The following is a 72,089-nucleotide window of genomic DNA, read 5'->3' as shown; positions in this document are numbered from 1 at the left end:
TGTTTAAAAATGGTATTATTGTTGTTAAAATTTTCATTTTGGTGTCAGTTGTTTCCTAACAGACATTATGTAATACATTAATGTATCAGCTGGGTATTTATCTTGACATATTGAGTTTAAAAACCGCCGGTCGTTCTAGTGTTAATACTTGGCCCTGCTCAAATGCGGATTAAATTATTTCGCACCAAACATCAGTCCACAACTGGGGCAAAGAATAAGCATTCTTCCTTTGTTCTGTGACCTTAGAGATTGTTCTGCTTTTGGTTTTATGACTGTTTTCTGTTAAGATATATTTGCGGACTGATACAGACCACTATACCTGAGGAACAACAAAATACTAAAACTAAAAAGCTGTTTCAGACCAACAACCACTGTCTTTTTCTTCTTTCTCTTGCTTCCTCCTCCTCTGCTCAGTTGGAGTCTTCTACCGAGCAGAACAAGAAGAGGAGCAAAGAAGAGATTGTGGACATAGATGACCCAGAGACAAGGCGGTTCCCATACCCCTTCAACGAGCTGCTGGTATGGGCCGTGCTGATGAAGAGGCAGAAAATGTCTCTGTTCTTTTGGCAGCATGGCGAGGAGAACATGGCTAAGGCCCTGGTGGCCTGTAAGCTCTGTCGCTCCATGGGTTACGAGGCCAAGAAGAGTGATGTTGTGGACGACACATCGGAGGAGCTCAAGGAGTATTCCAAGTAAGCCTTTCTCTGACTTTTAGAATGTCAAATTAATGTTTGATAAGGGTGGTAGAAGCGCTCCAAGTAGATAACGTGTAACACTGTCAATACAGAGCATAATGAAACTTCTGCAAAATCTCAGCATTAAATGTACATCAGTAGAAAATGGTTAAGGTTAATGGGGACCTTGAGTTGGAGAAGTCGGAGTGAAGAAGTTAATCCTGTATCCTTATTATACTCAAATCTATCCATCTCTGTTGAAGTGTTTTTGAGCAACTAGAACTACTGTCTACCCCAGGGGTGCACTTACTGGCTAAAATTCTTTAGAGTGCAAATAAATGAAATGTAATAAATCTCGTGGATGTTTTTTGCAAGTGAGTTTGGCACGTTGGCAGTGGATTTGCTAGAGCAGTCGTTCAGACAGGATGAGACGATGGCCATGAAACTGCTGACCTATGAACTGAAGAACTGGAGCAACTCCACTTGTCTGAAGCTGGCCGTCTCCTCCCACCTGAGGCCCTTTGTGGCCCACACCTGCACCCAGTTGCTGCTGTCAGACATGTGGATGGGACGGCTGAACATGCGCAAGAACTCCTGGTACAAGGTATGTACAGTTTTTTTCTCTATTATTTGTAGTAGAAATATGTACAGGGACCAGGAATTGTTCCCCAGCCTAAAATACCTGCTGTGGTTCTGAAATACCTCTTTTTGGATATTTACATCTTGAAAATAAGCAAGATTTTGGTAGCTCATTTGATTTATGTTAGGCAAACTCCTGCACAAGGTGGGGGTATTGCTTCATGAGCTCTGGTTTGAAAAATTTGTACTTTGTATGGACTTTATTCCTGAAAGGAGGAAGACAAAACATGGCATGTGACCTTTAAAACCTGTTTTCCTGGCTCTCCTTCAACTATATTTATTCCATGGTTAATTTTCGTCACAGGTGTGTTATGTGCCGTTGTGCTCTTGTGAGAGACAAAGGAAGACACTTGTAATCTGATCTTTCGGCTGCTCCAGTTGGGGGTCGGCACAACGTATCATCCGTGTCCATTTCTTCCTGTCCTCTGTATCTTCCTCTGTTACACTGACCACCTGCATGTCCTTCCTCACCACATCCATAAACCTCTTTGGCCTTCCTCTTTTCCTCTTGCCCAGCAGCTCCATCTTCAGCATCCTTTTCCCAATATAATCAGCATCTCTCCTCTGCACATGTCCAAACCATCTCAATCTCGCCTCTTTCTTTGTCTCCAAACTATCCAACCTGAGCTGTCCCTCTTAATATGCTCATTCCTAATCCTGCGTCCATCTTCGCCACTCCCAATGAAAATCTTAGCATCTTCAACTCTGCTACCTCCAGCTTCCTCCTGTCTTTTTGTCAGTGCCACCATCTCCAAATCATACAACAGCTCGGTCACGCATTTGTACTCCGTCTTCCTCCTACTGACTTTAATTCCTCTTCTCTCCGGTGCATACCTCCACCCCTCCAGGCTCTCTTCTACCTGCTCCCTACTCTCACTACAGATGACAGTGTCATCCGCGAACATCATAGTCCATGGATGCTCCTGTCTGATCTCTTCCGTCAACCTGTCCATCACCATTGCAAACAAGAAAGGGCTCAGAGCCAATCCTTGATGTAATCCCACCTCCACTTTGAACCCACCCGTTACTCCTTACAGCACACCTCAGTCACACTGCCCTCATACATATCCTGCACAACTCTTACATACTTCTCTGCCACTCCCGACTCCCTCATACAATACCACACCTCCTCTCTCGGTACCCTGTCAATATGCTTTCTCTAAATCCACGAAGACACAATGTAACTCCCTCTGACCTTCTCTATACTTTTCCGTCATCACTCTCAAAGCAAACATCACATCTGTAGTGCTCTTCACTAGCATAAAACCATACTGCTGCTTGCTAATCATCCCCTCTCCTCTTAACCTAGCTTCCACTACTCTTTCCCATAACTTCATGCTTGGAGTCTCCTATCTCTTTCAGATTACACGTCCTGTATAAGATACAGTCCACCTGTGTGCACCTTCCTCCACTCTTATGCCACCCTGTGTTCCTCCCTCTTCTTGAAATATGTATTCATCACAGCCATTTCCATCCTTTTTGCAAAATCCACCATCATCTGTCCTTCCACATTCCTCTCCTTGACACCATACCTACCGATCACCTCTGTTCCCTTCACCAAGATGCTGCTTGAAGTCTGCTCCAATCACCACTTTCCTCCTTGGGTACACGCTCCACTAAGTCATCCAACTCACTCCAGAATTCTTCTTTCTCTTCCATCTCACACCCAACTTGCAGGGCACATGCACTGACACTTGTAATTAGATTTTAGTAGTAATTCAGAGACTCACCTACAGTAGTGCATTTTTCAGCAGTGGCAAACTACGTGCAAATGTGGTTTTATTCTGATTTTTTTTTAAAATTAAATTGTTCACATTACAGAAAAATTAATGGATTCAAATTACGCAAACAAAAAAGGATTTGAGCTGCAAGCCTGAATAAAGCCTTGGTGTCTAGTAGAGATGCATAGGTATTACTTTTTTTTACCTCAAAGTATTGGCCGAGACAGAGTACTTATCCAATCCATTACTTTTGCTGAACAGTGAAGACGTAGACCATTAGTCTCAGTCAATAGGCAAAATGATTGAGATTGTATTTTTTTTCTACTATTAATGAAATACAGGCTTCCATGTGCCAAAAACACAGTATATTAAGCCATTTTTCTTATATTTACAACGTTACTTGTGGCTTTGATATCAGACGGTAGTTTTGAGTAATCTCTCCGATATCAATTCTTTGCTTTAGCCTGGTGTCGACCTGATGTCCGATACCAATATCATTATTGATACGTCCTTAGTGATTAGGGGTGCACATAGCTAGACATATTTGTGATTTCTATAATTCCCCACAGTTATGACAGTGGTTACAAATGAAATGAAACTTGAATGTTTATTTATGAGGACATTAAAAATACCTGTATTATCATTATTCCTTTGATTTGTACATTGAATTAAAGTAATATGGAAATGGAATGTCCTCTCAAGTGAAGCTATCCCAACAGACATGCATGCACACATTTGTCTTAAGGTGATCCTGAGTATCCTGGTTCCCCCTGCCATCCTACTGTTGGAATACAAGTCAAAGGCTGAGATGGCCCATATCCCTCAAAGCCAAGACGACCACCAGATAACCATGGAGGACAGTGAGCACAACTTCCAGAATATGGCCGATGACATTCAAATGGTAAGACTCACTTCTCCATTCTTTTGTTCTTGTGTTCTTGTATTCATGCTGTCTTTCACACCTTTTTTGTGCTGTGGCAGGTGGCTACTCTAACTCATCCTGTTTGACAAAGTGTTACTGATGTATTTTCAGTGCTCTCCTTCATGTCAAGTTTATTTATATAGCCTTTATCATAGTTGCAATCTCAAAGAGCTTTGCGTACCTGCAGTAAAACTGGTAGATAGAGTAAACGAAACCCCCTATCCATACACCCTCAAACTGAATAAGGATCTAAGGATAGGGGGTGTTGCTCTCTCGCAAACGCTTTGTTTTTGTCACACTCCCTCTCTGCATTGTTGCCTGGTGTTACTCAATAGTCCTCTTTTTGTTAAATCTCTCTGTAGGATGTGTTCAAAGAGACCAGAGGCCATGATCATGTGGAGGTGAAGAATGACACAGAGACACACATTCGTTCCAGGAAGCTGCCCCTAACCAGGAAGTTTTATGCCTTTTACCATGCCCCCATCGTCAAGTTCTGGTCAAACACGGTATGCATCTCAGAGCACAGAAGAGAGTACTCTCTCATGCAAATAAATACAGACACGGTCACTCAACAACTCTTTCACATGCACATTGCATACACAAAATCTGTTTCAAGGACCATCAGTCAACATTAACATTTTAATAGATCTAGATCAAAGTACGATGAAAGCATGAATGCAGCAAGCTTAAACATACACTGATGAGACAAAACATTATGACCACTCACAGGTGAACCAAATAACATTGATCATCTCCAAACAAGGTCACATGTCAAGGTCTGGGCAGATAGTAAGCAAACAATCAGTTCTCGTAGTCACTGTGTTGGATGTGTGAGAAATGGGCAGGAGTAAAGACCTGAGCAACTTTGAAAAAGGGCCAAATTGTTACGCCAGACGACTGGATCAGAGCATCTCTGAAATGGCAAAGCTTGTGGGGTGCTCCAGTCAGCAGTGGGGAGTACCTACCAACAGTGGTCCAAGGAGGGACAAAAGACTAACCGGCGACAGTGTTGGGCACCCAAGGCTCATCGATGCATGAGGGCAACAAAGGCTATCCTGTCTGAACCGACAGAAGGTTTACTGTGGTACAAGTCACAGAAAATTTTAATCACGGTTATGGGAAGAATGTGTCAACACGCAGTGCATTGCACCCTGCTGCTTATGGAGCTGCATAGCTGCAGATTGATCAGAGTGCTCATGATGACCCCTGTCCATCTTCAAAAGCACCCACAATGGGCATGCGAGCGTCAGAACTGGACCATGGAGCAGTGGAAGAAGGTCGTCTGGTCTGATGAGTCATGTTTTCTTTTAGATCATGTGGATGGCCGTGTATGTGTGCATCATTTACCTGGGGAAGTGATGGCAACAGGATGCACTGTGGGAAAACGATAAGCCGGTAGAGGGAGTGTGATGCTCTGGGTAATATTCTGCTGGGAATCCCTGGATCTGGCCATTCATTTGGTTGTCAGTTTGACACATGCCACCTACCTAAACATTGTGGTATACCAGGTACACCCCTTCATGGTAATGGTATTCCCTGATGGCAGTGGCGTCTTTCAGCAGGATAATGCACCCTGTCACGCTGCACACATTGTTCGGGAATGGTTTGAGGAACATGATGAAGTGTTAAAGGTGTTGCCCTAGCCTCCAAATTCTCCAGATCTCAATCCAATTGAGCGTCTTTGGGATGTTCTGCATCAACAAGTCCGATCCACAGCAGCTCCACCTCGCAACTTACAGGACTTGAAGGATTTGCTGCTAATGTTTTTGTGCCAGATACCACAGGACATCTTGAGAGGTCTTGTAGAGTCCATGCCTTGGCGGGTCAGTGCTGTTTTGGTGGCACACAGAGGACAAACAGCTTATTAGGCAGGTGGTCTTACGGTTTTGGCTCATCAGTGTACACATTTTTACAATCTCTCCTTGAAAAACACTAATTCACAAACACACACTGTAATTCATACTCACACTGTACGTGTGCCCTGGGCTGGTTCCCAGGACCCCAGAGGTTGTTGAGTGTTGTTATTCAGGCCTGTTTAATGCTGTGATGCTTTGATACCATCACTAAAAGTGCTAGTCTACATAAAGTAGCCTACTACAGAGCTTATCTAAATCTGTGTTCCCTGCCTTAGTCGTGATCTCAACACTGATGACTTCCTGCCCCAGGCATCTCTTAACAATGGCTTACTCTGAGATTAGAGAGTTAGTGCCTTATTTTCCGTGACTCGGTTCTTTGCATGTCAAGGTTTAGCATATTTAACCTCTAAGGGGTTCAACAAAGAGGTCATATTTGTGTGACCCTTCTTCTCCTTGTGTGTGGTGTTTGCCTCTCTCACCTGCCTATATGGACAGAGATTGACTACTTTTAGAAAATGCCCAAACTTTCCCACAGTACACAGTATAGCCTCTCCTGCGCTGTGAACTAAGTCTGTGGTTATGTTTTGAATAAAGATGTTGTTAAAGGCAGCATGGATCACAGAGACTCCCTGAAGAGTGGAGGCTCAGTTTGACAGTTAAATTAGGCCTCGGAGAGAAGCGAGTCTCTCTTAGGCCTGGGGGCCTCTGTATTTGTTTAAAGGCACATTGACGTACACACTCATACACAACACTATTTGTTATCATACAGAGATTAGTAAAAAATAATGCAAATTACCATAACCCATCTTTTCAGATGGGTTTTGTTAAAAGAATTTAGCTTAAAAAAATTTGGCACCTAGATTTGCCATTTGCATTAGGAAATGTGTAAATACAATTTGGATTTTTTTTCTTTACAAAAAACAAATGCATGGCTTACTGGGTTAATAGCACTTAGGCAATTTACCCCTACCACTCACATCTATTCAAGTCTACCACTTAAGCAATCATGGAGGAAAGGTTCACGCTATTTCAGATCAATGCTAATTTCACAATTTCACAAAGAAAAAAAAAAAAAAACTCATGAACAACTGAGCTGAACCACTTTACAAGAAATACTGCAAAATCTTGATTGAGGTTGCAGCTGAGATGTATCTCTCAAAGTCAGGCCTCAGCTGAGAACCAAGGCCTCAGAGGTCCAATGGAAATGGTAGTCTTGCTCCCAAATCAAAGTGCCATGATGTGACCGTGTCCCCTCTGCAGGGGCTGGGTTGACCGCTTCTAAAAATATGTCAGAAGAGGCCCTTCTTTGTACATTTATATGTCATTTATTTGCAACAGGCAAAGATTCCTGGCCTCCTGCTGCACATCTGCATCAATATGTAGACTAAAAAGGGATAGAGCAGGGGTGCACAACTTATTTTCAACAAGGGCCAATTTCATGAACACACTTCAAAACAAAAGGCCACAAAAGTTCAGCATCCATCTTTATATCTTTTAAGATGACATTCTTTTATAGACTTACTCAGATCAAGGTTTTTTTATATAGAATTATTTTACTTGCATTGTCAGTCACATACAAAAAAAATCCCAATCAGTGGGAGTTATTGCAGCCCTTCTCTGATACCAACTGGTTAATGTCAATCTTGTGAGGTGGTCGCAACGCCGAGCACTGCCTGCTGTTGGTTGGTCCTGTTCGCATGGGAGGCTTGTTCTGCTTCATTAAGGAAAACATTTGTTCACACATGTAAGAGCTTTCAAACATGGAGAGCCACTCCTGTGCATTTGGGGAACATTTCTGGTTTCTCTAATAAAAATTCTAGGAGTGTCATCTCCCTATGTTTATTCCTCGTCACTGTGAAGCACTGGCGTCCAATAAAGCCATCTACGCGATCATGGCGAGAGCGCCATTGGTTGTCTTGAATACTAACTTACTCCATGTTAAACTTAGAGTTTTCAACGGTATTTTTGAAAGCATTCAAAATGTCAGATCTGTTTTTTATGCCAAGCAAAGGCACTAGTGTTGTAAGTTCTGGATACACTAGTCATGTTTTGGTGACACCAGTGATAAAACATGAGCACTGTACTGGATCGGTCATGTTTATGCTCTCATCCAAATCTATTCCTGAAATATACGACGTTATCTATTTCGCTTTCTAATTGATTGTATCAGCCATGCCAGAAATGTGTCACTGAATGCTTAATATTGAAAGACCGATATTTTTGACGACATCTTTGGGCTCTGGGCAAAGCATGTCTCATAACTCCATCATACAGTCTTTTACAAACCCGATAAACGGTGAAGGGATGGTTAGAATTCCCGTTTAGCAATCCTGTAGCTGGCAATGTCTTTGACTCCTTTCATCTTTTTTCAAACACACTTTGTTGACTCATCAGTAGTTTTTTCAAGATTTCAGTCTTTTGTGTTCTGTTCGCACCTTGTAGATTGCTAAATTTTGGGTGTTTCATAACATCTTCATAAATTATTCCAAACGCAGTAGGCATGAAAAAGTGCCAGTATTGGAGTTTTTGGTGATAGATAGATAGATACTTTGTTGTCCTCACATGGATGTTTGTTTTCACTTTTTGTACAGAGCCTCATGCACACTAAATACATGTACACATAGAGGTCAGGGAGACAACAGTACATTAACGCCAGAGTTTAGAGGTTCAGCGAGTTTATAACTTCAATGGCAGAAGGAAAAAAGCTCCTTTTAAAGCCGACCGTCTCCAGGTGAAGGACCTGTATCTGCCCACAGATGGAGGCAATGTGAAGAACGGGTTCGGGGGGTGAGTGGGATCCCTGAGTTATGGTTAGAGCTTTGCATGTCATGTCATGGCTTTGCTATTGAGGTCTGATAGGTTGTGTGTGGGAAGACAGGTGATTTTGGATGTGCTGTATGAGATGCGGATGAGACGGTTCCTATTGGTGACTGGGCTGAATAATGTACAGTAGCAAGAGAAGGTGAGGTTCGACAGAAAATGCCTTGAGTTTACGAATGACAGTCTTTGCTGGCAGCATTTATGGATATCAGTGGTGTGTTAGTTGAAACAGAGTCTATTGTCAAGAGTGAGTCCAAGGTACCTGAAGTAGTCCACAAGTTCAACAGTCTCAGTATAGATGAGTGTTGGGTTGTGAACTGAAATGGGAGAATTAGGGTTGGTAGTAAGCAGCTCTTTTGTCTTGGTGACATCTGTGCACTACTGTATGACGTGGAAAATGGAGTGTTGTTAGGCTGCCAAGGAGTTATCATTGAGGAGTATGGCAGTGTCATCTGACACTATATGTGGTGATGGGTAAGGGGCTAATGTAGTCATGTGTAGTGTACACCAGTACATGATGAAAAAAATGAAATCACACACTAATTACAAGCTTCAGAAAATGTAATGACGACTAAAATATTGGAAAACAACTACTAAGTTGCAGTGTGTCACATTTAACAAATATGTCTTATTAAATTAGAAGTGGCTGCTATAATTATTTTGGCACATTGATTGGCTAGCTGGATAGAGTGTTGCTTGGCCTTGTCTGGTGTATGTTGTGCTCGCCAAGTGTAGAGAGTTATACATGGCTGCAGATGCTATATGGCAAATGGGCTTAGGTACCCATGATGATGGCACTTCATGGATACAGTGAATTACATTCTATGGTGTACCGTAAAATCCCATGCCCCCCCCCCATAGGGAGGGAGCGTGGGCCCTTTGACAATGGAGGTGCGGTTATTGTGACGCCAACATAATTATCTAAAAAATAAATATTACAAGCACGCTCACGCATGCACGAGACAATTACGTGACTTACTATAAAAGGATCAATATGCAGTGTAGATTGCAAGCTCGGTAAGATAGCTAAGTTAGTAGTTGATGTCATCTTCTGTTACTCAGCTTGGAATAAAACCCATCACACAAACCATGTAACACTAACCAACATACAGCTCTATAATAGCAAGCCAAAAACAATCAATACCATGGCAATGGTATCTGTAGCCGCGCAACCTAGGCCGAGACAGATATTTTGATAGCCAGCACAAAACGAACACACAATGCTAATGAACCGTCCATTCATTAATGAGCACAGAAAACAGACACAAATAGGTCTAAGGCTCGGCCAACAGCTTACCCTGTGTTAATTTGATTCCATTATTAATGAATATCCCTGATAGAATCAAATGTACTCTTTGTCACCTTTAACAATGACCAAGACATCCTTTCCTCCTTGCATTCCTCTGTGCGAATTACTTGACAATGTTTGTTAAATCCATCTGGCAAGCACGCTGGGCTTCAATGCTGAGAATTGCTAGTCCAAAGTCTGTGCTGGGACATATCGTATAGATAGTTTTTGATCATTTTCAGTTTTGAAAAAGATCTCCCAGCACTTGCCACAGTGACAGGAATGGTTAAAAAAAAAAGCTTGAAAAAAAAAAGTCACGTCTGTGACACTAGGCAGAATAGATGCATGTCTCAGGAACAGGAGCTCGGTCAGATCTTTAATTCAGGGGTCCCCAACCTTTTTTGCACAGCGGACCGGTTTAATATACAATATTCTGGCGGACCGGGGGAGGGGTGGGGGTGGGTTAATAATGACCAGAATATAGTTTAGGCTTACAAGTCAATAGTATCATAACATTTAAAGTAACGTTTGGATATTAAACACACAACGCATATTTTCCTCACATTAACATAACATACATATAACAACATTGCGACTCACCAATTTCATCAATTCTCCTTGAAACTGTGGTAGCTGTAAGAGGAACCTTTGCCACCTTGTTAGCTGCAGCTTCCCCCAACAGTTCACAGCACACGTCCTTGGCAGCAGGCAGAATCAATTCTTCACCGATAGCAAGGCTTCTTAGCCTTAGCAATACGACTAGCCACCAAGTACGATGCTCAGAGCAGCAGCACGTGTAGAGGTTGTGGCTCTCAGCATGTGTAGAGGTTGTGGCTCTCAGCACATGCTTCTGTCCCACTTGCTCGCGTTGTTTTCGCTAAAGAACTCCAAGGGTTTGTTGTTAGGTAAAGAGTACTTGGACTCAAGGTGCCGAAGCAGTTTTGAGGGCTTCATTGCCTCATTAGACAGCTTGTCTCCACATATCACACACAGGGGGCTCGCAGCATGCGAGTCACTGGTTGCAATAAAGCTGTATTTTAGGTACGACTCATCGTACTTCCTATTGAAGAAAGCTTTTTTTCCGTCTCGGCCTCTGCTGTCTCTGCGTTATCATCGTCATTAGACCTTTTATCTCCCCTACCTCTCAAGTGACGTTTGTCTTGTACCGATACTCAGGGTAGCTAGCTAGCTGCTAGTAGCGAGCTGACTGAATGCATCTCTGAGTTATGAAGTTAGTTACCATTGGTCTGCCAAATGCCACGTGACTGAGTGATAAAATTACATCATTGTACATGCTTCAAGTATCCGTTTCAAATTAAAAGCCATCCAACATTACACGGTCCCGGGCTTTTATTTGAATATTGTATATTATATTGTTTACTTGTGGCCCAGTAGCAAATGCTTTGCGGCCCATCGCCGGTCCGTGGCCCGATGGTTGGGGACCCCTGCTTTAATTGAACCGATTTCAATGGTTTTTATTTCTGAACTCAGAGCATATCGAAATGAAAGTAGCGTTATCGCTGTCGTCTGCGAATTGTCACGTAGCTGAAAACTTGACCGAATTGATCGATTTTACTTAAATCCTGAGTAGTGTCAATTATGATTGAATAAAACCCAGCTTCCTTTATATCAGAAACAACCTGGTCACGTACTTTCTGCGATTATGCAATTAATTCATTTTGAATTGAAGGGCTTAAATAATTCACATCGCGTCTTTTATCTAGTAACTCCCGCAAAATGGGATCATATCAAGCCAGTAATTCTATTACTAACAAAGAAGCTCCCATTTTGAGCTCACCCACTTTCTCACAATGCCCCCTAAAAGCTATGTTACATGAAGCTAATGCCAGAGGGACATCTGTGATTCTTTTTAACACTTTGGTCCAAAAACCAACTTGACATTGGACTACTACCTCTACAAATGTAGAGTAGCTCATAATGAGCACCTAACACATGCGCACACACACTCACACGCACACACACACACTCATCATTTATCTCACAAGTACACATTTCATCAAGAACACTTAATCTATTCTATTTTTTGCATTTCAAGCAAATGTAATTTTAATTTCCATTTGCAGGGACAGATTTCAGACAGTCATGATGTGCCCATCGGAGACAAATAATAATAGTGGCCAGGCATTTCTCAATACAAGATAGAAGACTGAATACTAGTTCAAAATATTTTATATGATCAATCATTTACAGGGACAGAAATTACCATCATACTGTCAATGCCATGTGAGACATGTTACACATGTTACACATAACAGTGGACTTAAATGTGTTTATAATGAATTACTGGAAGTCTATCTTATCCTCTATTACTGGAAGCACCAATAAATCTTATTTATACCATGCTGACATTGTCACTTTCTGTTTCAGGGTCGATCGTGTTGCAGGCTACGCAGTAGTCTTCAACATTTCCTGTTTGAAAAATAAATGACTAAGTCCATTAAACCTTATCTACAGTATGAGAAAATATAAAAAAACAAACAATTTAGAAATATCCTGTAAGGTTGAGGACCTACCACTATTTTCAATGAGCTTGGAGGCAATGTGTAGTCTGACAGCCTGCACAGATGCAGGATCAGAATTTGTGATATTGGGCTATACAAATAAAATTGACTTGACTTGATTTGACTTTACATCAAGGATTGATCCGGACTGAAGGTATTCATCCACAAACTGAAAAAAAGGCACCACTCCAGACTTCGTAAACACTGTACATAGTATAATCATAAACCTAACATATTATTTCTAAATTGGCAGTCTTAAGGATTCCTATGCTAAGATTTTCATTGGGAGTGACAAAGAAGGACAGGATTAGGAAAGAGTATATGAGAGAGACCGCTAAGGTTGGATGGTTTGGAGACAAAGCAAGAGAAGCAAGATTGAGATGGCTTGGACATGTGTGGAGGAGAGATGCTGGGTATATTGGGAGAAGGATGCTAAAGATGGAGCTGCCAGGGAAGAGGAAAAGAGGAAGGCCAAAAAAGATTTTTGTGGATGTGGTGAGAGAGGACATGCAGGTGGCTGGTGTGACCGAGGAAGATGCAGAGGACAGGAAGAAACGGAACTGGATGATCCGCTGTGGCGACCCCTAATGGGAACAGACAGAAGTAGTAGTAGAAGTAGTCTTAAGGACTCTGCAGTTACTGTTTCTACACTCTATGCTGTGCTGCTTACTAGGTGCTGTCTCAACCTTAAGGAATTCCTAAAAACATTTAACATTACAATTAGTAGAAAAAATTGAGCAAAACAAAATGATTAGATGACATAATAAAAACAACCATTTAGTAATATAATGTAGAACATTACAGTGTTCTTAGTTTTTTGTTTAACTATACGTTTACGGGGTTTAGCATTAGTTCAGTCTGGACAAGGCAAGGAAAACCATTTATATTTTGCATTTCATAACTCAGTGCTTCAAATAAAATAGAGAGTCGCTGGGACTTTCCTGACAGAACTTGTGTGTACTCGGCCAAAACACTGCTGTATCTCTTGCTCGTTCTTTAACAGGTCAGTAACAAGTAGGGCCTTTCCTGACGTTTTCACAATCTGTAATACATTGCAGATTACCTGTTTTAGTCACATTTATGTGGAATATTGTTAAATATATGAATATTGTTAATATTTACATACCACATGTATCCAATGCCCTTCTATGTTGTACGGCCACAGCCACAAATCCCTGTTTGGGATGATCATCTGTAAAGGAAAAGGGTTTATACCACAATTTGTAGCAGACTCGAAGATACATCCTAGGATGTGCTGGGTGATGTTTCCTGAGGTCCTCTGGTGTTTCGGGTCTTTCAACATCATACACCCTTGCTCAGGCGATCCAGGCTGGGTTGATCAAGCCCTGGCTTGTGTCCAGCAGCATTGGCCCACAGATCACTCCTTCTGATCCAAAGCCATCTGGAGGCCCTCTCTGCAGCCTCCATGGAAGACTTGATGGCTTTCCTTTTAGCAGCCCCAGTGATGCCAAGTAAGGTATAGAGCTTGCACAGTGAGCAGCCAACAAAGCCTCTACACCCCACTTCAGTGGGCTCACAACGCGCCTTCCAGCCTCTGCTCCAGCACTGATCCACCGGCTCCTGGTACTTGGACCGCTTCCGCTCATTTGCCCTCTCCATGCGGTCCTCCCAGGGAACCATCAGCTCTATAAGGAGCACCTATTTTGAGGAGGCTGACAATGGCACCATGCCTGGCCCCAACGAAGTTGTCATAACATAGTCCAGGAACCTGAGCCCCCCCAAGTCAACTCATAGCTCCCAGTCTGACGCAGAGGTGAGCTCCTTCTCTGGGCTGTGACTGAGGCTGCTCACCAGTCCTGACAAAGGCAATATTCCTCTGTCCGCGGGCTTGTTTGTTGTTGGCCACAGCTTTCATTTATCTGGCTGTAAACCTTGTTATCACGGGTCGGATCCTCCCCTCTTCCTTACGGCCAATTTGGTGACATACATCAATGTTGAAGAGAAACTTGTCCGGCGTCTGGGACTATGGCACAGCAGATTTCCACCACACTTTGCCTTACAGTTTCTCGTTCTTGTTCTGGCAGGCCGTAAAGTCGTAGGTTCCACCTTCTATGGTACCGATCCATCTCATTGCCCTTATCTTCTAAATCTATCATTTTTTTCTGGTGGTTAGTACTAACTGATTTAGCCTCCTATTACTTGTTTTAACTTCCTGTATCTTTCCAGAGAAATTCTAAGTTTTCCTTCAAGACTTCAGTGCTGTCAGCATTCTTTTTTATCCAAGCTGCCAGAGCATCCAAGTTTTCCGTCATCCTGTCAGAGAGTAAGCTTTCAGAGAGTAAGCCTCACAATGTTGTCTTGTTACTCGGAGAGTGTGGGCTCTGTCTTGCCTTTTTTTGCAACTGAAGTGGTTGGCTCGGATTCTGGAAGAGAGCATTCACCGAAGTAATATACGAATGCATCTCTCTGGATTTGATTATATTCACATTGGCAGAATTGGAGAAAAGTTGTTTACTCGCTTTCTTTTCTGTAGGTGTTTTCTCAGTCTCTTATCAGCCATTCTGCAATCTTACTTTCATTTAGCAGCTAGGTTAGTTGCTAACAATAGCCAGTTGCTACCAGTATCCACTTTATTCTTTTTGGAAACAATATAAAGTTGTCTGGAAGTTGGAAAAACAAAGCCTAACATGCTTCTAATTCAATAAAGCAATTGTCTGTTGTTATATTGATCTAATAATTACTTTCTAGGTGTGAAAATCATCTACTCCGTTTTAGCAGTCAAAAGTGCCGATTGTCTCAGCCACCATCTTTCAGTTTTGCCCTGCTGCAGAATTACCTTTGTGCGGCCAATGGGTGACTGTGATTGGATAACACAGGCTACGTCTTTTTAAAATGTATTCATTTTAAAACAATTTTAAGGTTGATAGCATAATAAAGGTTTGCTTCCTGACTTTATTTAAAAAAATATAAAAAATATTGTGGCAAGCTGGCGTGGAAGAAAGAGTTAGAGATCTCTTATTTGTAACTCTCGTTTCCCACACACCGCACGACCCTGAGATTTCTAATTAATTTTAACACCCAGTCAGAACTGAACAGAACTGATGGGTAAGGAGAGGCAAGAGACAAGGATGCATATTAGAAAGGCAGCTTTTGTGTCCCATACACCGCACAACCCCAAGAGTGCACCTTTATTCTGCCCCTCCCCAATAGTTGCCAAATAATGGCTCCCTCCAACGAGGTCATCATTGAACACACGAGTCTCAGTCACGGTCCTACTGTCAGTCAGTAACATAGTCGTTTACCCAGTCCGAGTCAACCCCCAAACAAACAATAGACCACAACAGGAACACATCATCCAAACATAAATTACAACAATTCAACCCGAACATTAACAGTCCCATGATCCCCCGCACTCCCTCAGTGCAGAGCCATCGACAGTCAGAGCAACCGCCTCCTTCAGTCGCTGCAACATACTTTTTTCTTTTTTTTTTTTTTTGTCTAACGTTAGGGGGGGCCCTCAGTCATGCCCCCACAGTGCATGCTTTGCGAGCCCCTCCCCAACGCCAATGATAACATTTAAGCACAGCTTGCAAGGTCCTGATACGCATCTTTGGCGAGGTGGTCTGATGCAAAACTGGCCAGGAATTCTCTGATTATTTCTGTTTCCAGTGTGCCAGTTTAGAGAGGAGTCTCTAATCCTGAATGAAAATGGCCACAAGGTTGTGTGTCCACAAGGCCAAAGTTACGAAGCAGGTGCATATCACAAGCTGCTCCAGGGAGATGGACGGTTCTGATTTTGAAGCAGCTGCAGATTTCTTTTGAACTGACCAAGGTCTGATGCAAAACAAGGAAGACTAAATTAGAGAGGCCTAGATAATATGTTCACTCATTAACGGGTTTTTTCATTAATTGGTTATGTGATCAAATCTGTCGTTTGTGAAAATTGTGATTTGAGAAATATCAGGCACTTGTGACTAAGATATTTTTTGTTCTTTGTCTTTTTTAAATGGCATTTATTCATGATTTATGCCTAGGCAACAATTCAGGCTGCAATATTTTGTTATTGTGACTTGATTTATTACAGCTTCACAGATAAATTTGTATTCTGTTTGGATGAACTACCATAATTTAAATGTAACTTTTACTCTGAGCACTGGACGGATGCTCTAATGGGTTATACATCAAATGTATATGGATGTCCATTAAATTTCTCAAATGTCCAGCAAATTAAAATGTTACCAGTCATGTTGGTTGACTGCAAAAATTCTCAATGGGATCCCTGCCTGATGATTTGAGTAAACGAATTGACAATGCAAAAAGGCTTCCTTTCATGGGGTGTTAAATGTTCCTCTGGCAAACAAGGACTGTGCACATGCGTGTGTGTTTGAATATTTTGGATGTGTGTCTCTTGGTCAGCTCTTCTACCTGGGCTTCTTGATGACCTACTCCTATGTGGTCCTGGTGAAAATGCCTGAGCAGCCCTCTCCTCAGGAATGGGTGGTCATCCTCTACATCTTCAGTTCTGCCATTGAGAAAATCCGTGAGGTTTGTGTAGTAGTGGCATTAAGTTTTTCTTTCCAGGACTTGCTTATTCTACAAGATTTCTTCACAGGACACAAAATAATACTTATAGATTTTAATGTTATAAATTCTACTGTTACTGGTGATAATGATGTTACCAGTGATGATAAACAAACCCTATTTTCTGGCTCACCAGCTTATTCCCATTTTAAGTCTCAATCATACAAGCCTACAGTATTTCGTGCAGACCATGTAAAAGTACATTGAAGGGAGTTTGTATGGGTATTACAGTTTAACTCGGCAGCAGTTTGCTTCAACCCAACTTTGGTTCTGTAAAGATATAAACTGCTGATGTAGTGTGTCATAATACACCAGGGCTCTTATCTATTACCATGACTTCATTTTCTGCTGTAGTGAGTTTAATTTTTTGTTCCTTTTTTTTTTTGCGGTGATGTTTTACATTTTTTTAAGCATTTCTATTGCTTGATTACCTCTTTATCCATTCTTCCTCTCCTCTCTTCTTTTCCTTCCAGATGTTTATGTCAGAAGCAGGAAAGATAAGTCAAAAGGTCAAAGTGTGGTTCAGTGACTACTTCAATGTGTCTGACTTTCTGGCCATTGTAACCTTCTTTGTGGGCTTCGGACTGAGGCTGGGTGGAGGGGTCGCCTTCGTCCCTGGGAGAACTGTCTATTGTCTCAATATCATTTTCTGGTACGTGCGACTCCTAGATATCCTGGCTGTCAACCAGCAAGCAGGACCATACGTCATGATGATTGCTAAAATGGTGAGTTGCATTCTTTTCAGTCAGGCATACTTTTACGTTGCATTCATTAGACATTTGGTTTCACATTAGCAATTATTGAGTGCTAGCTTTCAGATTGCATGATTCACGCACATGATGTGACCAGGTACTGTAATCCTAAGTAGCAGCATAAGTTTTATTTCAGACCTGCCACCAGTCTTGCCATTAGCAACATAATCATTTGATTTCAGGTTTCTAGTCTGCATCATATTGTGGTTTAAAAAAACAAAAACAAAACAGAATTCATATAATTTGGGGGCGTCCGGGTAGCGTAGTGGTCTATTCCGTTGCCTACCAACATGGGGATCCCGGTTCGAATCCCCGTGTTACCTCCGGCTTGGTCGGGCGTCCCTACAGGCACAATTGGCCGTGTCTGCGGGTGGGAAGCCAGATGTGGGTATGTGTCCTGGTCACTGCACTAGCGCCTCCTCTGGTTGGCCGGAGCACCTGTTCAGGGGGGAGGGGGAACAGTGTGATCCTCCCACGCGCTATGTCCCCCTGGCGAAACGCCTCACTGTCAGGTGACAAGAAGCGGCAGCCGAGGCATGTGGTAGTCTGCAGCCCTCCCTGGCTCAGCAGAGTGGGTGGAGCAGCATTCAGGACGGCTCAGAAGAGTGGGGTGATTGGCCAAATACAATTGAGGAGAAAAGCCCCTCCTCCCCCCCCAAAAAAAAGAATTCATATAATTTACAAGGATCTTAAGGTTTTGGCTATCATGTTGGAATTGTGCCATCGCTCTTAGCATAAACAGACAAAACTATTTCCTAAAAGCTGGGATGAATTGCATAACACCATAAGTACCAAGCGTGAATTTTCCTTTTTGGTAAGTATGTAAAATACAACAATCAAAGCTTTTGTAAAAGGTTTTCAAGACAAAAAGAGTTAAGCGGCTCTGACTGCAGGTGCCTGGAGCAGCCAGTTTGGACGGATGACCATCCAGGAAGTCTCGTATGCAGCAAAACAAACAGAATGAAAGTGGTCCATGGAAGTTTCATGTCCATGCAGGCAGTGATGCCATCTGTCATATTCTTAATCCAGTTTGTGCGACATCTCTTCCAGGTTGCCAACATGTTTTATATTGTGGTAATAATGGCCATTGTCCTGTTGAGCTATGGCGTGCCCAGGAAAGCCATCCTTTACCCACACGAAGAGCCCAGCTGGACGCTGGCCAAAGATGTGGTCTTCCAACCGTACTGGATGATGTACGGGGAAGTGTATGCCTATGAAATCGATGGTAAGGACGATGAGGATGGTAAGGGAGATTATGAGGGTAAGGATTTTTTTATAAAAAGCTTCTCACTATGGCATGGTAGCTGATTTTCACTTAGAGCACACAAAATCAAACCCGCAACAGCCTAATCATGGTTCCCCTCACCCCTCTTCTCTCACGGAAAACAGTTCTGCCAGTGCTAGTCTCTGTGGGCAGAGCGGAGCTTTTTGTTTCATCATAGCATCGAGTGCTCCAGCTCAACAGCAAGTGGTCTGGATAAAAAGCCGCGAATAAATGGTCGTCAGTTGAGTCTGGGGCATTTGAGGCTGAGGTGTAGCAAAACGCCTGGCTGTGCTCGACGACCTGTGTCGGCATCCCAAGGTTTCACGCACTGTTGTAATTCATCACAGTTTATTCCTGTCATTATGAGTGTATTCGAGGAAGGGAGGAAGAGTTGACTTGTCAGATGTTTACCAGACAGTAGTTCTGTTACAGCCAGTACTTAAAAAAAGGGCTACAGCTAAGGAAATACCAACAACACAAAGTTTAGCCAAATCAGACAAGATAGGCTGCAACACAGGAACCAGCTGCTGTTCTATTATGGTAGGATATGAATGCACTTTTTTTGTATTGATACCATGATATCCATCTTCAAAGCTAAAATGCTTCCATTTTCCTGTTGGGTAACATGATTGTAGAAGTGCTACATTCCTCTGTGAATGTCACGTTGAAGCCATGGTAAAACGGCAAAATTCAAAGGCGACCTTTGTCGATAATTCTACCAGAATGTTTGGAAAGCTGTACTTTTCACGTTTTCAGTCGTATTTTACGCTCTTATGTTATCCACAATAAACTTAGCCTGTGCCCATCTCTGCTAAAAATGGCGCTGCCCATCCCAACTTGAAAATTTGGCTCTTCATGTTTACCTTTTAAAATTCAACCTGAGGGTCCACATCAGTTTGGGATACGTATAGGATGAGCGGCAATTGGGAACTGGTCTGGATGATTATACTTACCTTGTGTGGTACGCCATTAGATATTTGTCGAGTGTCGTGGAGGTTGCATCTGTGTGTCATTAGATACCTTCTTTCCACAGTGTGTGCCAACAACAGCGAGATGGCAGTTAAGTCCCTGTGTGCAGCAGGAGTGTGGCTAACTCCTCTCCTACAAGCAGTCTACCTCTTTGTACAGTATATACTAATGGTCAACCTCCTCATCGCCTTCTTCAAGTAAGACCACAGTTTATACTGCTAGCATGCTAGTAAACTATACTATGATCCTGTTGTTTTATGGAGTTTGTTTGGTTGATTGATGTTCATTTGAGACCCTGGGATTGTGCTCTAAAAGGATGAATTAGATGTGGTAGCTTATGTTAAATCAAGAAGTACAGAACTGCACTCAAGGGAAGGCCATGTTAAACTAAATACATTTGACACCAATAAAGATTTCCCTTGGGGGGGGGCATCCAGGTAGCATAGCAGTCTATTCCGTTGCCTACCAACACGGGGGCTCACCTGTTCGAACCCCCGTGTTACCTCCAGCTTGGTCGGGCATCCCTACAGACACAATTGGCCGTGTCTGCGGGTGGGAAGCCGGATGTGGGGGTGTGTCCTGGTTGCTGCACTAGCGCCTCCTCTTGTCAGTCGGGGCGCCTGTTCGGGGGGTAAGGGGAACTGGGGGAATAGCGTGATCCTCTCACACGCTATGTCCCGCTGGAGAAACTCCTCACTGTCAGGTGAAAAGAAGCAGCTGGTGACTATATGTATCAGAGGAGGTATGTGGTAGTCTGCAGCCCTCCCCGACTCAGCAGAGGAGGTGGAGCAGCAACCGGGATGGCTCAGAGAGCGGGGTGATTCGCCAGGTACAATTGGGGAGAAAAGGGGGGGAAATTTAAAAAAATTATTTGTGAACGTTTGTGTGAACATTCCACTGTTGCATCCAAAAATGTTACGATTGAAAATCACTTATAAACTGCATTGACTGTGTATGCCTGTGTATGGCACGTGTAATTCAGTGACATACACTGTTTGGACAGTGGATGTCAAATGCACCACCACTGCTTGAAATGAAATCAGGTAGTTTTGTATTTTTTTTCCAAAGAGATCCTACATCTATATTGTGTTCCCATGCCCCTGCCATTTTCAGCTGAATTCTTTTGTTCTCAAGAAAAGCTCACTGTTGAGTTGGGTCTGAGTAGCAGCACTATTGGGCCAGCACCTCACTTATTCATAATTCTCATCTTTTCCAGTAATGTTTACCTGCAAGTCAAGTCAATTTCTAACCTTGTGTGGAAGTACCAGCGCTACCACTTCATCATGGCCTACCATGAGAAGCCCGTTCTCCCTCCTCCCTTCATCCTCCTCTGCCACATCTACTCTCTCTTCTGCATGTGCCGAAAGAGGAAGAAGGAAAACACCTACGGACCAAGTATGTTAGTTCCCCTGTCTGTGTTTGGCAGAAAACTTTTACACCCTGAATTATCAGAAAAATTATTGCCCCCACCGCCAGTGGTTCTCATTCAGTTTTTAGTGTCTTGATGCATGCTCAATAATCTAGGTAAGGAAATCGCAGGAAGTTAAATCAGTTCATCTGCACACAAGGTTTAGTCGGAGAAATGTTTCATCGCTCGTGTAAGTGACCTCTTCAGTCTCAACTGACTGCAGGTATCCCCACCCTTATAAACAATATTGAAGGGCTGAAGGAGAAATCTGACACACTGCTCCAGCAAATAACATCCCACTTGCCTGGTGCAGTCTTGGAGAGGATCACTGATTTCACCAAGAAAGCTCAACTATCTCAACACCACAAAACCAAAGAAAGGCAGACAAGGAAGTTTCAGAACTTACAGCGACGAACCAACAACACTAGCCAAGCAGATATACTTACCTGGAGACAAAAGACAGAACATCCCACACAAAACGGAACGCAGAACAGATGGATCAAGAATCTGTTGGACAAGGTACTTTCCCAATCAGAGAAGGAGGTCTTAGCCAAAGGACTGAACTTCGCTATGACACCCAAACAACTACCTATAGTTGACCTCATGACATCCACAGAATCAGCCATAAGGAAAAACAAGCTAACGGAAACCGAGGCAGAACAGCTTAGATTAAAGGTATCAGCAGCTCTGTCCAATGCGAAACTCCCTCCTTCAAACCTAACCATGGAGGAAAGGAAAGCCGTGACAGCCCTGAGCAAGGACGAAAACATCACTATCCTTCCAGCAGATAAGGGGAGATGCACGGTTATCCTCAACACAACAGACTACCACGCCAAGATCACGTCATTACTCAGCGACACCGACACCTATGAACCTCTGAGACGCAATCCTACTAGTGGTTACAAGAGGAGAATAATAGAGTACCTACAGAAACTACAGAAAGGAGGAACCATTGATCGGATAAAATACCACAGTCTCTACCCACAAGATAACATTCCATGCATATATGGACTCCCTAAGATCCATAAAGATGGAACCCCCCTCAGGCCCATCGTCAGCAGCATAAACTCGGTCACGTACAACATTGCCAAACATATAGCCAACATCTTGACCCCTTTAGTGGGCAAAACACCTCACCATATCCAAAACCCCATTGATTTCGTGGACAAGGTCCAAGGCGTAAAACTGGAACTGGATGAAACCATGGTACCCTATGACGTGACCTCGTTATTCACCTGCATCCCAACCATGGAGGCTTTGGAAACTGTGAGGCAACATTTGCTACGGGACGACACTCTCCAGAATAGGACCAACCTCTGCCCAGACCAGATTTGCCAACACTGGACCTTTGCCTGAACACTACATTTTTCCAATTCAGGGGCCAGTTTTACAGACAGAAACACAGCTGTGCAATGGGCTCACCAGTATCGCCCATTGTGGCCAACTTATATATGGAAGAGGTAAAACACAGGGCCCTGAACTCCTTCAGAGGAACACCTCCGAGCCACTGGTTCAGATATGTGGACGACACATGGGTCAAAATCCAAACACAACAGGTGTAAGCGTTTACCAAACACATCAACTCAGTGGACAAGAACATTAAGTTCACAAGGGAAGACGTAAAGAACAACAGTTTGCCCTTCTTGGACTGTAACGTCCACATTGGGGTTTACAGGAAACCTACACACACAGACCGATATCTACTTTTTGACTCACACCACCCGCTGGAACACAAACTGAGCGTCATCAGAACTTTGCAACACATAGCTGACAATGTGCCCAGCAGCACTCAGGACCAACGGGAAGAACACAAACACCTGAGGGGAGCTTTAAAAACCTGCGGCTACCCCAGTTGGACCTTTGTGAAAACTGCAACACATTCCAAAAAGACCAACCAGGTGAGCGACGAGGAGAAAAGGAACAGAAGGAAGAGCACAGTCATCCCGTATGTTTCTGGGGTCTCCGAGAAACTCAGGAGAATTTTCAACAAACACCGCATCCTGGTATATTTCAAAACCGCAACACACTCCGACAAAGACTGGTTCATCCAAAAGACTGTGTACCACACACCCGAAAAAGCAATCTGGTGTATGCTGTACAATGCAATGAGGATTGCACTGACCTATACATAGGAGAAACCAAACAACCACTACACAAACGGATGGCCCAACACAGAAGGCCAAACTCCTCAGGAGAAGACTCAGCAGTTTATCTACACCTAAAGGAGAAGACACACTCCTTCGAGGACAGCAACGTACACATTTTGGACAGAGAAGATAGATGGTTTGAAAGAGGTGTGAAGGAAGCCATCTATGTGAAACTGGAAAAACCATCCCCCAACAGAGGAGGAGGTCTGCGACACCACCTATCTCCCACTTACAATTCCATCCTTTCATCTCTACCCAGGAGACTCAAGAAGCCTAGCCTCCAAGAACAACAGTCGGTCACTAACGGCTCCAACGACTCTCATGACCACTGAACAATGAAGTCGAAACTAACACCCCCAACGACCGTCGCTGCTAAACAAATGCAAATCGGCTGGACATCGGAGCACAGGAGAGCCACGCAAATCAATAGCTCCGATAACGATGGGCGCAGCCAAACATCGGTACACAAAAGAGCCACTCATATCTATGGCTCTGTTAGCGACGGGCGTTGGTAAACATCGGATCACAAAGAGCCATGCATATCAATAGCTCTGACAACAACTCCTAGATGATAAATTCTGAGTCTCATCACCGGCCAGTCAGACTAGCTTGGCCTAGTCAGAAAGGCACTAACTGAGGAAGCCTCTTGGATGAGAGGCGAAACGTCTTCACGGATATGTACCAAGTCCAGTTGCACTTGATTCAACTCCTTTGGATAACCATGACCTGGATGAATGAGAACCTTCACAGACTTATAAACAATACAGTTGCCTAACGACCGAACCAACAATCAGTTTCATATTCAAATTTTCCGTGACCATTAACTAGAGTTACAATGGCCATGTGTGCTACTCATAGAGGATTGGGGAATAGTTGCAATCACAGTACTGTAAGATGTTTGGTTTCCCCGATGTACAAGTCATGGCATGTCAAACAAACGCTGGCCAAGAGGATGGCACAACACACGAGCTAACGTGTCAGGCCAGGACTCTGCAGTCTACACGCATCTACAGGCCAGTGGCCACTCTTTCAAGGATGAGGATGTGCACATCCTTGATAGGGAGGAACGCTGGGTTGAACAGGAGTCAAAGAGGCCATGTATGTGAAGAGGGAATGACCATCCCTGAACCGAGGGGGTGGGGAAAGAGTACATCTGTCGCCATCTTACAGTGCTGTGACTGCAAACATTCCCCAATCCTCTGTGAATAATACACATGGCCATTGTAACTCTAGTTAATGGTCACGGCAATTTGCATATGAAACTGATCGTTGGTTCGGTCGTTATGCCACCTTACAGTTTATAAAGGTGGGGATACCTGCAGTCAGTTGACACTGAAGAAGTCACTTAGATGAGTGATGAAACATATCTGTCAATAAACGTTGTGTCCAGATGAACTAATTCAACTTTCTGTGATTCAAGTTTTAAGTTAACAAAAACAATTTTTGGTTGATTGGTGACATATTTCACATTTGATGCATGAGTTAGATAAAGTAAAAAAAAAAAAAAGACAAGGAGGCTTCTGCATGACACACATAATATGGCATTTTTATTTTTTACATCAGTTGGAGTTCATCTGCAAATCTTGTATTTTCCATTGGCTCTTTTTAATCACCTTACTACTGGTTCAACAAGTCTGTTTTGCATATAAGCTGCTTATTTGTGTAACTCATCTTTGATCCCATCTCCTGCAGAGCTGTTTCTGACAGAAGAGGACCAAAAGAAGCTACATGATTTTGAGGAGCAGTGCGTGGAGACCTACTTCCATGAGAAAGAGGATCAGTTTCATTCGGGGAGCGAAGAGCGTATACGCCTTACCTCAGACAGGTGAGTTTGTAATTGCATTTTTCCAAAGCAAGGTACAAAGTACTAATTAAAGGCAAATAAACAATACATACAGCATTGTAGATGTAGTGAATTTAAATAAGTACCAAGCACTGAGACAAGATTAACCAATGAATTGGTGTTTTGCAGTATACAGTATGCAACTTTAACATTACCCAATCTTGGTTAGAGTTTAATGTTTTCAAAATGAGTTTTCAAGATCAGTTATGTCACTTATTTCCGATCAAATTATAATTTTGAAAATCTTGAAAATGCTTTAAAAGTAGAAAGTTTCAACATTTTCTGGTGTGCTGAGCTCTGGAAAACTAAGGCCACCGTTTTCTGTACACCTAGGGTTGAGACCATGTGTGTCCAGCTGAAGGAAGTTGGGAACAAGGTCAACTTTATCAAGCGCTCATTGCACACGCTGGACTCCCAGATTGGACACCTCCAGGACCTCTCTGCTCTGACTGTGGACACCCTGAAGGCCCTGACTGCCCAGAGGGCATCGGAGGCCAGCAAGGTTCACAATCAGATCACCCGGGAACTCAGCCTCTCCAAGAATGTGGTCCCTAGCCTGGGCCCTGCCACAGACACTGGCCCTCATTCCAAATCCTCTGTGCTAGGCAAACGTAGTGTGGGGCCCTTCTTTGGCTCTTCTTTTCCCAAGGTCGGGGGTAACATGGCAGATTCTCTCTTTGGCTTTGGTGCAGGGGGAGGGCCTGGGCCAGAGAGTAGCAGGAGAGCAGGGCTCGGCCTAGGAACTGGGCTGGGGCAGGACCCCAACCCAACTCTGAGTCCAGAGAGGAAGGGGGTGGTCGGGCTGGGACATCTTGCTGCAGAGGCTGGCTCCTTGGGCAGCGCCAATGCCAGTGCCTTCATCCCCAGTGCCATGGCTTTCACCCCCCCGGAGCTGCGTCTTCGAGGCCACTCCTTCACCCAGAGGCAGCTGACCCGTCCACAGGAGTCGGGCCTCACCGACTCCCCCTCTAGTCTGCCCAACGTTCCCTCTCCTGGGGCTCAGTTCTACGTCAGCAGCACCCCCTCCCAGCCCAGTGGCTCCAGCCACCCAGAACTCACCTTAGCTGGGCCATACCAACACCCCATCCCCCCAGACAGCACCAATGTAGAGTTTGGGGCATTTGTTGGTAAGTATAAGAGTGAGGGTGAACGTAAAGTCGATGAGAAGAAAATGGAGGAGGATGAGAACTATGCGTGTGTGTATCCCACTGTTGTCATTGTTTCCAAGCATTCAGGCTCTGCTCACTCTGCCTGCTTACCTGCTTGCACTGAGAAGCCTAAGCGCACTGAATGGTTAGAGAATGGGGAGAAAGAAGTACATGGGGGGTATGTGAACAAAGCATTTTGCGATGATGAGGAAAGGCCAGTAAGGGGCTCTCTTTGTGGCCATGGTAGAGATGATGAAGTCCCATTGGCCCTTGAGCCTGCCTCTGAGATGATCTCATCACCGATTGACACCCACAAGCACAGATCCCCACCAGGTATCCCGGCCCCTGCTGTAGCACCTAGGCCACCCCATAGGCGAAGAAGCAGAGAAGGGATTATGGCGGGACCGGTGGCTCCACCAAAGGCCTTCAGTCAGGGGCAGTGTGTGTCAGAAGCCCCCCTAAACAAGAAGAACGCAGCCAGAGAGCCGAGCGGGACCAGAGGTTTGAGTTTCAGTGTTAGCCTTAGTTCAGGGCTGCAATTGCTTGGTGCTTGGGCCTATTTATTCCTCAGATCAGGTTCCCTGTTTTCTTTCTTCTTCTTCTGATCTCTGCTTCTGTGGGTCATTTTTTTTGTTTTCGATCTGTTATGCTGGCTGGTGGTTTGGTGATTCCCAAGTACGACATAACCCAAGCATGAATGATTGGTTGGTTGCGGTTTTACTGCCCTAAGTATGATTGGTTATACATGTGTTCGACAGGTGGAGGTGAGAGAAGTGAGTCAGAGGGACTGAACTATGCATGTTATTATATCAAGCAAATGGCGCAAACACAGTTAAAATACATTGGATTTGCCTGTCTTTTTCTTTATGCCATTATTGATGTATAGAGAAACTGGGTGATTTTTTTTTCAGATTAACAAAAAGGGGTGGTTTGCAGAGAAAACTGTATGAAGTCTTTATTTTCAAATAGGTTTTGACCTGCTTAGGACACCACATGGGTGAGTTACTGAATGTGGAAAACAAGTACCAGTAAGTATGAGGTAAAATTGGACATTTACCACAAACTAATTTAAAATTTATGATTAAATATTGTCCAAGCTCTCCCTAAGCCCCCAATCCCCACCCTTCCCGTGCTCAATACAGAATAAAACAAGTACTGAGAATTAGTCAAAATATTCAACTGGGTTTGGTTATAAACACATAAACTGAATTTTCTCCAAACATTTTACTCTAAAATGAATGTCTGAAGAAGGGGGTTACTTTTTTAAAAATTTGGACAAGACCTCCCTCTTCCGAGGCCTTTCATTCCTCTTAAGACCTCTAAATGTTTGTAGACCATTCTAGTCACTTGGTGACCTGACGGTGTTTTCTTGGGTCACGCAGGACATAAAGACAGCCCGGACCTCCAGCACTCTTCGCCCAAAGAGATCTCCACTTCCAGCAGACAGCACAGCCCAGCATCACAGAACAGACAGCAGGTGCTCGAGTGTTTCTTTGCACACCCGTGTGTGTGTTTGTGTATTAATTTATTTTAGGAGCCTGAGCGAGGATTTGTTTTTCCTCCCTTTTTATCGAAGCTGTCGTCATTGAGATGGATGTCTCATAAGTGACTCTTCTCCAGAGTGTCTCCATAATCAATTGAACTGCCAGCAAAACCCCATCAGTTTACCTAGATTTTGATTAACACTTGCCGAAATTGTGCCAAATGCGCCATAGCTCACTGTTCTCTAAACTGTTGACCATCTCACTCCTGCCACTGTTTTTTATTTGTTATTACCACAGGGGCATCCTGATACTCATGGTCAAATCAGGGCAGTCAACTCATACGCTGGCTTTACAGAGTTTGACAGAAACCCCGCCTTCCTCCATCCTGACTCCAGTAAGTTAACATCCTGCAAACTATCCATCTCCTAGCTGACAGTCATTCAGCAACTGAGAGTTTGGTTTTTGTTCCTTTGAAACAAGTTAAAAAAGGAGTGCCTGTAACTGTTCTCCCCAAAATCATTGGACATTACTTTTTGCTTTGGGGGGCTTTCGGATTTTTCAGGGACCCTGCTTGATTTTGAACAGCGTTGTGCCCAGTATTACTGTTTATTAATTAAGTACTTTCACCCTTGTTGGACATCATCGTTACGGCTCTAGAATGTAACCATCATCCTTAATGATTTTCATTTATTCAAAAGCCAAATGTTGACACATTGACACATATTGGATGTTTCTTGTGCATCTTTAGCTCTGGCTAAAAAAGACAAGAGCAGAGTGTCGGCTGAAGACATCGTTGTCAATGAAGACCCAAGGGCTTCTGTATTGGTAAGAACAGTGATGTGTGCGCGTGTTTTCTGTCTGATCTCTGACAGGGCTGGACGATTAACCGACTTTCAATTACGATTTTGGCTTCCCACGATCATAAAAACGAGATAATCGAAGTAAAACGATTATAATACCACATCCCGCGGCATGTAGGCCAGTTTTAGGTTGTGCTGTAAATGCAACGCACCTGTCTTTTCCAGCTAGTTGTGTGCCCCGCCCCTCCTCTTAAGCTCAAACAGTTTCACTTTTCCTGTCCGTGTTAAGAGGTCGGAGGGGTGGCGTGCGTTTTTCGGTCTTCGAGTGAAACAACGTTTAGAAGATGGCAGAAAGGCGGCCTCTGCTGGAGAAGAAAGGTAAAACCAATTCAGTCGTCTGGAAGCATTTTGGTTTCGAGGAGTCGGACTTGGAACAGACTAAAATAGTGTGCAAGATTTGTCACCCGGTCGTGTCTGCACCCCAAAGCAACACGACCAATTTGTTTAATCACCTGAAGTCCACTCACAACGTGGTCTATGATGAAGTTATAAAGGATCGAAAGACACAAAAAAGTAAAAGCTCGTCGATTTCAGCCAGTGCCACCGCAACACAGGTCTTCTATTTAAGAGAGACTGACATGCCCTTTACGAACACATTTTTTAACATTGGGAGTTTGAATCATAACCGAAAATAGGTGTGGTTATATGAATTCAAAGCTATTGGCTACTGTCTTCCTGGGTGGGTGGGGCTCGGTACCGCTCGTCACTTGTTATTTACAAAAAATGTCTGATAGCGAGAGGGAGATCTTCTGCGAGGATTACAGTTTCAAGGAGGAGGATTCGGTGATACAAATAACTGTTAGATAGTTATTTAGATAAATAGATAGATAGACAGATAGATATATTGATAGCAATACGTCGTAGCAAGATCGATAATAAAGTCTCAGCAAAATAGCACAAACTCGAGCCAAGTAGCTAGCAGGAGGGGGTGAAAGAACGGCTTCTCCGTGGTTTTAAAGCATCACGCTATGGACACACCCTATATGCAAATTGACTGGTGTCTACGTATCTACCGGCACATTTGGCATTGGACACCATCTATGGTCAATCACAGATCTTAATCGTGTGGCCGCAGACACGCTGTTTTGGAAACTGAAGTTCTCCGTGGTCCCATTCCAACTCGGAACATAGCCTGTCAATACGAATTTTCAGATTTTGATGTCAGTATCACTTTAAGGACACTCTCTACAATGCCACCACATATCCCACCAGCTCCCGGAGACATCGAGAGATAACAGATGCTGTAACATTCATGCTAGTGAACTAGTGAACACTTTGGACAAGCGTTACGTGTTGCCATCGCGTAAACATTTCAGCAGAGTTGCACTGCCCACCCTGTATGATAAATGTCGTGCTGAAGCTGCAGAAGATGTCTCTACAGCAGGGTATTTTGCCACCACAACAGATTTATGGTCAAGCCGCACCATGGAGCCATATATAAGCCTCACGTTGCATTACATCGATGCAGAATTCACCATGAAGACGAATGAAATGTCTCCAAACTGCATTTTTCCCTGAAGACCACACAGGGATGAACATCGCCGATGGTCTGAGGCAAGCGACGGCTAAAGGAGGAGAACCTCGTGTGCATTACTACTGACAATGCCTCAAACGCTTTTTAGCTTTTGAGTCCTACCTCCAGGCAGGGTCACTGGACACTGAGGCCGACCCACTGGAGTGGTGGAAAGCATTACAGAAACTCTACCCATGGTTCTCCAAACTGTCTAGGAAATATCTCTGCATCCCAGCCACAAGTGCCTCATCAGAGAGGGTTTTTAGCACAGGTGGAAATGTTGTCACCTGCCTACGCTCATCACTAAAGCCAGACCAAGTGAACAGACTGGTGTAGCTAGCCAAAAACCTGTAAGAGGTTGCAGGGGGCAGATTGCAGGGAGCTGGGGTGAGGGAGTATGGGACTACGTGGCTAGTACTTTTTTTTAATTTTATTTTATTTTTTTAAACTTTTGGCAGGGTTTTTTTTTTTGTTTTTTTTTTGGCTGTCAGTAGTGGTTTTTGCCTGTTGTAATACACATTTTAGCCACAGGAGTGGCTTCAACTACTACCTCAAAATATTTCAACATGTTAACAGTTTTAACATACTGATTATACTGCTGCTTGTTTTGTAGTTTGCACTAGGTTTTGCAGGGGGCCGGGATAGAGGTATGGGACTGGGTGGCTACAACTTTTTTGTTAAAAAAAAAAAGCCTTAGCAGCCAGGTGATTTTTTTGGGGGGGGGGGGGGTGCTCAATGTGTGTTATTAGTGTTTCTTGGAATACTCATTTTGGCCACAAGTGCGCCACTACCTGAAATTATAGTTTACATGTTAACAGTTTTAATATTGATACTGATTATAACAAAGCGTGTTAAGTAGTTTTTGCAGTAGGTTGTGGCTATGAGTGCACTAAAAGCATAGTTGGTGATATTTATTTTTATTTGTTGTTTTTACTTACTTTTATTATGTTTTAATTATTATTATATTTTTTACTTGATTTTCATTTATTTCTTGTTTTTCAGTTCAATTATATTTTAAGTTCAAAGTCATCGTGTTTTAATGGTTCAATAAACGCATATGTTTTCAAATCAATGAATAATCGTGTTTAATAATCGGGATTTCAATACCAATCAAAATAATCGTGATTATGATTTTTGCCATAATCGTCCAGCCCAAATCTCTAATACCCTACCTCTGTAATTTAATGATTGTTTTTGTTTACTTTCTCCTCTAGGAGATGGTCCAAGTCAAGTCAGCCCATGCCGGCAGCCTGTAAGTGTCTTGCTTCTCATCAGCAACACACATGCACAATTCAAATCCAAAAGGACACAGCAGCTACATAATGCCACACTCGTTCTCCATAGCAGCTTCTAGACAGGGGTGGGAATTAGAGTGAATTATATCTGATGTGTTTTGCAAGACTGCTGTGCCATTTTTTTTGCCACTCACACAATCAAAATCCAGGGACACACAAAGCGACACACATTGCAAATACACAGCTCTTGTGTTGCAAAGCTTTACCTTGGCTTATATGTAGAAGTGTGATCTAGATTCGAGATGGAGCTGTACTAAATGTTATTTGTATAATAGGGTTTTTAATTCTAATGTCTGAAGGACTTTTTCCTTCTCTCTCTCTTTTAGAAGAGCCCCTGGAGATGATGCTCTCAATGGTAGGGGGGTAGTGGTTTCACTCACCTGGTCTGTCTGCTTGGTTTAAGGTTGTCAGTCTCTCTCTGTCTAACTCAACCTGTCCCAACAGCATTAACCTGACCACCACCTTCAGCTTCAACCTACCTGTCTTCCCATCACATCCATCACATTTCGTGTCTCTGCATTTCCACATTTCCCAACTGTTAAATTATCGTCAAAGCCTTGCAAATGGTTGACATTTCCATAAAACTTTTCCCCCTGCTTTGGTGCCCATGCATTTCTGCCATGGTTCGAAATATTATCTGTGGTTTGGTGTCTGTTGCTGTATAAAGCCCTGTGTTGTTCTATTGAAAAAAAATTAAATTCAGATAAGATTCAACAGGAAAGAAACATGGTATTACACTGGTAAAATGTATTATGTCTGCGTGGTTATGGATTTTTCTTTCTATGGTTACAGCTCCAGCTTGTCTTTACACCTCACGACATGCCCATCTGGGTGCCAGGAAAGACTGTAAGTAACCACAGAGCTCGGAAACATCTTTTCGGGAAAGCTCATCCCAGGAAGGACGTTGAGACCCTAGTAGTTCAGTGTTTCCTGATAGGATAGCAATCACCTGAGGTCAACCAGAAATCAGGCCTGAGCCTAAAAAATATTATATATATATTTATATATATATATAAAAAATATATTTCATGTGTGTTTTAATCACTCTGGTGCCAGATAGATGGGGGTTCTTTTTTCACATACGACAATGCAGTAAAAGTACAAACCTTTTTCAAATTTGAAAGAAAGTATTCAACAGTCAATTTCAATATGCATCGGAATAATCATAATTCCAAGGCATAGCGGACTATGCCATTGCCTACCTACACGGAGATTGCCGGTTCAAATCCCCGTGTTACCTCCAGCTTGGTCGGGCGTCCCTACAGACACAATTGGCAGTGTCTGCGGGTGGGAAGCGGGACGTGGGTATGTGTCCTGGTCGTTGCACTAGCGCCTCCTCTGGTCGGTCGGGGCGCCTGTTTGGGTGGGAGGGGAAACTGGGGGGAATAGCATGATCCTCCCACGCGTTACGTCCCCCTGGCGAAACTCCTCACCGTCAGGTGAAAGGAAACGGCTGGCGACTCCACATGTATCGGAGGAGGCATGTGGTAGTCTCCAGTCCTCCCCGGCTTGGCAGAGGGAGTTGGAGCAGCAACAGGACGGCTCAGAAGAGGGGGGTAATTAGCCAGATACAATTGGGGAGAAAAGGGGGGGGGGGATAAAAAAAACTTAATTACTAGTGAATTAGTAATGATCAAGATGTCACTTTAGTATGGGGAACATATTCTAAGTAACAAAAACTTAATTTAGAGTAATTTAACACTATTAACACTTGGAGTTTTGTGTTTTGTTATGTAAGAACAGACCATATTCATTAAGTGTTAGTAAGGGAGAATAACTCTTCTTGTGGTATTACCACCTTATAAAGTCCATACTAAGCAAAGCATATTGAGATGGTACTACTAATAAGCAATAATTCTGAGGTTATAGAGGGAAAACTCATAGTTAATGGCTTACTGGTTGTATAATAAGGCCATGCAGAATAAGGCATTAATGAGTACGTAATAATGACCAATTAAGAGCCAATATGTTGCTAATTTGCATGCTAATAAGCACCTAATTAATGGTGACTATGTTCCCCATACTAAAGTGTTACCAAAAAATGTAATTCCAGGTGGTAAAACTGAATCCCTAAAAGCTAAAATTTACAGTTTCAAACCTCTCACTCCCTCAAGATACAGGGCTTGTAGGGGCCATTGAACAGACTCATAATTTGTGCAATGGGCAGTTGCAGGGCTGTCAGATGGAATCTGTTGAATAGGCTTTGCTGTTACACAATGTCCCAGAGCCATCTACTGGCTGGTGCTATAATAGGTTGGGGTATTCACGGGGTATTCGCCACTTGGTTGAATTCAGAGTTCTGACACTAAGCCGTTCTATTAGGTTCCTCAACTGTCATCAAATAACTGAATGTGTTTTACTGATCACTTCTTTGCTTTGCCACGCAGCCATAGGCTCGCCATTTAAGCCCATGGAAAACTACCAGTATTCAGGTGAGTTTAGCCCTTTTTGTATTACAATAGAGACATTTAAACTAGTAGTCATGAGTGATAATCACAGCATCTAGAAAAATTAAAATTCCCATTTTAATCATAATTATGCAGCCCAACAAAGCTGTTTAGTCCCCTGCTACAGTAGTATGTTGACCCATGTGTGTGTGTGTCCCCACTGTAGCTGTGGAGCGTAATAACTTGATGAGGCTTTCCCAGAGTATCCCTTTCACCCCTGTGCCCCCTAGAGGTAAGACTTGGTTAGATTTGGGATGGTGGTTGGGTGAGATTGGTGGTCTCTTTAATAATAATAATGGATTACATTTATGTAGCGCTTTATCTAGACGCCCAAAACGCTTAATTAATCTTTAATTAATTAATCTTTCATGCCCGTAGCCTACATGTTAGACACTTTTCCATGTGTTTACATTGTTAAACGTCGCTGGACAATTTCTGCTTAAAGCGTATTAAAGAATAAAGAAAATGCCACTTAAAAATGCAATGTTTTCTTGGGACAACTCGTGTCAGAATACCCATGACTTGGTGTATTTGAGTTGTCACTGAAAAGACGGACAGATAATGGCCACTCTTCTGACTACTGAAACGTCTCTGACCTCTGGCAGTTAGAGAATGAGGAAGTAGGAGCCAGTTAAGGGAGACCAGCTGGTTTCTCCACCGTCTCTCTGCTGCCCACACCTGATATGTTGTTTTGATTAACAACGCTTGAATTCCCCTGTTTACACTGATGGGTGTGTTGGCAGGACAACCCTCGTTCAAGTATATAACTGAACAAAGGCCACTGATGAACCAACTTTTGAAATTAGCCATGTCTGCAGCAATATTCTGGGGCCATCTTTCTGTTGCACATATGAGTTGCCCAGGGTAAGAGTATATGATAAATGCCATCATAAACACTTGTGATTCAGTGCCTGCAAATCTTTGTAGCAGTGGCCATCTCACTTTGGGAATAATACGAATTTTATAGCGACGGCAAATATTCAAAACCACCATTTCTAAGCGCTATAGAACAGGCAATAACAGGGTACTAGTGGTTTCTTTTTTGGGAGGGGGGGTATTTTAAAGCAGTCCCCTGCACACACTCCCTGGTCTTTGTAGCCATCTGCACTCTCCTACCATTGCAGAGTAGGGAAGACATGGGAGAGAAAGAAGAGGGCTTTCATTTCAGGCCAACCAGATCATATGTGGTTTTTAGAAGCAGGAGTTTTAACCGCTGTTCCTGGGTACAGCAAAGGCCCAGCTGTCAGCTGATCTAATGCTCATCTGCTGTTTGTGTGTACATCCTTTCAGGAGAACCGGTGACTCTATACCGCCTGGAGGAAAGCTCCCCCAACACCATCAACAACAGCATGTCTTCCTGGGCCCAGCAGGGTCTCTGTGCCAAAATAGAGTTCCTCAGCAAGGAGGAGATGGGTGGGGGGCTGAGGAGGGCCCTCAAGGTGCTCTGCACTTGGTCTGAGTATGACATCCTGAAGCCAGGACACCTGTACATAGTCAAGTCCTTCCTCCCTGAGGTGGTCCAGACTTGGCAGAGCATCTACAAAGAAGACACTGTGCTGCACCTTTGTCTCAGGGTACAGAACAAACAAACATACACATGTGCATGTACACAATGAGGAGCCTTACCCTTTTTCTAAGTGATCTCATCTACCTGTACACAGGTTATGATTTTACTATCACTTACTGTTTAAAAAGGACAGAATTTTGCCTTGAATGTTAAACAAAGGTTGTGGTTATGTTTACGCATCATGGCCAAAGTGTTTCCTCTTCCTTATTTGCAGGATGCATAAACTGTGACTCCCTCTGTTGCCCTGCAAACCTTTATTAACAGCACAGCACACCTTTACTAAAGCTGACATTTGAAGAACATTCAATAACCAGATTTTCTGCAAACAGCTGTCAGTGTGTGAATAATGGTAGCACTTCTTGTTTGTCGCAATTAAGTAGAAAAAGAAATAGCTGTCATTGACGGGCTGCTGGTGGATAAATAGCCTCAGAGTACTTGGTGCATTGGAGTTAGTTGACTGTATCGTTTATGGAAAACCAGTCACAGTAGAATTGTGTCAAATTTAAAAGCAATGAAACTATAAAAAATACCTTTCAAAGTCTTTATTTAACAGGAATTCATGTTGCTCATCTTATCCATTCACACCACAATCACAGTAGATCACAGTCCTTTATTCAGGCGTTAACAGTGCATTACCACAGGCCGTACTATGACATGACCTCATCGATAGAGGCGGAGTGCAAACCATAAATTTTTGTTGACCGACCGGGTTGGGTATCTGTCCTTGTCGTTACAGGAAATTCAACAGCAGCGAGCGGCTCAGAAGCTGACATTTGCCTTCAACCAAATCAGGCCGAAGACAATCCCCTATTCTCCTAGGTAAATACAAAAGCTGCAGATCAACCATTACATTGCATACCATGTGCAGACATTGCTTCCAAATGGCTTTACAGAACACATCCCCTGACTGGCAACAAAGTTCACATTCAAATCAGATAAGATTGTTGTTAGCAATACGTTTTTGTCCCCAGTTGCAACCTTTTTAGATCACTTAATCACTGTCGGTGGCTGAGTATGACTGGTAAATTCCAGCATTAACTGTCAGGTGTTTTGATGGGTTGCAGATGCATCCCTTAGGTGAAAATAGTAGTTTTTCAAAAATGAAATGTGGGAGAAAAAAAATAATTTGACAAATTGAAGTTTGTAAAGTTTTGTTTTTTTAACTAACTTGGCCCATAAAAGACCACGTGACACCCCCCCCCCATCCGTAGTGTAAGTAAAAGTACAAAATTATCAAAACCGGCCTCAAATTATTTCATTTAACAGCATTTTTATTTTAAGATATTTTTGTATGTTTTTCACTAATATGTGTTTTTTTTAATTTTCATTTCATTGTTTTTCTACAGTGTTAGTGGATAGTATCATTATAACTGAGTCACTTATAAAATGTACATGTGATAAAAAGCAGTTATCACCACACAGGCATTGACACACTAATGGGGTCAACTGTCCAAAGTAACAGGGAGTGCTGAAGAGAGTGCGGGCAGGGTGGGGAAGAGTGTCAGGAGGGATTTGTGACAGAAGGGTACCAGCTAGAGTTAAAGGGAAGGTTTACAAGATGGTAGTGAGACCAGCTATGTTATATGGTTTGGAGACAGTGGCACTGACGAAAAGACGGGAGGCGGAGCTGGAGGTGGCAGAGTTGAAGATGCTAAGGTTTTCATTGGGAGTGACGAAGGAGGACAGGATTAGGAACGATTATATTAGAGGGACAGCTCAGGTTGGATGGTTTGGAGACAAAGCAAGAGAGGCAAGATTGAGATGGCTTGGATTGTGTGGAGGAGAGATGCTGGGTATAATGGGGGAAGGATGCTGAATATGGAGCTGCCAGGGAAGAGGAAGGCCAAAGAGGAGGTTTATGGATGTGAGGGAGGACATGCAAGTGGCTGGTATGACAGAGCAAGATGTAAAGGACAGGAAGAAATGGAAACAGATGATCTGCTGTGGCGACCCCTACTGGGAGCAGCCAAAAGTAGTAGTACTAGTAGTAGGCATTGACGCAATAAGCCAGTCTAAAACACGTTTTCCACCAGTTTCTCCTTAAAGTCACATGTCAATCTGTTTGCAGGTTTCTGGAGGTGTTTTTGCTTTACTGTCATTCTGCTGGCCAGTGGTTCGCTATAGAGGAGTGCATCACTGGGGAGTTCAGGAAGTTCAACAACAACAATGGAGATGAGATCGTCCCCACCAACCTGCTGGAGGAGACCATGTTGGCTTTCAGCCACTGGACCTATGAGTATACCCGGGGAGAGCTGCTAGTACTCGACCTGCAAGGTAATAACTTACCACTGACCGCTGGATCTGTTCTCATCTGATGACATGACTCACAGTGGCTTGTTGACAGTTTATTGAAATCCAATCTCATACAACTGTTCAGAACACCATGACCACTTATTGCACAGTAGTAAGAGTTGCAGGGATTGACACTGGTGCAGAGACAACTTGACAACCTCAAGTTTGACAATAAAAACATGTACCATGTGCAACAGGATCATGCACACAAATTAAAAAGTCATTACACATCTTGGAGAGGGAAAGCTTAGGAGGCCTTTTTGCATTTGTTTTGGTCATTGTTTCTAAAACGCAAGGCCATGATGCAATTGGGTTGGAGGCCTCATCTGGCAGGTGTCTACCTGAGGAGCAATTAGTACTGTACACTGATCAGCCAAAACATTAAAACCACTGACAGGTAAGTGAATAACATTGATTATCTCATTACAGTGGCAGCTGTCAAGGGGTGGGATATATTAGGCAGCAAGTGAACAGTCAGTTCTTGAAGTTGATGTGTTGGAAGCAGGGAAAATGGGCAACCATAAGGATCTGAGTGACTTTGGAAAGGGCCAAATTGCGATGACTAGACGACCGGGTCAGAGCATCTCCAAAACGGCAGGTCTTGTGAGGTGTTCCGGGTATGTAGTGGTCAGTACCTACCAAAAGTGGTCCAAGGAAGGACAACCGGTGAACCAGCCCAAAACTCAATGATGCACATGAGGAGCAAAGGCTAGCCCATCTGGTCTGATCCCACAGAAGAGCTACTGTAGCTCAAATTGCTGAAAAAGTTAATGCTGGCTATGATAAACAGGTGTCAGGACACACAGTGCATCACAGCTTGCTGCATATAGGGCTGCATAGCCGCAGACCGGTCAGAGTGCCCATGATGACCCCTGTCCACAACCAAAAGCACCTATAATGGACACGTGAGCGTCAGAGTTAGACCATGAAGCAATGGAAGAAGGTGGCCTGGTCCAATGAATCACATTTTCTTTCACATCATCATGTGGACAGCCGGGTGAGTGTGCATTGTTTACCTGGGGAAGAGATGGCACCAACATGGACTATAGGAAGAAGGCAAGCCAGCGGAAGGAAGTGTGATGCTCTAGGCAATGTTCTGCTGGGAAACTTTGAGTGCTGGCATTCATGTGGATTTTACTTTGACACGTACAACCTACATTGTTGCAGACCAGGTACACCCCTTCATGGCAACGGTATTCTCTGATGGTAGTGGCCTCTTTCAGCAGGATAATGTGCCCTGCCACACTGCAAAAATTGTTCAGGAATGGTATGAGGAACATGACAAAAAGTTCAAGGTGTTGCCTTGTTCTCCACATTCCCCAGATCTCATTCTAATTGAGCATCTGTGGGATGAGCTGGAAAAACAAATCTGATCCATGGAGGCCCCACCTCGCAACTTACAGGACTTAAAGGATCTGCTGCTAACATCTTGGTGCCAGATACCAGAGGACACCTTCAGAGGTCTTGCGGAGTCCATGTCTCCACGGTTCAGAGCTGTTTTGGTGGCAGGAGGGGGACCTACATAATATTAGGCAGGTGGTTTTAATGTTTTGGCTGATCGGTTTATATTAACATCGGCTTTCCCTGGTCACAGTAAAGCAAAGAAGTTATAGTAAGCTTGTCGGAAGATGGAGTTGTGCTATCTAACCCCAAAAACGACTGGTTTTAAATGTCCAGGATTTGCGTGTTTGGCAACAGTAAATCTAAGCTGTTCCAACGGTTGATATCTTTGAATCTGTGTGGTGACTGCAGTGTTGTTTCTGTAGGAGTTGGTGAAATCCTGACTGATCCATCCGTTATAAAGAGTGGAGAGAAGGGGTAAGTACCATTTCTGAGGCTCTCAACAAGTTGGTCAGCGCTTTTTGACTTATTTAAATTCTAATGAGAAATTTTATCAAATTTTACTTTCCCTGCTTCCTACTACTGTACAACTTAAATTACTGCTGTGTTACCTGTGTAGGTCATATGATATGATATTTGGACCTGCCAACCTGGGAGATGACGCCATAAGGAACTTTCGTACAAAACACCACTGCAATTCCTGCTGTCGGAAGCTCAAACTTCCAGGTAAAAGATCTTCCACAGCTGCTGTTCAACTAGCTTTTTTTTTGTAAACTGACAAACCAGCTGATGCTGACATATTCAGTAGGATACATTGCAGTTGGGGGCGGCATGATGGTGCCGTGGTTAGCGCGGTCACCTCACAGCAAGAAGGTCCTGGGTTCGAGCCCCGGGGTAGTCCAACCTTGGGGGTTGCCTCGGTTCGTCCTCTGTGTGGAGTTTGCATGCTCTCCCCGTGTCTGTGCGAGTTTCCTCCCACAGTCCAAAGGCATGTAGGTCAGGTGAATTGGCCATACTAAATTGTCCCTAGGTATGAATGTGTGTGTGCCCTGTGATGGCCTGGCAGCCTGTCTCCCCCCCTGCCGCCCAATGACTGCTGGGATAGGCTCCAGCGACCCTGAGAGCAGGATAAACGGTTCAGATAATGGATGGCCATTGCCAGGACCGGTCCTATGCTATTCTGGGCCGGGGAGCAACCACCGCTCACCCCCCCCCCCCAAAATGATGCTGTAATATCCAGCTGTTTTGACCTTCTGCATGATTTTTTCCAACACTGCCTCAGCTAGGAGTCCAATGAACTCATTTTGAATGTTTTTGCTGAGGTAGTGGGTAGTCTTGGAATGATTGAGATGTCATGCTATGGCGCATCATATTTGGCCAAAAATTCCACAAGCTTAAGAAGTTTACCGTTGTTTTCTTGGTAAAGGCGATTGACACTTCCTCTAAATGCAAAGTTTTGTAATGCAAGAACATTATGCAATCCAAAATTCTGCTAAGCACTTAGAAAAATTCTCAAGATGAGAATGATAATTCACGTGTTCAGTCAGTCTCGTTGATAACTTGACCCAGTTTGAAAAACCAGTAGTGAAGATCCCTTTGTCAGTTCCAAACAACTTACAACAGAAACAGAAGACGGCATTGGCAGACTTTGAGTAGACTAACCATGGCCGAGGTACTTTTAGGGCACCGACTGTCCTGGTGTGAAACGACGGCCATCCGTTTTAGGGAAATCGGTCACCTGCAGTGGTTTATTTCTGACTATGTCATCATCATGCATTCTGTCTGGCCACTGTGCAGGATCAAATAAGTCAAACTCACACTCCCCATCACTTTCGTGACTTCCCTCTTCCTCGACAGATTCTCAGTGGTCGTTTGCATTGTCGATAGCAGTGGAGGTGCTAGCACAAGCGCCACGGTCGCTGCCCGCTCCGGTATCCTCTGCTGCTGAGTTAGCACATGTGGTGGATGTGCTAGCTTCATTGCTATCCACAGTATCCTCCAAGTGTTCTGCTGCCCGAACGTTAAGCCAAGCACCGTATACCTTCTTTGCATTTTCTACCTTACGTTTCTGTAATTTTCTTTTCTTACAATCATTTTTTTGGTTAGTAGAACCGAATTTCACGTCTTCACCATAGGCTATACTAACGCATGGGGGAGGGGGATGACGACATAACTTTTCATACATTTTTGAAAATAAATCGTTATCAGCCAATAGGGAAACTGCCAGGAGGAGCAACATACAGGGCGGCCTCTTTGCACTGCTGAGACACACAATTAACAATCACTGCACTTACAGCAGAATCAGCGCAGAAAGTTTTTTTATTCTGGGCCCGTTAATACCCCCGCAGAACCGGCCCTGGCCATTGCAGTACACAAGCACCCTGGCTGCCATTTACTTCCAGTTTAGTTTTGTTCTATTTGCACACAGGTAAAACAGGAGCAAAGTTGTTGGAAAAAATGAAAAACTTTCACTGTGTGGAATTGAATTTTATTACCAACCCATCTCGTCTCCCTCATTACGTCTTTCAGATCTTAAGCGGAACGATTACACACCAGATAAGGTAACATTTCCACAGGAGGACCCTTTCGACCCAGGCAATGAGTACAAGGAGTCCCGCCAATCAATGAGGCTGATGCTGTGATCTCTCCTGACCCAGGGAAAAGGACAGGAGGGGGGTTGCTGCTATGGCTTATTCAGTCAAAGCCACGGACAAGGTAGTTGTGGCAAACGTCACATCCAGTCAACTGGAAGGAAACATGCCCATGTTCCCTCAGAAGCCAATGCATGTACGCTGTGTAACTTTTTTTTTCTTCCCCCAGTCCTACCAAATGTTCTGTCAAACACAAATCAGTTAGTGACCATTTTTTTTACTGTGTAAGTTTGAACAAACATTTTTAAAGATATTTTCTACAAGTTTATATGTTGAGTGTGGTTTAAAACAAATGCACACACATAAATATATATATATCAATAGGTACAATATCACTGCAGAGGGTTGAGTATTTATTATGAATTATGAGAAGATGCCTTGTTTTAAAAATTAAAGAGGAAATGATTAAGTGCATTGTTTGTCTCTGATACAGCTGGCTCGGAAGAAAGCCAGCCCAGGTGCACACACTTCGACTTTTCACAGTATGTCACTAGATCATTTTTTATAAATGTATAGACATGATTCATTACTCATTTGTTTTTTGTTCATATTTAAAGAAAAGATATTCATTAATTTTAAAATCTCATTAAATATGGGCAGATTGCAATGCAACTTTTGCAGTAAAATGTATGTAATTTTGTTTTAAACTCTGAACCTGTGTCCACCAAAAATTGGTCGTTTTTAATGTTACAAAGGTACTATTGCGATATCTTTGTCATCAACTATTGTATGAGCAAATTACAATCTAGTGTATCTTATAGATACTGATATCTGGCACGAGCTGAACAAATTAAGATATTTTATGCAGGGGAACTGAAAAAGTAAGGGTATTACTGTATACATTTTGTACTATATATCATTTTAAACAAATAAAATCTTACAAAAGATAAGTTTGCCCGTTCATCCCCTTTTTTTCCCCCCCAATTCTAATTGCTTGGTCAATGCTTAGCTATTTTTTGCACATTATGTTTAAAGGCAGTGGAAATGGGTTAAAATGAGAAGCAAAGTGACTCAGTGTGGGCTTTGAACTAAAAACAAAAATGCCCTGTCTTAAAGGTGTAAAGACAATACATGACTACCAGAAACCCTTAATGTGCTTTTCTTAAAAAAAAAATCTAGTTAACAGATGGAATATCTGGTTTTTGAGTAGCATTTCTTCGACATATTGATAAATGAATGAAGCCTTTGTATTAAGCTGTAAAACAAGGTCAGATTGATGGCCTGAAACTGCCAAGTAAAGTCCACATGTTGGAAGGACCGGTTTGGTGTGTGAGATGGCAGCTGATGGCAAACTCCCCTCTGTTCAGCTGCCAAAAACAGCCAATTTAGAGCATTCAGAGCCTGCAAATGGACCATGCTTTTTCTATTTTTCTCATCACTGTCGCTGCCTGATCATGTTTTTCCACGTTCCATCTCAGATGAGTTAGGTGGAAAATACTCATCCGTGTCTAAACTCGAACAAAACAAATGTGCTTTCACAGGCCTACATGCTGGTCTAAGTGTATGAAAGTCAATGCAGGGTTTTAAAAAGTTGATTTGAAAGTCAGAAGGTCATTTTTCCCTTTATAACACCCATTATGGGGAGGGGGGTCCAGTTTGTTTTTGTTCAGCCAAGATAGGCTCCCTTGGTGTGTCTGTTTTGATTTGGGACTTCCTGTTTTGACGAGTTTCGTTCTTTGGCTTAACCTTGATTTTTTTCCCCATAAACTTCATCAGTAAGGCCTGGTTAAATTAGAGACAGTAAACAATATAATGTCTGTTGCAATCCAATTCTCACGGAGACAATGATTTCAAATGAGATCGTATGAGAGCAGAGACACGAGCAGTCCTCCAGCATTAAATCCATAGCCCACCATGAGGGAAATACACACACGTCACCACCCGCCTTCACGGCGGTTGTGATAACAGAGGCGGAGGCCGCTTCCGGGAAACGTGCAACGTTCTAAACACAAGTTAATTTCCCAGAAATCCTTTGAATGGGACATGCAACCTCTTTCTTTCCACAACTCCTACAACGTCTTGGTGAAATAGTTCGCAATCAAACTTAAAAAGACTTATTTGTCAGATCATGGCAAAGTGCCTCCTTGAGTAGCCAGTGTCCCGTTCTGTATCGCAGGTGCAATATAAGCAGGGACCTACACAGATGGGGTCTATCTGTGTAGGTCCCTGCTTATATTAGACTCAAGCACCTGACCTTTTGCCCTCTGACCAGATAAGTGCTCTTTTTGAAAGACATTTTTAAAAAATGTGGCCCATGGCATCAATTCTCAATTAAAAGCATGTAATAATGCCTGAAAATTGCATTTGAGTAATTCTGAGAGACCGCACTCTGTGACCCTCACCCACCCCCTCCCTCTTTGACGTTCATGTTGATGCAGTTGGCCACACAAGCAGCATCCACTTCTCCCTGCCTCCAGCTAGGTAACATTACTGTCAGAGCCCTGTAGAGGGCTCCTTTTTTAAGCTAGAGTGAAGATCCATCCATTTTCTGAACCGCTTATCCTGCTCTCAGGGTCGCGGGGATGCTGGAGCCTATCCCAGCAGTCATTGGGCGGCAGGCAGGGAGACACCCTGGACAGGCTGCCAGGCCATCACAGGGCCCACACACACACACTTCATCTAATTTTATTGAAATCTCTTATTATAGGTTCACAATTTATTTTAACTACACAAAGTGGTTCGGCGATTCTAAATCAGACATGAAGCTACTTTAGCTGAATATTAATAGGCTATTTTGTACTTAACTTATGTTAGGTCTACATTACAACACTTGCTGTAATCTTGTATTTACCTTAAGTATTATTAAAATTTGTCAACAGAAAAAGTAGCTATGTGGTAGGATACTGAAGTTGGGCCATGACAGTTACGGTCTGGTGAGGCTTACTGTTGTAATACTACATCGACTGCCATCCTGCAACAGGCCATCTACCAGTGAGGAGGATGAGGGAGATGTATTGCCAGAACATTTTACAGATTAAGCAGAAATGTCAGAGTCCAGAGCAGAGTCATGTTCAGGGACAGCTACAGAAACAATGCTCTCTGACGATCAAGATGAAGGAGGGATGGAGGGAGGGATCCTCTATAGCACAGGAAGGGTATGAGCAAGAACCAGCTGTTAATGGAAGAGAGGAAATAATTGCAAACATAGCTACTATGCAATATCCTACAGATCCTTCCCATGTTGAGATATTTCACATCAGCTGCAATGACAGCTACATTTCCATTTACAGTAGTGCAGGCCCCTGTCAACCAGATATGGTATATCCCAAAATCGCTGAGGGGCAGTCATTCAAAAAGAAATGGTTCTCTGGAAAGGTGTGGCTGGAGTACTCATCTACTGTTGATTCAAGTCATTGTTTTAGATGTCGGCTTTTCCTCTCTGAAAAGAAGTATAAAAGCAGAAAAACGTGAAGGATTGGCATAAGTGGAACGCTGCTCTGGGGGGGGGGGGGAATCAAGCAACCCACAGTCACAAAAAAAAAGGCACTACAGTCTTCATTTAGTGTATCAGATGTAAAGGGGGTGGAAGTTGGAGTGCGAGAGAGGCAAGGTAGAGAAATCCTGGGCATCCGGCTGGTGTGGCGGTCTATTCCGCTGCCTACCAACACAGGGATCGACGGTTCGAATCACTGTGTTGCCTCCGGCTTGGTCGGGCATCCCTAGAGACACAATTGGCCATGTCTGCAGGTGGGAAGCCAGATGTGGGTATGTGTCCTGGTTGCTGCAAAGCGCCTCCTCTGGTCGGTTGGGGCACCTGTTCGGGGGGAGGGGGAACTGGGGGAGTGGCATGATCCTCCCATGCGCTACGTCCTCCTGGTGAAACTCCTCACTATCAGGTGAAAAAAAGCAGCTGGCAACTCCACGTGTATCGGAGGAGGCATGTGGTTGTCTGCAGCCTTCCCGGGGTCGGCAGAGATCGGGATGGCTCGGAAGAGTGGGGTAATTGGCTGGATACAATTGGGGAGAAATAGAGAATTCCTGACCAGGTTAATTGATCTGACAGTATATCTTGCACAGCAGGGACAAGCATTCAAAGGTAGAGATGAGAGCAACTCGAGTAACAACCGGGACAACTTCCTTGAACTGGTGGATGTATTTTCCCACTATGACAGTGTGCTGAAGATGCATAGAGAAAAAGTTGCCAAGACAAGGCCCCAGGTGTCATTGCTGTCTAATAGAAGCCAAAATGACATAATTGCAGCACTGGGTACTTACATCAGGAGGGAGATACAAAGTGAAATAAAAGGCTGAAATGTACTCCATCCTACTGGATGAAACCTCTGATGTTTTCCATCAAGAACAAGTGTCGTTTGTAGTGTGATATCTTCATGATATGCAAATAAAGGAGCGCTTCATTGAGATGTACAATGTTGATACAACTACAGGACAGGAGCTGGAAAATACTGTGCTCTCCCTTCTGCAGAGGATGACCTAGAGCTGAAGAATATGTATGGCCAACATGAATGGCATGTATAGAGAGAGGTCTTCAAGCCAGAATATGTGTACACAATGAGAAGGCCCTCTATCTGCACTGCAAAGCGCACTGTCTGAATCTGGTCCTGGTGGAAGCCTCAAAGTCTAACAAACATTTTGTGACGTTCTTCAACCTTATGGAAAAACTGTATCTGTATGCTTTTTTGCACTGGCTCACCAAAGTGACATGCTGCCTTGGTGAAATGGACAGCATGTTGTGGAGCTCAAGAAGCTGTCGGATATCCAATGGGCTTGCAGAGAGAGAGAGAGAGAGAGAGAGCACTGAAGGCCCCTCAGCGAATTCTGAAAGCTGTTATGAAGCTCCTTGATGACATCAGTGAAAGTGATCCACCTAATCTGGCCTAAGATATATAGAAATGTGATCAACTTCGTATTTATTCTCTGCCTGGAAATCACCACCTCAGTGTTCCAAGTCACTGCTCTAGCATCAGATTCTCTGCAGGGAGAAAGCTTGGACCACTCCACTGCCTACAAGGTAATTGATGGTGTGCTTCACATGTTGCAAACAATGAGGTCTGAGGAGAGGTTTGAGGAAATATTTGGAGGCACATCAGAGAAGGCAGAGAACCTCGACATTCCAGTACCTTCTGTAGTGCCCAGTCTGGAGAGGAAACGGAAAGTGCCAATGCCTTTCCAACACAGCCCAACAGTGTCTCAAGTGAGTGATCAGTTTGAGTCTGTGTAGAGGCATATTTCAGGAGCAGTGTGTACTACACATTTCTGGATACTATGACTGAGGAGCTTAACAGGTGATTCAAGGGGGGCAACACTGGAAGTCCCACTGATGGAATCATTCGATTCTTCCACTCCTTAAAAGTACATGCCAACTGGGTAAGCACCCCAAACTCAGAAGCAGAGGAAGCTGTTCACATTCTCTGTGATTTCTTTGAGGAAGATAAGGACCAGCTGAAGACAGAGCTAAAGGTCTTCCAATCCAGCTTTCCTTCAAAAGACCTGCAAGAAATCCTTGCCATACTGAATAAAAACAGGGTCTTTCCAACCTTAGTGAAGATGACAAGAACCTATGCTACACTGCCAGAGTCAACAGCTTCTGTACAGATCATTTTCAGAGCTGAAATTTATCAAGAACAAACTGAGAAGTCTCTGTGAACAAGAATGGCTCTCTGCCCTTCTCCTTCTTGCCATAGAGCAATATATCCAGATAAACCATAGTGAGGTCATCAGAATCTTCCAAGCCATGGCACTGAGGAGGATGCTCCTTTAAAGCAGAAGAATGATCCTGCTCCCTTCATCTAAATACACAGAACGCACTTAGCCTTGTTACAACTGAACATAGACCAAAAAAAAAAAAAGGTTGCTGTTGATTTTGAATGGTTATTTATTTAATAGACCACTAAAGTTTGCACAGTGGCATTGTTTTCTTTGTTATTGCCAATGTCTGCCCTTGTGAAGCTACAGACCATAGTCTCTGTGTGAACTGATACAGTAATTTTGTAGAAACCTGTTGAGTTTTAAACATCTGCATGAGTATATGGGTATTGAAATAAATAAACATGTAAGTACAAGATGTACTTATGATACAAGACTGTTGAATTTTCTGATGGTTTGGATTAAAACCCAAAAGTTTGAAAACGAATTGTTTCCCCTCATTATTTGAATTAACTCTATTCTTGTACTCTACTGTAAAAACATCTTTGTGTGACTCCTGGCTATTAGAGGTCATGTTACAAGTTTAACTGCCAGATAGATAAGGCATGTCAGTCCAACGGGGTGCGGTTATACTTGCAGAAATATAATTGTTATGTGGCAACTGCCACACAGAATAACAGTTATCGTCCGCATTGAATACTGGTGAGTAAGCATATACAGAAATATGTTTCAATGTAAATATGTTGGGCTGTCATTGCATTTCACTGACAGGTCTGTCCTTCCAATAGCCCATTCAATATGAGAAATCTATTTTCAAAAGATAGCGAAAAGTCTGCTTTATTATTATTATTATTATTCGTCTTATTCTTATTAACCTTAGTCTTCTTATTCTTTTTTTTCCCTACGTGGTGATGCTAGTCACATGGCTCGAGTCCTGGGCTGTTCGGACACTGCTTGGCATCCTCCTCATCATATTCTTCATATATTTTATAATTCCATTATAATTCTGTTATCATCTTTCAATGTTGTATTCTGTAAATTGTGTAAGCACAACATCCATTGCCTGTTGTCTGTCTTGGGAGAGAGATCCCTCCTCTGTTGCTCTCCCTGAGGTAACTTCCTATTTTTTTTCTCCCTGTTAAAGGTTTTTTTTAGGGAGTTGTTCCTTATCCGCAGTACCGTGGCTTACTGGTTAGCGCAGTCGCCTCACAGCAAAAAGATCCTGGGTTCGAGCCCTGGGGTAGTCCAACCTTGGGGGGGGGGGTCATCCTGGGTCATCCTCTGTGTGGAGTTTGCATGATTTCCCCATGTCTGCATAGGGTTCCTCGGGGTGCTCCAGTTTCCTCCCACAGTCCAAAGACATGTAGGTCAGGTGAATCAGCCATACTAAATTGCCCCTAGGTATGAATGTGTGTGTGTGTGTGTGTGATGGCGCATCCCTGTGACCCTGAAAGCAGGATAAGTGGTTCGGATAATGGATGGATGGATGTTCCTTATCCGATGCGAGGGTCTAAGGACAGGACGTTGTGTTGCTGTAAAGCCCTCTGAGGCAAATTTGTAATTTGTGATATTGGGCTATACAAATAAAATTGACTTAACTTCTTACACATTAACCTACACACACTATAAACTAATTCAAGTTGGAGAGTTCAAGGGCCTGGCCCAACATACACTTAATCTGCAGTGACAATCTGCAATCTAACGCGTAGGCACTTGGCATCACAACGTAACCAGCGTGGTGCATTATGGGGCCATGAAAACTCAGCAAAATGTGCTTAAGAGCAGATTAAGTGAACTCTGGCTTGTTAGAGTGAGGGGATGCAGTCCCGCGTAGTGTTTAAGTGCAGCTCTACTTCTACTACTTTCAGCTGCTTCCGTTAGGGGTAGCCACAGCGGCTCATCCGTTTCCATCTTTTCCTGTCCTCTGTCATGCCAGCCACCTGCATGTCCTCCCTCACCTCATCCATAAACCTCCTCTTTTCCTCTTGCCTGGCAGCTCCATCTTCAGCATCCTTCTCCCAATATACCCAGCATCTCTCCTCCACACATGTCCAAACCGTCTCGATCTTGCCTCTCTTGCTTTGTCTCCAAACCATCCAACCTGAGCTGTCCCCCTAATATACTTGTTCCTAATCCTGTCCTTCTTCGTCACTCCCAACAAAAATCTTAGCATCCTCAACTCTGCCACCTCCAGCTCAGCCTCCTGTCTTTTCATCAGTGCCACCATCTCCAAACCATACAACATAGCTGGTCTCATTTTCATCTTGTAAACCTTCCCTTTAACTCTTGCTGGTACCCTTCTGTCACAAATCACTCCTGACACTCTTCTCCACCCTGCCTACACTCTCTTTTGCACTCCCCATTACTTTGAACAGTTGACCTCAAATATTTAAACTCATCCACCTCCGTCACATCTACTTCTTGCATCCTCACTATTCTTCTGTCCTCCCTTCTCATTCACACATATGTATTCTGTCTTGCTCCTACTGCCTTCATTTGTCTTCTCTTCAGTGCATACCTCCTCCTCTCCAGGTTCTCCTCAACCTGCTTCCTACTCTCACTACAGATCACGTCATCCACAAACATCATAGTCCACAGACTCCTGCCTGATCTCATCCATCAACCTGTCTATCACCACTGCAAACAAGGGCTCAGAGCCAATCCTTGATGCAATCACACCCCCACACCTCTGCCACTCCCGACTTCCTCATACAATACCACACCTCCTCTCTTGGCACCTTGTCATATGCTTTCTCTAAATCCACAAAGACACAATGTAACTCCTTCTGGCCTTCTCTATAACTCTCCATCAGTGTTGTAGTACTCGAGTCCAGGACTCGGACTTGAGTCCGACTCGAGTCCTGATTTCATGACTCGTGACTCGACTTGGACTTGAGCACTGATGACTTGGACTTGGACTAGCGAATTTACTGCATTCGAACTCGGAAGTTAGAGACCAGGACTCTGACTTTTTAATTGATAAAGACTGTTTTTGTTAGTTTTTTTTTAAATAATAGGCCCTATTAAAATATATTGATAGCTATATTAATACTGTAACATTATTCAATTTCGTGTAAGGGCAGGCACGTGTGTTCCACCTACATGCGGATTCACGTGGCGTGCATACCGTCATGTTCAGTAGTGCGAAGATGCCTAAAGAGACGCCCCGAATTGTGCGCTTTGCTTACACAGATTTTACAACAAATTCCAGCAAGATCACTGCTAGATGTTCGATATGTAAACGAACTATTGAGGAGAAGACCGGGACAACCTCAAACTTCAACAGACATCTGTCAAGGATGCACCCAGAAAAGTAACTGATATGCAGTCAGTTGATGATATGGTTGGTGATCAGTTAACATTAGCTAGCTAGCTATCTAGCTACGGTAACAATAGCCTCTGAAGTAACTCAACCACTGCTCCAAGATGTTCGGTTAGGTGGTGTGGCGGGTACATCATATCACTAGAACCAAGTGAAATTGTATAGGTAAGTTAAGTAACGTTACTGTTAGAATGCTAATGCAGCATTGCACAGAAAAGTCACAGTACAGTTCGCTTTCGGTACGAGCGTGCCATCGATCTCACTAATGAATTGGTAAGTAACACGCAGCATCTTCGTGTTATAGGGAGATTAAAACGGATTTTTCTTATTTATCATTTAGCTAATTACCAAGTAGCATACACTTAACGGAAAAAACACACCACTCTGAACTACCGTGTTAGCATTAATCTTAACTAGCAGTAACAAATCCGCACATTGCAGATCTCCGCCATGAATATTCTCCAAGTGCGGAGAAGGAAGAAGTCTAGCCTATATGCATCCACAAATAATGTTGATAAAATGTGCACAACTTTACAATGCAAATCAAAATAATTGTAGGCTATTACTCGCTAAATGGACTAATTGAAGAAAGCTAATGTGGATGCCGCCACTGGTTTTCTTGAGAGCTGGAGACGGTACGAGATTTGACGGATGTGACATTTCCCCCCCGATGTACCGAAAACTACCGAACCGTATGGTGATTCGTGACACCGCATAGGCTACTGTAAATATGGGGATATTTTTCTTTGCATATATGCAGCATTGGGTGTGCCAAATTCTAAAAATAGACACGCGTGACGTAGCTTTTGAACAGTACTATGAACTGGCTCTGTCTTCTAACAAAATCACACCCTCCCTGACCCATACAGAATAAACATACAGACTCACGGAGGATAGAGAGTTAAAGCTCAGCTAGGTAGCATGTAACATACTTAAATCAATAATTAAATGACTGGGTTTTGCTAATTAATCCCTGTCCTGTTAGTCTCATAAATTATGTATCTTTTCTCATACTTTTCCAGCTAGCTTACATTAGTTAATCTACTAATATGGTAATGTTAGTTATATAGATAACTAAATATGTAACTTAACTGGTTATGGTTCAAACAACTATGTGTATAATGTGTAACATTTGTATTGTTATTGCATATTGTTATAGCTATAACGTTACACATTTTTTGCTGTGAGAAAGATTACTTGAAACAGTTTGGCATCAACAAGCTAAAGTGTGTATCCTATCTTCCCCTAGGTTCCAAGAATACCATGCCTCCACTGCTTCAGATGTGATGCCAGCTGCTTCAGGTCAGAAGACTATCAAATCATTTTTAAATGATGGACAGCAAAGGATGTACGACCTCAAACATCCACGTCAGAAGGCTATAAGTGATGCCCTTGTAAAAGATCTAATCATTAAGTGCTGCTTGCCACTCTCCATCGTTGACAACAAGGACTTCAAGCACTTCCTGCATGTCCTGGACCCTCAGTACCGGCCCATAGCAAGATCCACAATTTCCTCTGTGACCACTCCAGGAATGGTGGAAGTCAAGAAAGAACAGATAAAGAGCCAGCTGGCAGAAGCATCGAGTGTTGCTGTTACCACAGACATTTGGAGTGATCGAAAGATGCGGTCATTCCTTGGAGTGACAGCACACACAGTGGCAATGGATAAAAAAAAACAGGAACTCAGCCTTCAGTCATATCTTCTTTCCTGCAAAAGAGTGCATGGGAAACACTCAGGAGAGAAGATTGCAATGATGTTTGAATGCTGTGCTGAAGAATACCTGATTAAGGACAAGATCAACTTTGTCATAACTGACAATGCATCCAACATGAGAAAAGCTTTCCAGGCCAGCTTTCCCCTAGAGGATCTTTGTGATGCTGAAGCTCATGATCCCAGCACATTTGAGGAGGATGATGAAATATGGCAAGACCTGATGCCAGAAGATCAACAGACAGTCAATGACACTTTGGCTGAGAACTGTAAGATGCGGAGACTATCATGCTTCACACATTCACTGCAGTTGGTCATAAAAGATGGTCTGAAAGACACCAGTGGGCTGTCAAGCACCTAGCAAAGCTATCCCGTGCAGCCAACCTCCTCCACAGTGGCAGCTCGTTTAAAGACTGCTTTGAAGCGTGTTTTGGTGATGCAACAATTCCAACAGCGAATGCCACACGATGGAATTCCACTCTGAAGCAGGTGAAGGCTTATGTGCATTTAGACATGCAAAAGCTGTCCAGTGTGTTGGAATCAGAGGGGCACAAAAGCCTTATCTTATCCCCGCGAGAGTATGCTCAGCTTAAAGAACTGATCGAAGTTCTTGATCCGTTCTTAGAGGCAACCAACCTAACTCAGGGTGAGACTACTGTCACCGTCAGTGTGATTGTGCCCTGTGTCCTCAATCTGCGCTGTCACCTGCAGGAAATAAGAGGAAAAGCCAGATACTGTGGGCCTCTGGTGAGAGCTCTGGAGAGCTCCTTGAAAACAAGGTTTGCAGAGGTTTTCAGTGCAGTCAAGATACCAGGATGTGAGCCAGCTGAAGGAAGAGGCCCCACCAAATTTCCTTTCACCAATGCCTACTTCATAGTATCTGTGTTGGACCCAGCATTTGGCTTTCAGTGGCTAGATCATGATGTGCAGCTGGACAGTGACATCAAAGATGTGCTGAAGACTGAGATCAAAGGTGAGAAATGTTTTGATTAACGTTAGTTAAGTGATTAACTATTTGATTGTTGTGATGTTTATATCATTGAAGGTGTTACAATAAAGCACATAGGCGTGTCATTTGTCATGTAGGCCTAGTCAATAACATATTTGTAATGAGTCCCCCATGCCCCCTCTCATTTCAGAGTATATAAAGGCAGAGGGTGACAAGCAAGCGGTATCAACAGCAGATGCAGCGGAAGCAACAGGACCAGGGGATGGTGAACTTTCAGTCTCCTCCTGAGAAGCAGTTGAGAATGTTCTCCCACTATAGGAGGACTCCCTCCTCCGCTGAGAAGAAGCCGTCTGGCCAGGCTCAGTTGACTGCATACCTCGACTTGATCGCTGAGCAGGACTCTGATTCAGTCCCGTGCCTCAGGTTTTGGCAGCAAAACAAATCCAAATTCCCTATCCTCTATCAGATTGCCACACAGGTATTCTCTAACCCTGCCTCCAGTGCGCCCATTGAAAGGGTAATTAGTCATGGAGGCATTTTGATGAGGCCTCACCATGCAAGGTTGAGTAGTTCCATGCTGTCAGATCTTATGTTTTTGAAATGCAACTTGTATGCTTAAAACTAGTGCCACCAGCCTTTTGTTCCTAACTATTCCTGAGAGACAATGTCTTTTGACTAGTTTTTATGAATGTATTGTATGCTGTGGAACTTACTTCTGTATACTGTTTCCACCATTTGCTAATATCATGCTATTCACAGCTATCAATGTGTTTTGAAGCACATCCAATGTTCAGAATGTCAAAGAAATTCAGATTGTTCTAAAAATGTGTGTGTGCGCGCATGCTTTCGCGTGCATGTGTGCGAGTGTGTGGGTGTGCATTTGTTTGGCTATCGTGTCACAAAGTAAATAAACTCCCTTTGAAATGGTGACAGCTGTGTCATTTTTGTTTAATGTAGACCTTTTTATTTGTATGTCAGATCTTTGACTGTGCCCGAGTGGATCACTGGAGCCATCTTGGAACTCGACTCAGACTCAACCTTGATGACTCGGACTCGGACTAGTGTAATAGGGACTCGACTCGGACTCAGGTAATGGGGACTCGACTCGACTTTCTTTGGTGACTCGGACTTGGACTCGAACACTGGGGACTCGAGACTCGACCGAGGTTTAGTGACTCGACTACAACACTGCTCTCCATCAACATTCTCAAAGCAAACATCACATCTGTAGTGCTTTTTCGTGGCATGAAACCATACTGCTGCTCGCTAATCATCACCTCTCCTCTTAACCTAGCTTCCACTATTCTTTTCCCATAGCTTCATGCTGTGGCTGATCAACTTTATACCTCTGTGCTTGTGTGTCTGACATTCTTGTGTAAGAAGTGGGGTTGTTGTGAAGCATCTAGTGTGTTGGTGTAGTGCTCTGTGCCTGTCATGTCTCACTCTCAACCTTCACCGCTGGCTAGCAGAAATGCAAACAGGAGAGCTTAGCATGTACGTCTCTCCCTGCCAGTACATAGCCTCTCCAACAGCAAGCCCTATGTAGTGCCTTCTCGTGGCGACACATGGTAACTGTGTACACCTTGGACCCTGGCTGAACTACAAGGGACTCGGAGGAGGTCTGGCCCCTAGACATGCGATACGCAGGCCCAACGGTGTGTGGCTATTACCCATAGGCCGCGGAACCGGTATGGCCAGTAGGGCCGTGGCCATACCTACTTTGGCGTGCATCAAACATAAACGTGTAAAAATTCAAATCGCAAATACATTACATTCTTAATGTATTGCACTTTTCCACGCTTCCCGGGCTAATTTCCACTAGCTGTAAGCCTACGTACAGTATGTAGTCTATCACAAGCAACAAACTCTGTTTCCTAATGATTGATTGGTTATTTGTGTCACGTGAGCTTCGCGTCACACGGACGTGAATTTCACAGAACAAAATACCAGCGCTCTATGTAAGTAGACTAACTGCTAGTGTGTTCGCTAAACTTTAAACAATAGTAACGTTAACATGAATGATGAAGCGTCGAAAAATAACTGATTTCTTCGGGTCAAAGTTAACCAAGGTAGCGGAGACAACCACCGTCACTCCAGCCCACAATGAGCCCTCTGAGGAACCAGAAGTAGAATGTCTAACTGTCGCTGCTCCAACTAGCCCCTCTGCCGCTACCCTCAACGTTATGAGCCTCGCCCCAGCTGACAATGAGCCCTCTGAGCTTGAGGAACCAGCAGTAGAATTGCTAATTAGCCCCAGAACTTGACTTTCACAGTTTACGTGCACAGTTGAATATGCTGCCAGATGCGATCCGAACGTCTGGAATTACCGTCACAATGGTAGCATCAGTAACATTGGCAATGAATGCTGCTCCGGTCGCGAAAACCCTACTGCCAGATGTACACAGGCTGTTGAAATTGTTTTATACAATTCCCGTGTCAACTGCCAGCGCTGAGAGGTCTTTCTCAACCCTTCGTTGTATGAAGACTTATCTAAGGTCAACAATGACTCAAAGGAGACTCAATGACTTGATGTGCAGCCACACACACAGGGATGCTTTGGCCAATGTGGATGGTCTCGCCATTGCCAGTGACGTCATCCAGCACAACGAGAGACGGAGGAACTTCTTTGGGAACGTTTAAGATGGGATGGTGAGCATTGACGTTTTTTAATCCTATCCAACTGGATTTATGCTTTCTAATCATACTGATTATACTATTTGATTGTGACTCAAGTGTAGGCTATAATCAGGACAAATAAAAACGGCAATAATAAATAATAATAAATAAAGTTATGGGTTACGAGTGTGGCTTGGGGGGGGGACGTCACGTCATTCGTGGCCCTACCCATTCGAAATGCGTTCCGCGGCCTATCCTATTACCTGATGCCCACAAATCAGCCCCCAGCTATGGGTTAAATAGTGCCCCTGCCTAGTGGATACCTCGGGAGAGGAATAGGCTACAGGAGTAAACCCCTATAGAAAATCACTGTCGATAGTGTTGTTGTTTTTTGTTTTAATTGCCCTTTTGTATCTGTTTAAGTCGGAGAGTACTGCTGGCAAAGTGTGTGGCTGTCGTTTCTCCTCTTGTAGCCCCCCGCCCCTTCCCATCCACCCCTGTATGTTTGTGCTGTTTATCTGCTGTCTTGTTTCACCCTGTTCATTGTTAAGCGGCTTTGAGCATTAGAAAAGCACTATATAAGATTGATTTATTATTATTATTATTACTACAGCTCTGCACATCACCCTTATTGTTTAAAATCGGTACCAGTATACTTTTTCTCCCCTCCTCAGGCATCTTCTCACTTTCCAAGATTGTGTTAAACAATATAGTTAAAAAACTCCACTTCCATGTCTCCTAAACATCTCCATGCGTCCACGGGTATGTCATCTGGACCAACCGCTTTTCCACTCTTGATCCTCTTCATTCTTGCCAATTCACCACACTTCCAGATTCACTATCCCCACATCATCCGACCTTCTCTCTCTCTCATGGTCTTCATCTGCCCCTCAAAGTACTCTTTCCACCTTCTCAACGCACTCTCCTCACTTGTCGGCACATTTCCATCTCTTTCCTTGATCAACCTAACCTGCTGCACAACCTTCCCAGCTCGGTCCCTCTCTCTAGCCAATTGCTACAAGTCCTTTTCTCCTTCCTTATTTTCCAGCTTCTCATATAACTCTCCATATGCATTTTCCTTTGCCTTCGCCACCTCTTTCTTTGCTTTATGCTACATCTCCTTGTACTCCTGTCTACTTTCTTCATCTCTCTGACAATCCCACTTCTTCTTTGCATACCTCTTCCTCTGTATACTTTCCTGTACTTCCTCATACCACCATCAAGTCTCCTTGTAATCCTTCCTCTGTCTAGATGACACACCAAGTACCTTCCTAGCTGTCTCTCTTGCTACATCTACCATAGTTGCCCAGCTATCTGGCAACTCTTCACCACCACCCAGTGTCTGTCTTAACTCCTCCCTGAACGCCACACAAAAGTCTTCCTTCTCCAACTTCCATCATTCACTCATTGGCTCTGCTTTCACTCTCTTCCTCTTCTTGATCTCCAAAGTCATCCTACAGACCACCATCCGATGCTGCCTAGCTATGTTCTCCCCTGTCAACACCTTGCAGTCTCCAATCCCTTTCAGATCATGCATCCTGCATAAGATACAGGCCATCTGTGTGAACTTTCCTCCACTCTTATGTCACCCTGTGTTCCTCCACCTTCTTGAAATATCTATTCACCACAGCCATTTCCATCCTTTTCGCAAAATCCACCACCATCTGTCCTTCCACATTCCTCTCCTTGACACCATACCTACCCATCACCTTTGTTCCCTTCACCAACATACCCATTGAAGTCTGCCCCAATCCCCACTCTCCTCCTTGGGTACACTCTCCATCACTTCATCCAACTCACTCTAAACTTCTTCTTTCTCTTCCATCTCACACCCAATTTATGGGGCATATGCACTGATAACATTCATGATCACACCTTCGATTTCCAGCTTCATACTCATCACTCTGTCCGACACTCTCTTCACCTACAATACACTCTTGACATACTCTTCCTTCAAAATTACCCCTACCCCATTTCTCCTCCTATCTGCACCAGGGTAAAAGAGTTTGAAGCCATCTCCAATGCTCCTGGCCTTATTCCCCTTCCACCTGGTCTCTTGCACACAGTATATCTACAAGGCTCAGCGTTTTCGGTTTTTACCGATTTTTACCAAAAAATACCCAGATTTTTAAACTCATTTTCACGGATCCAAAAGTTGTTCCTTTTCATGCGAGGTTATGTAACAGTGTCCTCTTGTGGCGAAATTCGGCATGCTGGATGGCTTTGGAAAATAAAAACCGAAAACACGGAGCCTCGTTTATCTACCTTCCTTCTCTCTAACATATCAGTCAGCTCTCTCCCTTTATCAGTCACAGTGCCAACATTCAAAGTTCTGACTCTCGCCTCCACACTCCTACCCTTCCTCCTCTCTCACTGCCTCTGGACATGTCTTCCCCCTCTCTTTCTCCTTCGCCCAACAGTAGCATAGTTTCCACTGGCACGCTGCTGGCCAACAGTACCAGTGGTGGTCATAGGTAACCCGGGCCTTCACCAATCTGGTATCGAAATCAGATTTATGATCCACATATTTGATTTTGTAAAAGTTTTACGCCGGATGCCCTACCTGACGCAACCCTCCCCATTTATGCAGACTTCGGATCAGCAGTAAGAATGCACTGGCTTTTGGCTTCAGTGACTAAGTTTACAATGTATAATCAAGTGTGCATAATGGGACAGGCCCGAGGTGTTTTCTCTGCTCATTTCCTCTTTCTCTCACTGTCACGACCGTCCTCTTTGTCTGCAAACCTATTTGTTCTACATTTAAATGTTGAAATATTCCCCGTTCCAAAAATATATAGGCCCACACCCTTGAGACATGCATGATATCGCATAGCACTTACCTAGCATACCTTGTATCATCATGTTTATAACCTGTTTGATGTCCACCGCCAGCCTTGAGGTGACAGTACATGGTCAGCTGATTTATTCCAAGGCGAAGACAGGGAGGTTTACCTGATTATGACCAGGTTTGTCACTGTGAAACTCAAACTCCATCCATTCCAGTTTAATTTCAAAATGAGATATCAATCAATGGAGCAACAGAATGACACATTTCAGCACATAATGATTGACAGCATAAAATGAAAACAATCTACGTTCCATTTTAAAGGTTAGGTCCTTTGTCTATTGTCCTTCATTTGTCCATAAAATGCCTTTGTCTTGGCTTTTAGTCACTCACTTAACACCATAAGAGATCTTATACCTGATGACTTTTTTTTATAGCAGTGACTGGAAGGGTACTTTTTAGGGTTGTCATGTGCCTTTCACTTCTATTTTTTATAAGGTCTGTGGTTTTTTTTTTTGGTTTTTTTTCTCTGTCAAAGCTGTTGAGTTTCAAGTATTGGCCTTTGATGCAGGGGAACGTAGAGGAAACTTTGGTATTTACTCTTTCTACGTTTGTGAACTTAGCTAATCTGGTTCCAACATTTGCATATGAGCAGAAGACAGCCTGCAATACTTGTCTACAGATCTTCGAGATATTTTAACCTCCTAAAAACATTTTACTGTCTGTAATTGCAGGGGATGATACAAAAAGACCTTTCCGCCTATTTCTTTTAACACTTGCACCCTTTTCCTAAACAACTCCTAGTATCTATCCCTTACTTGCTGAACAGTTCAGAGGATTTAATACCTGTGTTTATTAGTATTATAAGCAAATAACACTTAAGTTTTTTTCCACCAAAAATTAATCTATGCCATTTTACCCCCTGCCGCGTGGTTGCTGCAGGTGCATCAGCCACTCCATTTAAAAAGCTGTCACGTGCAGACATCCTCCCATTATGCGTCTCGAGGATCAGCCTCTACACCCAATTGAGGACCCAGAGGGACCAAGAGGGAGGACGGCCATACTCGACCCAAGTGACTGCCGATGATCTACATACAAATAGTGCTTGACTGATTAACTCACACACAGAATGAAATGCTTTTCTGATTGAATATGACCAGGTGGTGGAGTTGGTGAAGAAGGTGAGACAAGGAGAAAAAGTAGAGAAAATGCAAAAGCAGAATAAGGATGGATGCATTCTCCAGTAGCACAAACGAAGTTAAAGCTACAGCTGTATTCACATCATAACTGAAAATCTGACTAAGTAGACATAATATATATCCATGTTTATATATAGTTGTTAGCTCTTTTCTATCTCTATTCCAATGCAATACCTTACTGTCTGTCGCTTGACTGGAGATCAGTTGTGTTCTGGTGTGAATACAGCCAAAATCCAGAAGATGAGAAGAGCAACACTTTGGCGCCGGTCACTAATCTGTCTTCTATTCATGACCGTCCACATTTAAAATGAACAGTGTGTACACAATGCAATCTTAGAAGACCCATCACACCCTGGTCACAACCTGTTCCAACTCTGTTTGCCTCTGGAAGGCGCTACAGAACACTGTACCTCAAAAGAACCAGATATAAAAAGTTTCTTTCCACGGCTGTCATTCAAATGGACACTTAACACGGTCGAATAATCCAACCATTTTGTATATACTATGCTGCACATTGTATGTATACTGGTACACACTGTCATGTCCATCTACTTCAGGCATTTATGCAAGTAACCTGCTAACATCTATTTCAGCCTCTCTGATATATTCTCTGCACCACTGCACTTTATCACCTCTTATTTCACCTGTATAAGTCAAACCTCGTGTATATTCTATTCTATTAAAAAAAATCCGCTGTGGCAACCCCCGAGAAACAGGGAATAAGCCAAAAGAAGAAGAACAAGATGAATGAGAAGACAAAGAAATTGTGTTGTGTTGTTATTCTTATGTTAAGTACACTGAGAGGGCCACAAAACCGGAGTCAAATTCAATGTGTTTGCAAACCTACATGGCCAATAAACATTATTCTGGTTCTGATTCTTCTAGAAGTAATTCGTCTGATGGTCATCTGAGGAAGTGCTCTTGTTGTTTGTCTGGCTGTATTTAGAAGTGTCTATAATGCTCTTTGTAACATCTGTCTTAATTAAGAAAATTCTCTTCCCATACAGTTTCTCTGTTTATTCACCTATGCGATGTTCAGATTTGCTCTCTACAGTGAGAGGGATTATCTTGTATGATGGCAGGAATGAGGAAAAACACAGGAGACCAAGGCGAGTTTGATGTTTATTCCTCAACTCCAAAAACCAACTGCAGCAGGAACAACCCTGCACCGGCGAGCCCGGGGACGTAAACCACGCCCCCAGCTTACAATCCTGCTGGGTGAGAGGCATAGCCCCTAGTGTCCGCCACACAGCCCCCCCGAACACCCAGAAGGATAAACGGCCGGACGGGGTCGAGGAGCAGAACTCCCAGGCAAAAATTCCCCAGGGACGCGGAGCGGCTGACCGAGCACCAGCTCAGCGGGTGACGCGTCGAGGTCCTCCTTAGGAGCCGCACGCAACCTGAGCATAACCCAAGGTAAACGATCCACCCAGTTACCATCTGAGAGCGCAGCGCGCAGCGCTGCCTTGAGCAACCGGTGAAAACGTTAACACAACCCGTTAGCCTGAGGGTGATACACGGTAGTGCGGTGTACCTGCACACCCAAGGATCGCGCAAGTGCCGACCAGAGCTCTGACACGAACTGGGGGCCCCTGTCTGAGGTGATATCTGACGGAGTGCCGAAACGGGCGACCCAGGAGGAAAGAAAAGCGCGTGCAACATCCGAGGATGTTGTGGAGGATAGAGGGACAGCCTCTGGCCACCTGGTGGTCCGATCTACCATTGTGAGCAGGTGCGTAAAACCCTGTGAAGAAGGTAGAGGGCCCACCAGGTCCACATGCACGTGGTTGAAACGTCTGGCCGGGATCGGAAACGGTTCAAGGGGCGATTTAGTGTGCTGGTGGACCTTAGCGCGCTGGCACGCTACACATGCAGCTGCCCACCCCTTGACGTCCTTGCAGAGGCCAGGCCAGACGAACTTGGAACCGACCAACTTCACCGACGCCCGAACTCCAGGCTGCGAGAGGGAGTGAATCGAATGGAAAACTCGACGGCACCAGGCCACTGGAACAACGGGGCGGGGACGGCCGGTGGAGACATCGCAGAGGAGGGCAGGACTGCATTCCTGCATCACAGCGTCCTCTAGCTTGAGACCGGTACGCGTTAACCTAAGGGCAAGGACGTCCGGGTCGCTGGGCTGGTCGGCAGCCATAGCAGAGAAATCCACACCGAGGTGCACAGGACACACAAGCACACGCGACAGACAATCAGCAACAGGGTTAGACTTCCCGGCCACATGCTGAATGTCCGTTGTGAACTCGGAGATCGCCCCTACGTGGCGCTGTTGACGAGCAGACCACGGCTCAGTCACATTGGACATGGCAAAAGTCAGCGGCTTATGATCCACATAAGCCGTGAATGGACGACCCTCCAGCAGGAAGCGGAAATGCCGGGTTGCAAGGTGCAGTGCCAGCAACTCCCGGTCAAAAATGCTGTACTTGCGCTCGCTATCCCGCAGTTTGCGGCTAAAAAATGCGAGTGGCTGCCACGCATTCGCCACACGCTGTTCAACCACAGCCCCCACGGCTATGTCAGACGCATCGGTTGTTAAAGCTATGGACGCCGTGGGTGTGGGATGGGCGAGGAGGGCAGCGTTAGCCAGGGCGCACTTAGCTCCGTCAAAGGCCTGGACCTGTTCGGGAGTCCAGTCGACAGGGTCGTTAGCCTTCTAAAGCCGCAGGGCTTCGTAAAGTGGCTGAAGGAGGTGGGCAGCGCGAGGGAGGAAACGGTTATAGAAATTCACCATGCCCAAGAATTCCTGCAATGCCTTAACAGAGACTGGGCGGGGAAATTCTGCCACCCCTTGCACCTTAGAAGGCAACGGGACCGCGCCTTGCGGCGAAATGCGGTGATCCAAGAAGTCAATCATCGGCAGTCCAAACTGACACTTGGCCGGGTTGACTATCAGGCCGTGTTCATCCAGACGACGGAAAACCTGTTTCAGGTGCGCCAGGTGCTCTTCAGCTGACGGACTGGCCACTAATATGTCGTCGACATAAACGAACACGAAAGCAAGGTCACGCAACACCGAGTCCATCAGCCTCTGAAAGGTTTGCGCTGCCCCCTTCAAGCCAAAAGGCATGCGCATGAACTCAAAAAGCCCAAACGGGGCGATCACTGCGGTCTTGGGCACGTCCTCTGCGCGCACGGGAACCTGATGATAGCCGCGCACCAGGTCCACCTTAGAGAAAATAGTGGTACCTGCCAGGCGTATGGAAAAGTCCTGTATGTGTGGGATGGGATAGCGGTCATTGGCGGTGACGTTGTTCAGGCGGCGAAAATCGCCGCAAGGCCGCCACGACCCATCCGCCTTGGGCACCATGTGAAGCGGCGAGGCCCACGGGCTGTTGGAACGCCTCACTATACCCAGACGCTCCATGATGGCGAACTCCTCCTTGGCTGTAGCCAATTTTACCGCGTCGAGGCGCCGCGCGCGCGCAAATACTGGCGGTCCCAGAGTGGGAATGAAATGTTCTACCCCGTGTTTAGTAACCGCGGTGGAAAAGGCAGGCGTAGTCACCGATGGAAAATCCGCCAGCAAACGCTGAAAAACATCCCCTAATGCTAAAAAGTTAGCGTGTGTTAACGGCCCGGCTCCCCCTGTCTCGCACGGAACAGTGGCGAAAGACACAGCATCAATTAAACGGCGGTTTGCAACATCAACCAGCAGACCATTAGCACACAGAAAATCCGCGCCGATAATACGAACCGTAATGGCGGCCACTACAAAGTCCCACTCAAAATGGCGCCCGTGGAAGCAAACAGTCACCAACCTTGTGCCAAACGTCGCAATGGATGAACCGTTAGCTGCACTCAACTGTGGGCCGCCGCCTTCGGCCGACCTGTCTGTCTTAGCAGGAGGGAGTAGGCTCTTTTGCGAGCCTGAGTCCACCAGAAACCGTCTTCCTGACATCGTGTCCTTAATGAAGAGCAGCTCACTACGTCCGCCAGCGCCCACAGCTGCTACTGGGCGCTGCCCGGGAGTTTCCCGCCGCCTCAAACGTGCACGGAGGGACGCAGCGCCTCGCTTTGCCGCCAAAAAGCTGGTGGAAGAAACAGAGGCCTTTCCCGCGCCGTCTCCGGGCAGTCACTTCAGCCACCACTGCCGGGTCCGTGTCCTCCGACGTCGGCTGCAGAGGCTCCGATGCCACACTCTGCACAGAGAACCGTCTGGTAGCCAGCAGGACCCGATCGGCCTCCTCAGCCAAACCTCGGCAGTCACCAGCGGCCAAACACGGGGAGTTAGCCAAAGCCGCGCGCACAGGAGACGGGAGCTGGCGCAGGAAAACGTGCGGGAAAAGGAACCCACCTTCGTCTGAGCCTAGCAGCGACAGCATATTGTCCATGAGATCCACAGCCGTCCCGTCGCCCAAACCGGATAGGGAAAGGATTCTATCTGCCCTCTCTGCGGTAGATAGGCTGTACCTCCGGAGCAGAAGATGTTTGAGGGCGACGTATTTATCGTGTTGCGGAGGGGCGCGCAACAGCTGCATGGCCCGGCGTGTGGACTGCTGGTCCAGCGCAGCGACGACCAAATAGTATCTGGAGTCGTCCGCGGAGATTCCACGCAGGTGGAACAGCGCCTCGACATGCTGGAACCACGAGGCCGGGTCGCTCTGCCAGAACTCTGGGAGTTTCACAGCCGCGGCGAGAACAGCCGGCTGTGATTGGGGCGGCGTGGCCGAAGTGGATTCACACTCCTCTCCAAACATGTTCAATTCTGGGTCACCAATGTGGCAGGAATGAGGAAAAACACAGGAGACCAAGGCGAGTTTGATGTTTATTCCTCACCTCCAAAAACCAACTGCAGCAGGAACAACCCTGCACCGGCGAGCCCGGGAACGTAAACCACGCCCCCAGCTCACAGTCCTGCTGGGTGAGAGGCATAGCCCCTAGTGTCCGCCACAGTATCAATGCCATGCTCCTGCACAGCTTGACTATCCAGGGATATAATCTAGACTGGTGCTCATAAAGCACTGCACAGGCCAGCAGCACTCACATCCCTGACAAACAAGTTTAAATCTATATTAAGTTCAACAGCGGCAGTATCTACAATTGCATGTGTGCATTTATAAGTATGTGAATTTGCAGTGCAAATGGATAACATATTGTAACGTGCATGGATAAGAAGACACGCTGGCCGCTAGCTCGCGGGTCTGACCCTTTAGTCTAGCGGTTAGCGATGTCTCCTGCGGTGCGGGCGATACAGGTTCGCTTCCCGGCCGCGGCAGTTCCGGTGGTTGCGTTGTCCCCCGATTCGCTACAATATGTCAGAGGTGCATTATTTTTCCTGTCACTGCAGCTGCTTGATTGTATTACCATATATCTCCGTCTCGAAATAATGTGGTGTAAACTACTCTTTCCGGTTGCAGAAATTGCTTTGTCATCTGTTGTTCTTGAAATCAGAAGGGAAAATGACACAAATATGCTCTGGTAGACCGCTTTGCTATTATAACTGCACGGAAGTCAATGCAAAGGTCACATTACCGATACAAAGGTCACATTACATCACATTAACAGTTTCGAAATAACAGTTTCATACCAATAGGCTACTCTTGTTTTAGTTTACCGTCCGCACTTAACATAGTCCTGTGCCCAAGCGGGCGGCCTCCTGACCCTGACCTGCAGTTAGCAACGGGGAGCCTGGACAGACAGTCAGCAGTGACATTTTCTGTGCCAGGTCTGTACTGCATGTCATGAACTTGTTTTAAACTTGTTTGTACATTTCTAGAATTTGCCTGTACTTTTATTTATTTATTTTTTGTGATGGGGGGGGGTTTTATTGATTTCATTGTTTTATTGTGTGAAGCACTTTGTGTTACATTTGTTTGTATGAAAAGTGCTATAAACTTAAAATCTGATTGATTGATTGATTGATTACTGATGATCTCCCTTTACATGTTTGCAGAGATGGGGACTCGAGTTTGCGACTTGGACTCGAGTCGCACATAAGTCACACACACACAGCGACTTGAGGCTTGACTCGTCCTCAAAAGACTTGAGACTCGACTCGGATTCGAGATTTGGGACTAGTAAACAATATTTTGTCATTTTTTTGGCGCATTAATATTAAGGAAATGTCTGACGAGCTGAATGTCATTCCCTCCCTTATTATCATGCGCAACTTGACGCTTGCGCGCAGCTACAGATGACTGTAAACTGCAGCAACAACATGGCGACCATGGCGAGCGCACCTGCAGTTTAGCGCTGCGCGATTCATCTCATCGCAATCAGTGTGCGTGTGTGACCGTCCGTTTGTGCGCAGTCTGCATATCTACGCCCATAATTAAGAGGTGACCAATCAGTTTCTGTTTAGGCAGTGACGCGTGTGCGACCTACGGTCACATGACTATACGGTGTGGATGTGTGTGTGTGTGTGTGTGTGTGTGTGTGTGTGTGTGTGTGTGTGTGTGTGTGTGTGTGTGTGTGTGTGTGCTGTGTGCAGACCAGAAAGAAGGAAAAAATGGATACCGATGACAACGAGCAGGTTAACGCTGACGAACCGGTGGCAAAACAAAAATAATAATAATAAATAAAAATGCGACCTCTGTTATATGGCGATATTTTGGATTCAAATTCAGCGATATTGAGCAGAAAGAGGTTTTGTGTAAAACATGCAAAATGTAAGTCGCTGCATGTCGCAGCAACACGACAAATTTGTATTATTTGTATATGTGTAAATTTGTTTTGTTGTATCGCAATCGCAGAAAGAAAGCAACAAGAGAAATGTAGACCATGGCCCATCTGTCAAGGCTGAGCTCATTCGCTACATCCAGGTGTCCTCTGATGAGGAAGAAGTGGACTGCCGGGATTTCTGGAAAAGGCGTGTTAAGGTCTCCCCAAGGCTCTGTCTTGTGGCTATGAGAGGGCTCGCCGTTCCTGCCACCAGTGGAGAGGGTATTTAGTCACGGAGGCCTTCATGCGCCCTCACCGAGACAGGCTTAGTGCAACGACACAGTCAAGCTTGATCTTTTTGAAATGTAAGCAGTGATTGGGTGGGTGGGCTAACAAATAATATAGTATACCCATATACAGTTCACACTACAGCAACAGCGACATAACATCTGAGACACCAAGTCAGAGCAACGACACTATATAGCTTGTTATAGCAAGGGCTCTACAACAACACTATAGAGAATGGCCTGATGCCAAAAAACAGAATGCAGACTCATGTAGCCTACAATGTCAGAAAAGGGCTCACCTACGGATGCAAAACAAAACGTGTCCCAACTGAAACGACTGCCAATAAATACTTCAACTGTTTTTATCAAAACTGTTTTGCAACACATTGTGTCAAACATGTCCCGAATAAAACACTTTGGCAAGCACAGTACAAATAACGGTCATTATAGAAGAGAGACAAGCAATATGTAGACAGGAAAGCCAAACGTGTCTGGCGGTCTTTTAAGAGGTCTACAGACTTGGGCCTACCTTATCTGAAGAGAAGCTCGCATCGACGACCTTTCTGGGACGCAAACAGGTTCATCACCAGGTCACTGAAGTCCGGCGATTTTTGGATGAAGTCCCGCTCAATAGACAGCACAGCCAGGGCGTTCAGCCTATCCTGTCCCACAGTACTTCGGAGGTATGACTTGATCCTCTTAAGTGACCTCTCTGACTCTGCAGATGTCATGGGGGTTGTGATGACTGTTAATCTCAGTGTTGCAGAAAAAGTGCTGTGAAGGTTGTTCTCAGATTGTTCCCTGAGAACAATACCGCACTGGCTTACACACGCCGCATCGGTTGCCTCAGCTTGCACAGCCGCAAACGGTGCCTGCGATATTTCATCAGCCAATGTTTGTCCATACACAGCTAACTTACAATCAGGCAACTCATTTTGGCTCGTCTGTGATCGGCTAGCTGGCTATCCGAAAAAGAGAGCTGGTCAACGAGGCCCAGAAACACAAGTCGGGGATTCGTCGGACCCCCGCAGAGCTAGCTCACGTGCCCCACAACATTTAATACGGTCCACAATCCGCGATAATGATTGGCTGTTTTCTTTACCAGCTCGTTGTGTCTCTGTATAGAAATGCAGTGGCCCTCATCCAGTTGACCGGCGGTGTTAGCTTTACCCAGCATCGATAGCTTTACGCTAGCTCCAGGGTGACTTGTGCCGCATTCTTGTCGGATAAATGTTTCAAATCCACCATTCCTGCTGGGTCCGAGCCGCGTCTCCCCCAAAAACCAAGCGTGGGGAACAGAAAAGTGAATTCTTAGCTACACTTGCCGTTAGCCGGTCCTTTCGTTGAAACCCAAGTCACACAAAACTTGCGATTTTGTCACCTGTCCTTTTGTGTTATTTGGACGATGTGTCCCCAGCCTCTTCACTTCCAATTTTTCCTCCAAAGACATTGAAGAAAATGGACGAGGAAGTAAACAATCCACCTCGTTCATCCTAACGCCCGCGGCCGCCATGGACCCAGACGCTCACTTTTCTCCCCTCCCACTCTCACACAAGCAGCACGTCACTGTATGTCCTGTCTGTGCTGTCATTGGTCAAAAGTCTCAATTCAATCAGTCTGTGGGCTGATTGAATTTAGCCCAAATGATCAGCAAATCAAGGGGGCGTGCCAAGTCACCTGTCACTCACATAACACGGAGATGAATGGAAGCTGATGCATTGTGTTTAGGCTGTAAAAAAATAGCCCATTTAGATGTATGTATTTTCTGTTTTTCTTGCGACTATTAAGCGTTGTTGCTGCTCTTAGGTTCCAGCAAATTTTCAAATAATCTGTTCTAAGGTTTTTTAACAATAATTTTCTCATCTTTATTGCAAAAGATAGGGAGGACTAAGCCCTGTGTGAGCCCATTTATACCAGCCGTCCCTGAGTGTAACCATCCTAAATTGAAACCATTTGAAATGTAACCATGTTTTGTGGCCCATACCCGGTGTATTGAGAGAAGAAGGTCAACCAATGTGAGCTAATTGCAGGCTTTATCGTTTTGTTGTATTTTATTATTATTTATAATTGTTAAATATTTTGTCCTTGGCAAATTATCTTTCATCTGTTTTTGTTGCACCATGGTTGGGGTCAGTTCACTTTCAATTAAGAATTTTTCTTCAAAATTTAAACACTGAAAACTGTTAAGCATGAGAAGGTTGTGGTATCCAGCCAATAAGTAAATTACTGATAATTGATGCTCGTTGATAACTGATGCTCAACGCAGACGAACAACACCATGTATCCTGTGAGTGCAGAACAAAAAAATAACAAAACATGTTGCAAAATAGGAAGCTTTCATTTTGTGTGTGTGTGGGGGGGGGTGTGGTGTATTGGATCGAGCACTCGGTGCTCGATTGTGTTGGACTGTCACCACTACTGAGTTCTGTAATACACTGGTCGAGCCTAGTAGTGTGTGATGTCTCCGTCAGTAAAGATCAGACTTGTGCCGCATCCTCGTCTCCGTGTACTTATATATAATCGTGATTAAGTTAGTAACCCACGAATAGTAACACTACAATAGTGTACATAAGAGAAGTCACAACATAGTGTCAGAAGACGGAGTTGCGGTATAATTCGGCGGCGGTACTTCAACGAGTTCGCTGGTAGCTGAGGCAGCTAGCTAACACGTGCTAGCCTGAGCACAAATATGGAACAGTTCAAGCTCACACACTCCAGCCCAGGTTTTCCCTCTTCAAATGGCATGGCTGAGAGAGCCATAAAGACAGTGAAACATGCGCTGAAGAAGGCAATGCAGACCGGCACTGACCGACATCTGGTGCTGCTGTCACTGAGGAACACACCGGTGACAGGACTGGACGTATCACCTGCACAAATGTTGATGGGGAGAGTTCTACGAAGCACACTTCCGTGCTCCAGTGCTGTGCTGACACAATCAGTCCCACAGCACATTCACAGCAAGATCCGGAACCTGCAGTTCCGCCAAAAACAACGTTACGACCAGTGTGCAAAGCCCCTGCCAGTGTTGACCCCAGGAGACACCGTACACATGCAAACGCGGCGCGGCTGGGAGCCTGCCGTTGTCATCCGACAGCGAGATGAACCACGGTCCTACACTGTGCAGACACCGGCTGGGAGGATGCAAAGAAGGAACAGGCGATATCTGAGGAAGATACATCCGAGCCTATTCAGAGACACGGACAGTGATGAACATTTTGACTCAGAGGTACAACCCTCACCCTCACAAGCGCCTGTGCCAGTCGACTCACCACTACATGACCTGCCACCACACGACCCTCCTCCGGTGACTACAGGCAGCACACCCACATGCTACACAAAGTGCGGCAGAGCAGTTAGGCGCCCTGCCAGATACAATGACTAACCTCAGGGTTCTTTTGTGTGATCATTCAAGTGTTTATTAAGAAAAAAAAAGAAAAAAAGAAGGTGAAACAAAGAGTACAAGGTGTGTTTAACCTGAAATGTTGCAAGATTGCTGAATGTTCAAAATGTTTACATGCTAACCACCAGAATGTGAAAAGGAAATGGTTTATGTTGTTTAATGAGGTCATCTGTCATTTAAAAAAACATGCTGTATTAATCATTGAAGTATGCAAGTAGAAAAGACTTGTTCAGTGTTAATGCCATAGTGTTAATGGTTCGGTAAAGGGTCTACTGTTGAAGCAACTGATGAGTAGGCCACATCTCAGTTGGAAAAGAGGGATGTGGTGTATTGGATCGAGCACTCGGTGCTCGATTGTGTTGGACTGTCACCACCACTGAGTTCTGTAATACACTGGTCAAGCCTAGTAGTGTGTGATGTCTCCGTCAGTAAAGATCAGACTTGTGCCGCATCCTCGTCTCCGTGTACTTATATATAATAGTGATTAAGTTAGTAACCCACGAATAGTAACACTACAATAGTGTACATAAGAGAAGTCACAACAGGGGGGGGGGTTGTTTTCCTATTACATTGCAATAGCCAGTTTAGAGTGATCATATACCAAACAATTAATCAATGTCGATATTGTATGCTAATTGATAAAGGAGTGATGATGGGGTGTCTGGGTGGCGTGGCGGTCTATTCCGTTGCCTACCAACACGGGGATCGCTGGTTCGAATCTTCGTGTTACAATTGGCTGTGTCTGCGGGTGAGAAGCCGGATGTGGGTATGTGTCCTGGTCGCTGCACTAGCGCCTCCTCTACGCGCGTTACGTCCCCCTGGCGAAACCCCTCACTGTCAGGTGAAAAGAAGCGGCTGGCGACTCCACATGTATGGAGGAAGCATCTGGTAGTTTGCAGCCCTCCCGGGATCGCCAGAGGAGGTGGATCAGCGACCGGGACGGCTCGGAAGAGTGGGGTAATTGGCCAAGCACAATTGGGGAGAACCCCCCCCCCAAAAAAGGAGTGATGATAATGCAGTACATGATTTGAATTCCTTAGATATAGCAATGCAGTGTTCTCAGCAGACCGGATGGCATGCAGCAGTTAATAGAATGCTCATTACAACCTTAAGAGACTTGACTTGGACTCTAGCTCAAAGACTCGAGACTTGACTTGGACTCTAGCTCAAAGACTCGAGACTTGACTTGGACTCTAGCTCAAAGACTCGAGACTTGACTTGGACTTGCAAAAAAAATGACTTGTGAGCATCTCTACGTGTTTGTAATAATCATAAAGAGCTTCACCGATCCAACTGATAAGTCTTGTGAGACAAGTGGATGTTGTTTGTCTGGATGCTGACCAAGTCTCTCTAGAACAAGACATTATCAGTGTTAACGGAACCACCCGGTTAAGAATAAAAACATTTGCATGAATAACACTGTCACAGTCCAGTTCTTACAGCTACATGAGCACAACTGATAAACCCGAGCGCGCTCATATTTCACGTGTAACCGGATTTACAAGTGGGCGTGGCTTACCTTGGACTATAAGGCCAATGCCCGGCGATCTAAAGTCAACGCCTGGGATCCCTTTTACTTGACAACCACCTGCGTAGACACAGTAGGCAACATAAAATCAACCATGGCTGTTATTGT

General features: G+C 44.4%; 1 protein-coding gene and 1 long non-coding RNA gene across 3 annotated transcripts in view; both read left to right on the top strand.

The window, feature by feature from the left end:
• The first annotated feature begins 17,587 nt into the window (after window positions 1-17,587).
• On the top strand, window positions 17,588-42,845 carry LOC130111810 (transient receptor potential cation channel subfamily M member 7-like). 2 transcript variants are annotated; one of them, XM_056279098.1, is made up of 19 exons: window positions 17,588-17,709; window positions 20,034-20,166; window positions 21,186-21,364; window positions 25,217-25,349; window positions 25,701-26,494; window positions 27,898-27,992; window positions 28,297-28,393; window positions 28,748-28,824; window positions 31,587-31,624; window positions 31,994-32,022; window positions 32,460-32,513; window positions 34,055-34,099; window positions 34,281-34,346; window positions 35,405-35,688; window positions 36,418-36,500; window positions 37,750-37,955; window positions 39,740-39,791; window positions 39,934-40,040; window positions 41,844-42,845. In XM_056279098.1, exons 2-19 carry the CDS (start codon window positions 20,054-20,056, stop codon window positions 41,954-41,956), a joined length of 2,565 nt encoding a protein of 854 aa, XP_056135073.1. In that variant the 5' UTR covers window positions 17,588-17,709; window positions 20,034-20,053; the 3' UTR covers window positions 41,957-42,845. The 2 variants fall into 2 exon arrangements, with proteins under 2 accessions (XP_056135073.1, XP_056135072.1); XM_056279097.1 differs by lacking the exon at window positions 17,588-17,709 and having other exon boundaries at window positions 19,846-20,166.
• Window positions 42,846-71,948: 29,103 nt separating this feature from the next.
• LOC130111847 (uncharacterized) overlaps window positions 71,949-72,089 on the top strand; it is a 2,061-nt gene continuing 1,920 nt past the window's right edge. The window contains exon 1 of the long non-coding RNA XR_008810174.1: window positions 71,949-72,089. This exon is cut by the window's right edge and continues 15 nt beyond it. This is a non-coding gene — a long non-coding RNA (uncharacterized LOC130111847).

Source organism: Lampris incognitus, chromosome 4 (genome assembly GCF_029633865.1).
Source record: "Lampris incognitus isolate fLamInc1 chromosome 4, fLamInc1.hap2, whole genome shotgun sequence".
Classification (NCBI taxonomy): Eukaryota; Metazoa; Chordata; class Actinopteri; order Lampriformes; family Lampridae; genus Lampris; species Lampris incognitus.
The sequence above is the reverse complement of the archived record's forward strand: the minus strand, read 5'-3'. Positions and strand labels throughout refer to the sequence as shown.

Coding starts and splice junctions, on each gene's coding strand:
- LOC130111810 (XM_056279097.1), top strand. CDS start 19,913: ATGAGCGGCAATTGGGAACTGGTCTGGATGATTATACTTACCTTGTGT. Junction 32,514..34,054: donor TCTGGGTGCCAGGAAAGACT/GTAAGTAACCAC, acceptor TTTGCCACGCAG/CCATAGGCTCGCCATTTAAG. Junction 35,689..36,417: donor TGCTGCACCTTTGTCTCAGG/GTACAGAACAAA, acceptor TTGTCGTTACAG/GAAATTCAACAGCAGCGAGC.